The sequence below is a fragment of the Camelus dromedarius genome, chromosome 9 (assembly GCF_036321535.1).
Source record: "Camelus dromedarius isolate mCamDro1 chromosome 9, mCamDro1.pat, whole genome shotgun sequence".
Classification (NCBI taxonomy): Eukaryota; Metazoa; Chordata; class Mammalia; order Artiodactyla; family Camelidae; genus Camelus; species Camelus dromedarius.
This window is the reverse complement of record NC_087444.1, coordinates 18,669,099-18,739,722: the sequence shown is the minus strand read 5'-3', so window position 1 is coordinate 18,739,722 and position 70,624 is coordinate 18,669,099. Positions and strand designations below refer to the sequence as shown.

The window sequence follows — 70,624 nt, the reverse complement described above, 5'->3', positions numbered from 1 at the left end:
TGGGAGTATTAAGAGACGGAGAGCTCCTCCTGGAATCAGAACATGGAAGTGGTGGCAGGAATCAGCAATAGTTCCCAGGCGAAACTGAACAGAAGAAATGAGGCACGGGGTTCAAGGAAGAGGATTTCCAGAGTGTGAAGCCAGTCAGGCAACACCTGTCCTGGACTACATCTCTGGGGGCACTGAGCATCAGAGCCAAGGAGACCAGAGAAGGGAAGCAAAGGCCTCCTTGGAGGATCGGCCCTGGCTCTGGTCCAGGTGACTGAGCTGAGATCTCAAAGCTTTACCTGGTAGATCTTCAAAGCAGTTGCTCTCACCATGCAGCTGATTTTAGAAATTCCAGGTTGAGGACGCGTCCCTTTCCCGTTACGTGGTCCGCAAACTTATCCTTTGCTTTTACACACTTCATGGTTCTTCCCTCCCTTACTGGCAAGGAGAAACTGATCCAATTAAAAACAGTTCCCCCATCACCAGTGCCAATTTTGAAACTCTTATCTCAGTTAATTCCTTCGATTAAAATTGATCGAGCACCTACCAGGTAATAGACATTAAACAAGAGCCAGGAAAATCAAGGCAAACAAAACAGATGCAGAACTTGCCCTTGTAACAGAAAAGAACAAATCTAACTCCACATTAGATCTGTTCCTTTGGCTTTAACCCTGTGCTCTGTTTCCTGGGCTAGTTCTGCCCCTTTTGTAAAAGCATGTTGCCTCGAGCCTGAAATATACAGGATAGCCTATTCTCAAGGCTCTGATCTTTAAGGGTATTAACACTTTCCCATTCATATAAAAATAAAAAGTTGCAGAATAGAAAATAACATTTGTTTTGCTGGAAGTTTACAGAGACACCATGACTTGACCCAAGTGGACAGCTGCAAGAACAAAGGATTCTCACACCAAGAAGTTTGCAACAAGCACAACCTCTCCCCTTTTTAGTATAAAAGGATCCTGAATTATGATTGGGGAAGATGGTTCTGCCATGACATTAGCCTGCCATCTTCTCGGTCTGCTGGCTCTCTGAATAAAGTCGCTATTCCTTGCTCTAACACCTCATCTCCCGATTTATTGGCCTGTTGTGCAGCAAACAGAATGAGTTTGGACTTAGTAACACCCTCACACTGCCGATGGTCTGGTCCCTATCTATCTGGTCTAGGAGACAGATCATTAAGTCATTACCATGAAATCTGAGGGCAGTTAAAGCAGCAGAAATACAGGGTCTATCAAGGGCTCTGTGGGTGGGGGGTGGTCACCCAGATAGGAAGACAGGAAGATGGGACCCTCCTCCGAAAGCAGATGCTCAAAACAAGGAAAGGCTCAGCATTTGCATCTCTGGGCCTTGTTGGGAATGAGAGAGCAGTTGGAATTGAGGCAAGTGCATGGGAGTTGCTTTCTTGGCCTAGGAACTGTCTGAGCAGGGTTTGAGGGGTAGCCAGAGGGGACTGAGGAAAGTGGAGCCCAAGTTCTGCTCACAAACCCAAAGGCAGCCTCCAGGAAAATCTGAATGGCTTTGAGGGAGAGCAACTGACTTCCCTTTGTCCTGCTGTTTGGTTCTAACAATTTAATCCAATGAATAATGGAAAGCCCCCCGCCACCTTCCACCCCAGGTTAGCACAGCTGTGAGGAAAATTATTGGTTTTCGGCAATTTTCATGCACAAGAATCATAAAGAATTGGAAATGAGAAAATCCAGGCCATCCACTCCTCCTGCTGGGGTTGGAGGCACTCACGTTCACTCTCTGCGGCTTCCCCCGGGGCTGCGGAGCTATGGCCCGGCTGCCACCCCAATGCCTGCTCTACCTGGAAGTTCTCCCAGCTTCCTGGCCCCACTTCAGCAGCCTCCTGCCCCAAATCTCTCCTCCTTAAACCCTAGGCTTAACCATTCCTTCCTCCTGCAGTGTTGTTTGCTCTCTGCGCACAATTTTCCCCTGGGCGGTGGGGTTGGTTTCTGCTTGCCGGGTCAGTGGGCAACCGAGGAGAAGCCCACTCAGAAACGGAGAGCTCTGGGCTCTGGGTCTCCCCTCCGCGATTTTCTCAGCAGTTTCAAAACTTGTCCCCTTCAATCCTACAAAGATTGCTGAGATTTCTTAAAAACTCAATAGCCTCCCGGAGGGAGAACAAGTCAGAGAAACTGTCAGGTGCTTTCAGGGGCAAGGCTGAGAAAATCCCTGGGGGCATGTCTGAACGTAGCCCATGCAGACTCTGTGTGTGTGTGTGTGTGAAAGAATTTCTCAGAATGAAGCAAAATATGTCCCCAACAAGCTTAGCTGCTGTCCCTACCAGAAGCCTAAACAAACAAAATGTATCACCTGGCTTCAGCCTTGGGCTGTCTACGCACCCCTGGGGCAAACCCTCCTAGTACCAGGGCACCAGACCCGGTCCTAGGGTGGCAGATAGCTGCTGAATACCCTGAACAGATTGTCCCCACGGGCTGCAGGGTGCCTCCCTCTCTAATTTTACAGGTGTTCTCATCTAAGGTCATTCTCCACCTTCCCTTCATCCTCTTTTCTTTGTTCTCCGCCCTTCTCCTAGCTCCACCTGCATTTCGCTAATCTGGGGGGCCTGAGAGCCAAAATCCAATCTCTGACAGCCCCATCCTGGGCCCGCCCTTCTCCCACAGCTAGCGGAGTGGATGGGAGGGAGAGACGAGAGGAGACCGAGTGTGCAAGGGTGAGAAGGAGGCGGGAGGGTAGAAAGGGTGGGAGGCTGGTGGGGGGTGGGGTGGTGGTGAGGGGGGCTGCTTTTTGGTCCCCATTAGCAGTGCTAATTGCACAGTAATGACTCTGTGTTATCTTCAGAAATCTATCCTGGAAAACACTCAGCTGTCCCAGCAGACACATACTTGCTTCACAGAGTTGGCTTGACACTTGGGAAAATGAGCAATTTCTTCTCATGAAGAAATTTTTCATGCCCCAAACCCAGGTGTTCACAGAGGAGTTTGGAGCTGGTTCTCCCAGGCTCCTGAAGCTTCATCAGTCTCCCTGAGGGCAGGGATTGGGTCTTCCTCGGCTGGTCTCTTAAGTGGCTGAAACAAACCTGGGCTCTTCGTAAAATTCCAGCCAAGTGAGATTGAGCTTCCCAGCAGTGAATGTGGGAATGCGTGAGGGCTGATGGTCCTCTCTCCCACCTTGTCCCTCACCTGGGCTCCAGCCAAGAAAATCTGCTCACTCCCCCTTCACGTGGAATGCTTATTTTTGCCTGAAAGCCTTGTCATGCTGTTCCTGCAGCTTGGAATAGATGTGTTCCCCAATTCCTTCCAGTCTCACCTGCCTAAGAAACTCAAAACTTGACTCCTCCAGGAAGCCTTCCCTAAATTGTCCCATTTAATGTTACTCTGTGATTCTTCCAGCACTCACACTCGCTCTGCACTGTATTACTTTCACATGTCTACCCCTCTTCAAAGCAATAGTCACTCACCGAACGTGGATTAGGTGTGAGGCACTGAGGAAGTCAAGATGAATGAGATACAGACCCCAGCTCATGGAGCTCACAATCTAGTAACAAGTCAATGATGTGCTGTTGCTGAACTCTGTGAAAAGTGAGCATTGGGATGACGGGAAAGGGGACATCTGAGACAGCTTTAGAAGTCATGGAAGGGGCTGTTCTGAGTTCTTAGTGTATATCAACTCATTTAAACCTCTCTCCATAAACTGATGAGAGAGGGACTGCTATTATCGCCACCATTTTATGGACAAGAAAACTGAAGCACAGAATGGTTTAGTAACTTGCCCAAGGTCACACAGCTACAACAAGGCAGATCTAAGATTTGAACCCAGACAACCTGCCTCCAAAGCCCACAATCTTAACTTCAGTGCCTCACAAAGTCCTGTAGGAACCAGCTGGGCAATGAGGAAAAGAGGAAACGTGTCCAAAGCAAAGGGACAAGCAATTGCAAAGTTTCAGAATATAGAGAGGGCACAAGTAGAGGAGAAAGGACCTGCAGGAACCATCAGTAACATCATGGAAGTTGGGTGGGGTGTGAGGATGAGAGACAGGAATTCTCACTCTGTGACCACAGCACAGGCAGCCTACAGGGATGCCTGGAGTGTCTGGAGAAGCGGCTACATGGGCGGAAGGAGGCCAGGTCTGATGGGCCTTGTATGCCATGCTACAGAGTGTCAGCCTCATCCTGAAGGTACCAGGAAGTCTCTAAGGGTTTTAAGCGTGAGGGTGTCATAATCATAGTAGCCCTTAGGGTGACCGCTGAGATCCAGAAGAGGGATGTTGAATGCCTAAGCTAGGGCAGTGACAGTGGTGGGGAGGACAGGGGTCAGTCATTTTAAAGATAAAAACAAGAGGATTCAGTGACAGACTGAATGTGGGTGGAGAAGGGAGAGGGAAGAATCAACAAGGAGATTTGGAGTTTGGTTTAGTTATGTCCTGCTTTTAGGAGGTAGAGCAGGTTTGGGAAGGAAAATATGAATTCTGTCTTGGACATGTTCGCTTCAGGAGGTCTGGGGTAAAAATACTCAGAAGAGGAATTCAGAAATGCATGTGTAGAACCAACAGGTGAGAGAGTAGTCAGAGATACGGAATTGGGAATCCTTAGGGTCTGGGCTCTGGAGTGAGACTGCCTAGGTTCAAATTCTGCCTCCATCGCTTGATACCTATGAACTGCAGATGATAATAATAGGGTTGTTGTAAGAATTAAATGATATAATCCATATGAAGCAAGAAACACAGATCCTGAAACAGGATAAGTCTTGGTAAGTGTTTAGTACTATTCCTATTAGTGTTATTTAGTATTTGATGAAGCACTCGGAGTGGATGAGATCACTCAGAGAGAGTGTGCAGGGACAGAAGAAAGAAGGGATGAGAGCTGAGCCCTGGAGAAAATGGAAGGGTTGGGAGGAGGTAGAGGAGAGAGTGAGAGAATCAGGGAAAGAAAGGAAATCCAGAGAAAGTCATATCACAGAAGAGAATTTCACAGTTGATGTGGACATGGGCACCTCTGCAGCAGAGGTCAAAGAACTCATTTTAAACCAATCTCACATGTGGCCTCTCTCCACAACCAATTATGCGCACTCCCCCAGGACAGAGCCCATGTACTCAGGGCCCTGCACGCTGTGTGTGACTGGAGGCCGATGCTTATGGAAAATAACACAGAACTATGTCTCATGTGCCCAGTATAGAACTGAGTCTTAGTAGGACCTCAGTAAATGCTGAATGAATGAATGAATGATGTGAAAAGACAGGTTCAAGTTCTGGCTCTGCCACTTGCTAGCTGTGATCCCAGGTTAGTTACTTTTAGCCTCTTTTGAGTCCTTACTAGGGATAATAATACCCACTTTCTAGGGCTCTTGTGAGTATGAAATGAGACAACATATGTGAGTGCTGTGTGAACTGTACCGTTTACAAATGTACAGGAGTAGTAAGGAAGGTGGGGCCTGCATCAGTAAGACCATTTACTGTACCTCTATCAAAAAGCAGACATGTAAATATGGCTTGAAGGCTAGGATGGAAAAGGTTTTTTTTTTTTTTTTTTTTCCTACTGAGTGGATGGAGGCTAAAATTTAGGGAACAGATTTGTTCCCTCAGGGGCTCCAGTCCCTCAGTTGCACGGGGGGGCTATAGGCCCTTGACCCCAAGCATGCTCTGTTGATTCTTCCTGCTTGGGTTTCATTGAAATCAAGGATTAAGACTTCCTAGTTTTGACAGGGCCTTTTTGGATATGTCATTTTAATTAGTCTTGGCATTTTATCTGGTTTCTTTTCATTAGTGGAACAGCCAGAGTCCTGGGATTACAAACTCTTTCCAGGCTCCTTGGAGAAAATTTCAGTCTTTGGGGTCCTGGTCTTACAAGAATCTTGGCTTGGCCCTTTCCTGGAAGCTGTGTTATGACCTCAGGACACAACCCAGCTGCAGCAGGGACTCCCCAAGCTGCCCTCTAAGAAGTGCTCCCTCTGTCAAGAGTGAAGCAGCCAAGCATGTCTTGAGCCATGAAGCTATCTGGCCCCAGCCCTGTGTTTCATCAATGACACTGTCTTTCCTCTACACCAGCATCTGAGTCCAAGGGGTAATTGGATGGCTAAGGTCAGAGGGCCAAGACCTTTGCAAAGAGACACAGGAGTGAATCTTTCACTGCTCTGCAATTTCTTTCCAAATATTTCTTATTTATTATGAAGTCAATTTAAAAATATAACTTTTTTTTGTAAAAGAAAAAAATTATTCATACCCTCCTCATCCTTCCTGGTAGAAAGAAGGGACACGCACCAGGGATCGGAATGTGTAGATTCCAGTTATCTGCTACCTCCTAGCTTGTGTGACCAGGGACCAGTCACTTAATCCCCTCACTTACCAAATGGGCTACTAGCTTCTACCTATTCTGTCTCTTAGAGTTATTATAAGATTAAATGAGATAATTTCACTCTTGGCAATCTGCAGTCTATGGATTAACCGCTGGACAGTGTGTCTGCTGGCCTTCCCTCTACGATCTGAGAGCAAGAAGGAAGGGATAGGAACTGTTACTTGTTTGAACACCTGCCATGAATCAGTCACAGTATAGCAGACATTTAACTGAACACATATAATCCTTGTGTACTATAAAGCAGGACTTTTATGTCTCATTTTATAGATGAGGAAGCTGAGGTTCAGAGAGCTACAGTACAGTGCTGGAAGTGATACCATTGCTAAGTGACAGAACTGGGATTTGCACACAGGTTTGTCTAACTCCAAAATCTATGCTTTTCTTCTACACAAGGTGAATGTGAAGAGAAGTGTGCTTGGCTTCCTTCCTAGACTCTCCCCTCTAATATCAGTCTCACTTCTCAAGTAATACAGGAAAGCCCTGAACCCACCATGGTTAGGTCCAGCTCTAAAAATGTTTTAGGGATGATGTTGCCTTCTGCCCTTGAACCTGTATCTGCTTTCCTGGTCCCCAGCCTGCTTTAGCCCACAAAGCCAGGCTGGAAGCAGCAAAACCTATCCAGTCTTTCCAAGTCTGATCTGGAATGTTGTGTGCTTGAGCAGAAAGCACAGAACAGAGATGCAGCCTCTGAAATGGGGAAGGAATGAGAAAGAGGCAAATATACCCTCAGCTCAGGAGGTTTGCATTGTCAAGGACCTTCCCTAGAACAAAAGCAAGACTGGACTCTCAAAAACACTGGGCATTGACTCAGGGCTCTGCAAAGTCTTCTGTATCTTTCAGGCAAAGAGGAATTCCCAGAAACTCGTATAATGGCTTGAAAGGACATGGTTTGCAGAAGTACCCCAGCTTTGGCTAGAGTTGCTATACTGGTGTGGGGGGTCGGGGGGGACACAAGGTGACATCTGCTGGAAATACTGATAAAGATGTTCTGGCTGAAATCCCATGGAGATTCCATAGAAGAGTTTGTTCCAAATAATGGTATAAAGTTACTCCCACTCCCCAATTCAGGAACATCAACTTAATTCTCCACCAGCAGTAGAACAAGTTCAACTGACATCTGTTTTCCTAGAGTAAATTTAAAACTTTTGCAGAAAGTGGCCAGATGCCTCAGTAAGTAGGAGATGGGAGAGGTGGGCACAGGAGATCAGTGGTCCTCAAGGTTGAGTCAGAGCCCTCTTGACTCCAATTTGCTTGGGAAAGCAATGGGTCTGCTTGTATCTATTTCTCTGTATCTCTCCCTGTGTGTCAGACAATCCAGCTATGAATGTCAGATTACTCCCTTTACCTCTCTGCTGGGGGTTTGAAGGGGAGGAGGGAATGGGGAAAGGGCTCCCTATTTAGAAATTGCATTGAGATGGAAAGACAATATGACACATTGGCTCATGTCAAAAGAGCTCATCCTTCCCGCCTACAGCATTAGCAATTTCCTACTGAGGTTTAATATTTTTTTAGAAATTATTATTTTGTTTTAATTTATTTTATTTGTAGCATAACTCAACAGGACATTGCTGCTCAGAGCAGGGTCAGAAACTGTCCAAGGGTAGTCAGGTCACTGCCTAAGAGACTTGGGGTGGGCGGCAAAGGAAGTGTACTTGGGCTATTACTGAGAAGAGGAGGCCATAGGAGTGGGAGGCTGGTTTTTGCCTCAAACCTCCTCTCATCTGCCTCTTGCCCCATCTCCAGCCCCTCTTCCTGCTTCTGAGCAGTCTGGCCTGGTGGGCCCCAGACCCAGGATAGTCTATCCATGGCTGTACAGGAGATGAGAGTAATGAGGGAGGGGAAGCCCAAAGTAAGTCTGGACATCTGTGACACACCCTCTTCTTCAGAGCCAGGAAAAACTGCTCCTCAGTCCCTTCTCCCTTTCCCTGCACAGTTTCTCCTTTCCCCTCCTGTAAAATCCTAGTGTTGTTGCTGGAAGGAGCCTGTAAGGGTTCCTCATCCCATTTCACTGTTTTGCAGATAAGGAAACCAACGCCCTGACAGGGGACATGACTGCTCCAGGGCTAGTCTGGTGCACCAGTCCTGGAACCCAGCCTCCTGGGGGCACTGCCCAGTGCCCTTGTCTGCCTATGCCACGCTGGCTGCCTCTGTTCCTCCTTCTCATCCCCACCCCTATACCAAACCTCAGAATGGTCTTCCTCTGAGAGACAGTGTTGAAGGGCCACATTATCACTTCTTCCCTCTCCTTCCCTCCCAGGGTCTGAGTAGGATCCTTGGAGTCTGAATTTGGTCTCTTCATATGGGAAGAAACACAGATGTGTTTTGGGAGTGGGCTTGTAGGGCCAAAGGGTTCTGGAGAGGAAAGGGTCCCATCTTTACAAGAGGATTTATTTTTTTCTGCTTTGTGTGTGGTTACGTGACCGCAGGTATCAGCAATTAACTGTTGGGGAGAGGGCCGGAAGATGACGATTAGGGTATGACTCTTTTCTTACTGTAAGAAAAAACTACATTTCTCTTTTATCTCTCTTTCTGAATGAGTGCCCCTTTGTATGGTCCTCTATATGGGTGTCAGTTCTGTGTCTCTGTTCTCTGCATCTCTTTTGGGGGGGTAATTAGGCTTATTTATTTATTTGTTTATTTTTTAAAGAGGTATTGGGGATTGAACCCAAGACCCTGTGCATGCTGAGCACATGCTCTACCACTGAGCTATACCCTCCCACCTTTGTATCTCTCTTTGTATTTCCTATATCTGTCTCTCTATATGTCTCTCTTGTCCTCTGCCTCTCCATGTGTCTCCTGTCTTTCTCTTATCTCTATCTCTGTCTCTCTCTTCTATCTCTCACACACACTCCCTTACGCATTCCAAATTCAATAGTTATCGACTGACCCAGGAGTTCCAGCCCCTTCCCGCAGCCCTGTCAGAGCAGAACCTTTTTCTCCCTGTTCGGTTGAGAAATACCAGGTCCGGGGTGCCAGAGACGCTGCAGAACCGCCTGCCGAGTGTGGAGGCTGAATCCGGGAACAATGAGAAATTATCTGTTAATTCTCGGTTCCTGCCACCTGCTCTGCTCCGAACAGGCTCCTTTGCCTTCAGTTAGGATGGAAATTCCCCCACTCGTTGTAAAGTAAAATATTGATTTCCCTGCATCACAGGCCTGGGCCCTTGGAATGGACCTTTTTCATTCTCTGCAAAGGCAAAACAAGGCGCTTTGTTCTGCAAATTTCCTCGGGAACTCGAGAGGAGGAGGGACAAATTGCCGCGGAGTGACAGCGTTGCCATAAACATGGGCAGAGAGCAGTTCTTCTCCACTTGTTATTTTACATAAACACAAACCTACCCCCCTCAGAAACGGCTAATTCGTGTGACAAGGGGCCTCTGAGCGCCAGTCTCTCCCAGGTACTGAGCTCTGCATCCAGTGGTAGAGGGAAAAGTGATGGCTCCTCGGGTGTGTTCTAAAATCACTGGCAGGAGAACGGGGACTCCACAGACTCACTTGTTCTAGGAACCACAACCGAGTGTCTCCCACAGAACGGCGGCCTGGATTGCATTGCGTGGCCGGGACCATGCCTGCTCTGTCTTCCCGCCTGAGTTCCTAGCCCTTCCCTATTGCAAGCTCCTGAAGTCAGGGTGGAAGCTTCGAACCTGCCGCAATTGCCTACCCCACCCCCCTTCCTTAACACGGTGCCCACGCAAGTGTCGCACCAAATGGGATTTCAGCACCGTGGACAGAGGTAGGAAGCGCCCGCCGAGAGGAAAAACAGCATAGTTAGGCCAGGGCCCTCTTAGGCCTCGGCTTGACCCTCCGTACCGGGGGCACTAGCGGCCCGGGGCTGTCAAGGGCGGGCTAGCGCGTCTGGCGCAGATGGTGCACGATGGAGACCGCCAGGAGCTAAGGCTCCGAATCTCCTCCCTTCGGAACGTGAGTCACCACCCGAGCCACTTCCAATTAGCGTGTTAATTAGGAGGAAAGACCCTCCTCCTCCACCCGCCACCCTGATACACACAAACCTCGCGGCTTCCAGAGGCTCCAGATAAAGTTTCCTTCCCAGTTTCGGGAAGGCAAAGGGACTTGAGTCTGGAGTTTTGGATGAACCCCACACAGGAAGGAGTCCACCTGCCGTCCAGCCGAGGACGTACGACCTCCGTGACAGGGACCCCACAAGGTCGCGATCCGATAGCTATCCACAGACCTCCAGAGCTGAGTGAGGCGCCCTCAGTCAATCTGCTCCAGGACTGCCTGCCACAATTCCTGGAGGGGAGTTCTGCCCTGTCTAGCCTCAGTTCTCCCGCTTAGTTCTTCCTTTCTGGCCCTTGCTACACTTAATAGCAACATACATTATCTCCGGTGGTGTTGCACCGATGCGGTGAGATGGGTCTGGCGGGAACTGAGCGCCCTCTTGAAACGCCCACCGTTCCTATTCGCCAGAAACTTTCCCCTCCCGTTGCCATGGAGAGAGACGGCCGCTGCCTCCCGTCGCCATAGTAACGTGCGGGTACCGCGGACCGCAGGATTGCGGGGCTCAAAGTCTTTTTGCAGTTCGCATCGCCCCGCAGTCTTAGGGTCTTTTGCCTTCGAAGCTGGAACCTGGGGCAAGCCTGACTAACTTCTCGCATCAGGAACCTTGGCCAAGGTCCTCCCACCCTCAGTGGGGTCATCCTTCTTTTTGAAATACGTTTATCTATTTCATTGCCGCTTGTGTGGAATGTGGCAATTTACTCAGTGTTTTCACAAACACTGTCTTTACAACCCTAGGCAGCCCGTGAAGCACTCGTAATCATCACACCCCTTTTACAGAGAGGAAAAATTGAGGCTCAGAGAGGCCCAAGGTCACATCAGGCAGTGAATGCGGAGCCACATCCCAGACTCTCGCCTGAGTCTTGCACCCTCCAGGATGCGGGACAACCCGGCTCCCCCGCCTTGAACCTCCTGGACTCAGACCGGTCGCTGAGTGTAGAGGGGGCGGCCGTAAGGCGCTAGACTTGCCAGCTGCCGCGGGATGCCACGTGAGGGGCGGAGACCCTGAGGGGAAGTGATTAAAAACCGAACGGAGCCGGAGGGGAACGCTGCGGGGAGGGTCTTCTTGGGGCCGCCTTGCCCCGCCCTAGTCCGGCTGCGGCACGGGTTCGGGCGGCTGCTTGGAGGGCCAAGGTGTCCGGGGCATGAGCGGGGTGTGGGGGACCGGGGAGCCTCGGTGCCAGGCGGCGCTCGCGGTCCTGGCCTCGTTGTGCCGGGCCCGGCCGCCCCCTCTCGGGCTGGACGTGGAGACTTGTCGGAGCTTCGAGCTAGAGCCCCCAGAGAGGAGTCCGAGCGCAGCCCACGCAGGTAACAGGAAAGCCGAGGCCCTTTTCCTTCCTGGATTCTCGCCCTCGCTATCCCCGCTCCCCATAGCCCTGGCCGCGGAACCCCGGAATCTAGATGCAGAACTCCAGCTCAGGATTCTGAATTCGGAACCTGCCTCGGCCAGTGCCCTGGCCCATCGCCCGTAGGGCAAGCAGAGAGACGTGAAGGGACCCTGGAGGGAGAGAATGCCGCTGCCCCCTCCCATGTTACTCTGTGGGGTCCCCACAGAAATCTGGGCTCCCGGAACGCGACGCTCCTCGGGGACTCAGTTTCCCTCGCGTCTCTCTGCTCGCCCTGCGGGCGATCTGCCAGGGGAGGGGTCCGTGGGACGATCAGGGACATCTCGGCCAAAAAAGTAACTCGTCTCTTTGGAGGTGTAGAGATCCATGGGGCCGTCTGTCGATCTGTCCGTTTATCTGTTCTCTCGGGGAACGCGATCCCAGGCCCCGGGGTCTCTCAGGGAGAAACTTGGGTCTGCGGCTGGCACGGCTGGCACGGCTGGCACGATGTCTTTGTGTCCGGGAGTCTCCGACTGCGAGTGGCTTTCTGCGTCTCCACTGGGGGGCGGGGGGCGGGGTGGGGGAGGGTGTCGCGGCATCCTCTCCCCCCACCCCCCGCCCCTATAACGCTCCCTCGGTCTCTCTCTGACTCACTCGGACTCGGGGCCGGTTCGCAACTGAGCCGGTGCCTCTTGCCGACTTTGCCAAGAGGGCGCCTCCTGCCCGATCCGCGCGGACCCTGCGCCGGACGCAGCCCCAGGCGGCCGCCGAGCCCAGGCGGGAGCCCAAGCCGAGTCGAGCTCGCCGGAGCCGGTGAGTCCGGAGCCCGAGCCCCGCGGGGCCGGGGCCCGGCGCACAGCTGCAGCGTCTCCCGGGAGTCGCGACAGTGGGAATGGCGTGTCGCGCCCCGGCGGCCGGAGCCGCGGGAGGGTGGGCAGCGTAGCGGCCGGCCAGCCCCGGCTATTTACCTGCCGCACCCTCGCAGCGCGGCTGCACTCCCTTGCTGCAGCCGGGCTTCTTTGTCCCGATCCCGACGTCTGGAGGGTCCTGGGCGGGAGAGAGTACCGGGTAGTGTTCCCTCTGGCGGGGAGAAGCTGGGGGCAGTGCGAAGCCTCGAGAGAATGCGGAGTGGGGGTGGGGAGATCCTGCAGGGACCAAAGCCCCGGGGTACCATGGGCACCGCAGACTCCAACCCTCCTTGTACCCCGACCCTGACCCCAGGGGCTCCGGGCCTAGAGGTAAGCTGGGGTCGCCCCGCGACTGCGCACCAGCAACGCGGGAAAGCGAGGAGGGGGCTGCGAGAGGCGGGAATTTCGTCTCCACGCGCTTCTCCTGGGACCAGAAGCTGGGACTCGAGACGCGGTTCTGGGAGGAGGTACAGGTGGGGTAAGAGGCCGCAGGTTTCAGGGCCCTGTTTTCACTTGAGGTTAAAGGTCAGAGATATAGGTAGGTCCTGGGTTAGGAACAGGGTCGCTGGAGGATAGGGGAGAGGGAGAAGGCTAGTGAGGCCAAGGGGAGGCTTGTATGCCTGAGGGGGCTGTGTCCAGCCCAGGGGTGGGTGGAGCCCACAACGGCCCTGTGTGGGTTGTAGGGGGCGCTGCTCGCTCTCTTTCTTTCTCTGATACTGGCAATGTTTAATCAATGGGTTGATTACTGCAGCAGAAGGGACTGAGGTTAGACACGAAGAACTTTTAAAGGGTGGTACAGTGATGGAGATTGGAGAGGTTGATTCTTCTTGAAGAATCTCAGGATAGATTAGGCTCAGCAAGTACTATTAGGCTTTGGTTCTCTGGTTCCATCACCTCCTACACTACCCAACTCCCAATACCCACCAGACACACAATTTTCCCCAAGTTAGGGAGTCTCTCCTGCCTGCTTCCCCAGCTCCTTTCCATCTTTTCCTCCAATGATCCATCTCCAGGGGGGCTCTTAATGCTGGTCCTGATCCTGGTCATACTCTAAAGGGGCTAATTCAAGGTGGGAACACACCTGTCGAGTTCCACCTGGGATGGAGGCTGTTCCTCCCGTCTGTTTAGGTCTGTTTAGAGCAGAAATGCTGGGGGGTGGGGGACGGCTAGTATATGTGTGTAGCACATCCTGACATGGGGAGGCACTGGTGTTCTGACTCCAGAGGGATACTCCGTAGTCTGGAATGACAGGTACCTGGAAGGCCAGGCTGGGGGTGAGAGAAGGCTGAGGAGTGATAGCCAGCAGGCCCAGATGAATCAGTATGCCTTCCCCGCAGGCTGCTTCAGAAAGTGAGCTTGAGTTGTCAGCCCTGGGGAACTTTAACTTTGGCTGCTGAGTCACAAGCCTTGGGAAGCCTAGGGGCCAAGCTAGGGGGCTGAAAGGGATGGGGGAGGCAGAAAGAGCCCCTTGATCATAGCAGAAAAAAGAAAATAGTTGAGCGTGGCTTGCGGATCTTGGGGGTTTAGTGAGGATGGGGTCTGGGGAGACGCTGTGGAATTCAGGACCAGGCCCCCAGGTATTCCCCCTCCCGGACTACTCCCTGTATCCCGGAGCCACTATCTGGGTCCAGATTCTCCAGTCAAGAGAAATGCTTCATCTTTTCATTTGCACTTTCATGAAAAATGCAAGTGACTAGAGCATGCCCAAATCCCTTTACCACTGTATATTTTCCCCTGCCTTCCTCCTTCTCCATGTCTCTAGCTCATGGGATTTCTAGTAACACTCTGAGATTCAACAACTGAGATTCAGATTCCACTGTCACTTACTGGGACACTCCAATATGCCAAGGTCTGTGCTAGGAATTGCACAGGAAATCTTAGTCAGACCCTGACTTGGAAAAATCGCTACACAAACTATTTGAGCTAAAAGCAAGTCCCTGCTTTTATTTAAAACTCTAAAGGCAAAGGATTCCTTCTTAATATCCACCCTCCTTGTCCAGGGGACACTGGCAGGCAATTCTCCACCTTTCTGTGTGTCATTTGCCTAATGGAGGTGAATAAATTTTTTCCATAGGCCAAGTTGCAGAGTGTAAGGTGTGAGTAGTGTGGGTTCTGGTAGCATGGTTCTCAAGGTAGTAAACAGAGGTACAGAGCTGTTCCAAAAAATGCAGGAATCTGATGGGAGAGCCTAAGCTGGCCTGCCCCTCCCAGGCTGGCAGTCAAGAATGGTTATTCTCCGGCTTACCTATGGCCATGAGATGTATGTGATGTTTGTTCACTTTTCTAATGACTCTGGAGATGTTCTGTGATTCAGCCACCTGGCTTTGAAGTTGGCCTTTTGCAGCACAGATAGTATTTTTCTTGCTTCTGATGCCAAATTAAATGCACAGCATTTCATCAAAACACAAAAGTCCTGCTTCTATAACTGAATCATCAATCACTCCCTCACTCCTTGCTGGAGGGAAGGAATTCTGCAGATTTTTCCTTCTTTGGGGCAAGGTGCAATGCTCAATCATTTAGAATCGATGGTGATGATACTCGGACTCTGTGGTGTGTCTTGAGCTGTAGGATTCTAGAACCAGGGTTCAGTATCTAGGAGTTGTAGAGCCCTTGGGTTTACAGTTCTAGAAGTTCTCTTCTCTCACTGACTGAGGGGACGTCAAGAGTTGGCATGGTAGATTCGGAATGCTCCATCCCTCCAAGCTCTGTACAAAAGATGTGTTCCCTTCTAACTGTTCTACCGTTACTCCGTCCCCTCTGTCCATAGAGTTGGGGTATCATGTGTGACTGCAAATAATTAGGACTAAAACTGAGGCATCTGGATCAGGCCAGGTTTCTTTAGGTCTGCAGAGGGCTGTCTGGAGTGTGGGGAATCAGGATAAGAGAAAGTCTTAACCAAGCCAGTCAGTATCCTCGCCAGGCACGCTTAGGAAAGGAAGCCTTGAAGGACTGAAGCCACACTTAGGAACTGGAAGCCAAGGGGCTGAAAGTAAGGGTGAGCAGAGCATCCAGCTCTGGATGGTCCAGGTTGTGACACCATCTCATCCCTCCCTTCTCTCTGTTGGGGGCACTGAGCTGTTTTTCTTGCTCCAACGAAGACCCAGGCAGATCTCTCTTCTCATCAGTTGCAGGTATAAACAGGGAGAGGGAGGTAGAGGAAAATGAATCTTTCTGGCTTTCTGTCTGCCTCTCCCCCATCACCTGAGCCTTGATTGCCCCATTCAGAGGGGCCACATGCTCTGACCAATTAGGCAGAAAGGTATAGTTACCATCTGCCAAAATCATAATACTAATAATTGCTAAATTAATGCCAAAGCTCTGCGAGCTGTAACACTTCACATTAGTCTCCGATTTATCCCTGAATCCCCTAATGATGGTGGAACCAGGCGCCCAGTCATAAAGCTTGGTGCGGCCGTAATTAGCCCAGCATTGTCTCTCCTCATCATAGCTTTTCCAAGAGCATTAATTCCTTCTCTGTTTGGACTTTGCTAATTATCCCCATTGGTAGCTCAGCCTGGATCTCTGAAAGAAGGAAAGGAGGCAAAGGCTCTCTGCTCCCCTACCCCAACCCTGGATTTTAATTACACCAGGTTCTCCTAATAAATTTATAAGCTACAGCTGAGCTTATTAGTAATGGAGGACGTCTGTGTGTTTCAGAACAGAATAGCCTGTTTCCCCAACACATACACACCCACTCAGGTATTTCTCAAGTACATTTCTGGATGAGACTTTTCCGGGGACTACTGGTTACTCGCCTGGTGGCTGCAGTGTCCGCACTTTCCAGGGAAGAAGAAAGATGGGGAATGAGGAGGCTGGTCATAATCCTAGTCCCCCCATGGTTTTGCCCAGGTTCAGAGGGTCAGGCCAAAGAGCAGACGATGCCCCTCAACCCTCTCCTGATTCTAGTGAAGAAATGATTGCCCAGCCTTCAATTTTGCAGTTCTTCAGCTCAACCTGCAGAGGCTTGGCTCAAGATTCTGGACTTTGACCTTTTGACATCAGAAAGTCCCAGGTTCAAATCCCAGCTCTTCCATCTAATTGAGGTACCCTTGAACAAGTTACTTCAGTAACATTTCTAAACTTAGTTAATTTGTCTTTGCAAGGTGAATACTGATTTCTTGGGGAGGATGTAAAGATTAAATGAGATCATGTAAGGGGCACTGTGCTTACCATGTAGAAGTAAATAACAAATAATATTACTAGTATTGGTGATGTTAATGGTTCTGCCCAGAGTCTTTTCCCTTTCCAGACTAGACACTGTTCCTTCTAGGCTCTGGGGCCTCTGAGTTTCTCACTGGCTGGTCTCTGGGTTGCACTAGTCTGTGCCTCTGTCTGCGTTCAAATGGGAGCTCCATGGCTGAGGCAGCTCCTGCTCTGCAGAGCTCAGCCTTTACTGGTTCTGAGGGTCCAGCAGCAGTCCCGGGCCCTGAAGCCAGCCTTCTCTGGCTTTGGGGGAGCAGGGAAAATGGTCCTTTCTTTTCACTTCCTCTCCCTAGTTTATCTTTCCAATTACTATCTGTTAGTGAAAATGTCTGTTAATATTACAAAATGGATCTTCCTGACATGAAAGCCCATTAGAAAAATGGGAACAATAGCAAATGATAAGGATGGCTGATGAATCCTAACAGTATGGGTGGAGAGAAGGGGAGGGGGCACTGGGGCACCAGGCGCTGTCTCTGGAGAAAGTGTCAGTGGGGAGATAAGAAAGCTCTGGCTTGCTAATTAATAGCCTAACATTTTCCAGAGAGGAAGGCCATGAGCCATCACCCTGCCAGACAGTCTCACTTAAGGTGACAAGCAGGTCCTGCTCTGATGGCCTTCAGAGGGATCTTAACTTCCCAGGAGAGAAGGGGCCTGAGGTCTCTCAGATGATTTGCTGTCTGGTCCTGTGTCCCTCTTTCCTGCTTCAGATGGCCATGCTTTGGGTCTGTTCTGTACCCAGTAAACTACAGCAAAACAAACAAACAAAAAACAATAGGAAGAAATAAAAGCAGCTTACTTTGGGGAGCATTCACGTTGTATTGGACACTGCTCAAATCCTTAGTTTATGTAATATTCACAATGATTCTGTGAAATAGGGATTATTAGAATCCGCATTACATAAAAGAGGAGACCAAGGTTTGGAGAAGTTAAGTAACTTGTTTAAGGTTACACAATTATAAATATGGATGGATGTGCTCTGTGGTCATTCTGGTGCTGATGCTCAGCTGAGATGTCTGCCCCATGTCTGAGCACCCAGTGAAGTCTACTTCCCCAGCCAGGGCTAGAAACCATGTGCCCTGCAGAGCACCAAGTCACTGGGTGTGTTTCCAAAGCCAAGTTCCATAGCTCTTTGCTCTCCCAGAGGCTGCTGGGTAATTGGCCAATATGGATTCCCAAACCAGGTGTCCATGGATTCCTGGCCTCCTCTGATACCTAAATGAAGATGTTTTACACCTAATATTGAGCAATGGACTTCCCCAGTTTCCAGGAAAACTTTGCAAAAGCATAACATGTTCTCAATTGTACATTTTTCTTCCATGAATTTCTTCTTATTCCTTTGGAGCTCACTCCTGTTCACCAGCTGGCTGGTGACAGTAATGACAAAACAACTGAACAAGTAGCACATAAATGAGTATTGACAGAAAAACTTGTAGATGTGAGATATTTAACACAGTACATATTTTGTCTTGAGATACAGAGACCTAGCTATATATGACATAGTTGTATTATTTCTACTAGTAAGATTGTTCCTGATTTGTGATAAGTTTAAAACTATCTCTGTTTATTAGTATTCTGATTTGTATGTGCTCTGCCCACTGAACAAATTTCAAAACAGTGTTCAAAACCAGATTGGGCAGAACTAGGTAATTCTAAAACAAACAGATAATACTCATTATATGGCTTATTACATTCGAGACACTGTCCTTAGCACTTTTGATACACTGATCTCATTTAAACCTCATTGTGACCCTATCAGGTAGATACTATTACTATACCCATTTTACAGATGAGGAGACAGAGGCTAAGAGAGAAAAAGTCACAATTTAAAAACCAGTAGAGATGGACATTGAATGAGCCCAGTCTGACTCCAGGGCAATACTTCTTTCTCTCCAGGCTGAAGGGGAAATAAAGAAGGAAAAAGAGAGGAAGGAAGGATACAAATACAAACATTTAGGAAGTCCTTTCTCTTTTTTAGTGCTGTGCTAAGGGCTTCCTCCCTTACAGGAGGCTTACCTCTTACCATGAACCTCATGTATGGGATAAATATGAAGAACATTGGGTCAGGACTCAAAAGGTGGGTAAGTTGCCCATCAAAATCCTACCTGCCTCACAGGGTTGAGGTTCAAACAAGACATGAGTGAGGAAAAGGCTCTGAAGGCTGCTTGTGCACCTGTGATTTACTAGATGGCAACACACCCTGGTAGATTGGCCCCAGTGGGCCTAGGGTAGGAAAGCACATATCTTAGGTCATCTGGGGTTTTGCACAGCCCTTGGGCCATACAGGAGCCTCCCCTTCCAGACTCAATGCACCTTCCACCAGGCTATGTGGGCTGGCTGAGTTCAGGGCCACATGTAGTGACTTTAAAGGGGCTAAATCCTGTACAATAATCACACCCGCCCTGGCCTAATTCTGGTCTTACTGGCCTCACTCACCACCTTGTTCCCCCCTGGGGATGAACCCACTCGGCATCAGGACCTAATTCTCCTTGCATTGCCTGCCTGTGATATATCCTGGAAGAAGATTCTCCAGGCAGCGGAAGGGCCTCTGGGTCTTACAGAACCGGTATTGGGCACTGGGTGCTGATTCCCAATAATCCATACCTCTTCCCTCCCTAATCACAGCTCCCAGGGAACAACAGCGGGGGTCACGTGGAGACGCATTCAAAATAGCAACCACACCGAGGCAAAATTGATTCCTCCACCTCTCTTTTCATTTATGAATTCAGGGTTTTTTTTCCATCAGGCTGAACATTTAAATGCACTCTCTGCTCTCTGGATTCCCCTCCACCGCCATTTCTCCCCTTGCTCATTAAAATTCTAATTATTCCCAGAGCAAGTCAGATGTATGATCAAAGGAAAGCAAAACCCTAGAAATACCTTTTGTTTTAAGGTGACTCATATTACAGAGAATGTCCCCGGAACAGCTGGAAAAGAGAACAGATGTAAAGGGCCTAGAGATGGCCCGATAACACAGAATAAGAACGCATGGATCTGTGATATCCTGGTGAACCCCAGGGGGAAAAGGGCTGAAAGACACAGTCTCCAAACCATTTAGATCATGAACTCATAACAGCAAACATTATTTTGATTTAGTATCTCCAGTATGTGTTTATTTGTTCCCACGTTCCATACACATGTACACAAGGGATATTGTAGAGCTGGGCTGCCTGGGTTGTATCTCAGTCCAAACACTATGAGCTGTGTGACGCTGGACAATCTATCTAACCTTCTGTGCCTCAGTTTCCTCATCTGCAAAATGAGGATCATAATCATCCCTATTTTCACTGGAGAGTGTTAAATGAGTGAATATATAAAAAGCACTTTGTACCTTGGACATAGTCATGCTTAATAACTTGACTAAATCCAGTAATAAAACGCTATCATTCCTATTACTATCAACCTGTATATAATAATTTTGATTTCTTATTTTTACTATAATGAATAAATATTAAAGCAATCCGATGTTTTTTCCCTTGTGCTCCCAGGATGCATGCTCACCTAATTGGAGATCTTTAGTCTAGAAGTTAACTTAGAATCAGCTTCTCTGGTCTCTGATAGTGTCTGGTGGACTAATCTCAGTTCCTATGCTGGGGAAAGGCTCTGATGTCTCTGTGCGGGGGCCAGGGGGCACAGGTAGGTGGCTAAGGACTTGAGAATTCTCTGCTCTTATTCCTTATTCCTGACGGTGGTAGCTGATCAAGGCCAGTATCCTACACCCAGGGAGTCAGGAGGCAGCGCTAGCTCCCCAGAGAGGATGGCTGATGCTCTTGCCTCCTTCTCAGATCCCTCTGGACCAGGGACAGCTTTCCCTGGGGCCCATGTGCTGTGAGAGTACTCTTGACACCCCCCCCCAAAACCCCAAGAGGGATCTGGTATCTCTGTACTCCAAGAGTAGCTTAGCACTTGGAATATGGCACGTGGTCAGTAAATGTTGGTTGAGAGATAATGACAGCTATTTTATGTGCCATTGAATCACTCATTCATTCATTCTCATGTGCCAGTTTCTATGCTGAGCCCTCAGTCAGACAAATAAAAGAAAACACAGGATTATAGTAACCTACAGTTTAATCAGGGACAAAGAGTCTGGGGCAGTGGAACGAGCCCCAGGCTGGACAGTGGACATCTGGACCATGGTCCAGGCCTTGCGTCTGACCTGTGAGCCCAGGCAAATCCTTCTCTGGACCACTGCTCCCATCTGCAAAAGCACAGCCTGGCCTTGGTACTTACAGGGTCATTTCTCCCCTTAAATCCCAAGATTCTTAAGGCATGGGGACAGGATAATCCAGGGGCTGCAGGGGCCAGACAGGTAACAGGGAATGGAGCTGGTGAGAACACACCCTTCTGAAGGGAATCACCAATTCCAACCATGCAGGAGCACAGGTCCAGCTCTCAAGTCCTCAGGCCTTTTCCAGAGAAGCCAGAAATCTAGTGTGATGATGAGATGGTGATGATGGAATTACTCAATTTTTCAATCATCTTTCAAGCCAAACAAGACTCGTCTGATGGCTTGTCCTCAAGTGACCTTGGTGCAAACCCATTGGTTCAGAGCCTTCTGACCTCTCAGGGAAAGAAGAGGCCTTGGGCTCAAAGGTTCATTTCCTAAAGGTGGGGTGGGAGGCCTGCTTAATGATTTCTCCCAGAAGGAGGCGTTGCTCACAGCTCTTCTTGGGTAATGGGCATCCTGCTGGGGGCAGAGGTGGGCTGGGGGTGTGACAATGAATGCCTGCCTCTGAACCAACCACGATATTCAAAGATACCAGTCTAGTGGGGAGGGTACAGTTCAGCCGTAGAGCTTATGCTTAGCATGCGCAAGGTCCTGGGTTCAATCCCCAGTATCTCCATTAAAAAAAATAAATAAAAATACCAGTTTCACAGCAAAGTTCTCAGATAGCCACAGGAATGGAAAAAGACAGCTATAGGAATCATTTGTATTTAGCTCTGAAGTAAACCGTGTGGATTAGATTCCAACTTAATACGAGATTGTATTGAACCTACTATGTGCAGAGTTCTGGGAGTACAGAAAAAGGGTTAGACCTCGCCCATGCCCTCAAGATTATGCCCAATCTCATTTGCTTCAAGTCAACTCAATAACTATATGTTAGCTCCTGCTGTGGGCTTGGCGGGCATGGGATAAGGGAAGAGAAGAAGGTAGTATGGCCTCCCGTCCCCAAGGCCTCACAGCCTGTGGAGGAAGAGAGCTGGGTACAAAAACGACTCTGCTCCAAGTCTGGCCATAGTAACAGCTCTCATAGAAATTCAAACAGCATCCAAATGTGAACGCTTCAGGAATTTGCACATTTGCTTAGGCTGCTGTTTAAATTACTTTCCCCTCCCCGTGCACAGGACAGCAGGGAGTAGGGGAGGCAGCCCAGGTGCTCCCCAAGCTAGCGGAGGTGGGAGGGGCTGGGCTGGGGGGAATCAGACGGAGGGGAAGGCGAGGCTGCTGATCTTTCACGAGGTGGACTATGGAGCACCAGCCCTGCAACCATCTCTCTCTCCTCTGCCTGGGCAGATTTCTCATGACCATTCTTTTCTCTTCTTCCGTCTCTGTCCCTTCTGTGTGGCCCCTCTTGGAACACCCCTCCCCGCTTCTCCCCGCCTCTGTCTGTCTCTGTCCCTCCCTGCCTGGCTGAGGGCAGGCGCCTCTGTCAGCCTCCTCGCAGTGGTAGTTATTGTGTGTGGCGTGGCCCTGGTGGCAGTTTTTCTCTTTCTCTTTTGGAAGCTGTGCTGGATGCCCTGGAGGACCAAGGAGGCCTCCAGTCCCTCCTCTGCTAACCCCTCCCCGGAGGCCCTGCAGAGCCCCAGCTCCAGAGGCAACATGGCGGACAAGCTGAAGGACCCCAACACCCTAGGCTTCCTAGAGGCGGCTGTGAAGATCAGCCACACGTCCCCAGATATCCCAGCCGAGGTGCAGATGTCAGTCAAGGAGCATATCATGCGTCACACGCGGCTGCAGCGACAGACCACAGAGCCAGCGTCATCCACCAGGTGAGGGGTGGAACGAACCCTCCCTTCCCTCCCTCCACATTTCCGGATCCAATACATTAATGAGATTGCAGCCCATGAGGATCAGAGACTAGAAATAATCACATGGGTACTTTGCGTGGAGACTGTATCAGATGACATGCTCCATGGTAGGTGATCAACTAGGAGGTGGCACCAGGAAGGACTTCCTGAGAGTGCAAACTTTGAGGTGGGGTGCTGTGCATGGGGTAAGTGCTGGGATGTGTGTGAGTAGGAGGTGTTGCCTTGTTTGGTGGGAAGGAAAGACTTCAAGTGGAGAGAAGAGAATATGCAAGGTGCAGAGGCATAAAAGTTCATGATGCGTCTAGGGGTATGTTGATAAAGCCTCCCAGATGAAGTCTGCAGTGCCAGGAGATAAAGCAAGAGACTCCTAGTACTTTGAGAATGAGGATAGTCTTTGACAGTGTTCCTTGCATGACAGCTATTATATACATGGCATTCTTTAACTGAAATAATAAAACGACAAAAAAAAAAAAAAAACCCACTGCCTCTTAATGACAAAAACCTACTCTAAATTTAGAAACACACTTACAAAAGATGTGGTACATGCAGGTATGAAGTGTTATATTTATCAAAAACTTGGGGCTCTTGTGGCTTCCTGGGTCCCTAAAGGCTCCCAGGGACCAGCCAAAGGGAAGCAGGATTTCTCTTCAGCTTGAAAGCCAGAAATGATGAAAGTGCTGGGTCACATTTACAGAGTTTATTGTTTGACCTCAGGCGTGTTGCTCACCGTTCCTAAGCCTCACTTTTCCCAACTGTGTAATAGGGCTAATGACCCTCATACGGTTGCTGTGAGGAGCCAGTGAAAGAATCCACGTGATAATCAGCACTAGCGATAGATCGCTCATACACCCAGCCCTGTTCTAAGCACTTTATGTGCATTCATCCCCAGGAAATCCTATGCACTTGCTACTTTTATTATTCTCATTTTATAGCACGGAGAGGTTTAATAACTTGTCCCAGGTCACACAGCTAGAAAGTGGCAGAGCTAAAATTCACCTATGAGGTCTGTCTGGCTCCAAAGCACAATCCACGTTAACTATGTGATGGTGATGGTAGTGGGGGTAATGAAGGGAAGCCACACTGAAGGTGGGAAAGGCTGGTCCTTCTCAATAAGGGAGCTCATGGTTTAATGGGGGAACCGGAGTCATGTCTACTAGGAAAGAAACCTAGAAAGCAGATGGTAGAAAAGTAGGGAAAGTGATAATGATCACAATGGCTACCACTTACTAAAGCTTATTTTATACCAGGCCCCATTCCAACTACTTTACATATATTGTCATGCACACAAAGCGTGTACACAAGGAAAGTGGGTCAACTAGCAGGAGGAAAAGGGGGCCCCACAAGGGGTAGGATGCACCAGGGCCGCAGGGCGTGTCTGCCTGCACCCCCCCCCAACCTCCATGTCTCTCTGCACCCTGACCCCCAACCTCTGGATGTCTGACCTCACTCACCCCCTCCCATCCTCCACCAGGCACACGTCCTTCAAGCGACACCTGCCGCGGCAGATGCACGTCTCCAGTGTGGACTATGGCAATGAGCTGCCCCCTGCGGCAGAGCAGCCCACCAGCATTGGCCGCATCAAGCCCGAGCTCTACAAGCAGAAGTCAGTGGATGGGGACGATGCCAAATCCGAGGCCGCCAAGAGCTGCGGGAAGATCAACTTCAGCCTGCGCTATGACTACGAGAACGAGACCCTGATCGTGCGCATCCTGAAGGCCTTCGACCTCCCTGCCAAGGACTTTTGTGGCAGCTCTGACCCTTACGTCAAGATCTACCTCCTGCCCGACCGCAAATGCAAACTGCAGACCCGGGTGCACCGCAAGACCCTGAACCCCACCTTCGATGAGAACTTCCACTTCCCTGTGCCCTACGAGGAGCTGGCCGACCGCAAGCTGCATCTCAGTGTTTTTGATTTTGACCGCTTCTCCCGCCATGACATGATTGGGGAGGTCATCCTGGACAACCTCTTTGAGGCCTCCGACCTGTCCCGGGAAACCTCCATCTGGAAGGACATCCAGTATGCCACAAGTGTGAGTACAGCCCTGCCCCCGGGCTTCTTGAAGATTTGTAGTTCTGGGTTTGAGTGGGACATGTCCCCCACCCTCTTCACTCCGAGAGACAAATGGGACTTTGTCCTTCAGGATGTGAAGGGGATTCTGACTAAATGTGCAACCCACCCTGGGAAAGTGCTTGCACTGTGCCCCACATTGGGGTGGGGGCAGCCCAGTGGGAAGAGAAGGGAATTTGAGTCTGTTGCTTCCAATGGCATGTTCTGGGGTGAGTCTCTCTCCCTGCTGGGCCTCAGGTCTACCACCTACAAAATAATGTATCTCTTTAATTGTGGGTAAGGATTGGGCCAGGGCCATGGACTGGATCAGACAGCAGCATCTGCCAAGGGCACTGACGTGTACTAGAAGCCTGGAACAGGCAACCAAGAACAGGCTGTATTAATCAGGATGAACCAGGTTGTGCAGCAGCAACAAACAATCCTAGGATTTGGTAACCTAAAGCAGCCAAGGTTTAGTTCTTGTTCATGTTACACGTGCTTTGCAGCTTGCCTGGGGTTCTAGTCCACCTTGTTACCCAGGATCCAAGTGGACAGAGGCTGCATTTTGACCTGTGCTCCCACAGTTGCCACATTAGGAGGAAGAGGATATGGCCAATCATGCACTGTTTCTGAAAGCTTCCCTGTACAAGTGACACATGTCACTTCCACTCATACTTCATTAGCCAAAGCAAGACACATGGCAACTCCTAATATCAAGGGGGCAGGGCAAAGCAGTCCAACTACGTGTCCAGAACGGGGACCTGAGGTATTTAATGACCAGCACTAATGACTACCACGCAGCAGAGCCTCTGCTCTTAGGTACTGCCTACCCAGGTGGGGGAGGGGAGACCTGGCTAATCTGCACATGGGAGAGGGGGTGGTTGGCTGCTCACGGTCAACTGGAATTAACCAGGAGGGTTTCAAGGAGCTGGGGCTCAAGCTGGCTTTTAAGAGGGAAGATAGGTTTAGCACAGAGAATTAAGAGGGAATCTCCAGAGTCCTTTGGTCCAGTATAGGCAGTGTTCTCTGGTCCACTGGGTGTGTGTTGAGGAAGCTGGGTCATAGCATCCCGCAGGTGTAGGTGGCATGCCTCTAAGCCCAGCCAGGCTGCTGAGAGCCCTACAGGGGCATTGCCATCAAGCACCAGTGGCCTTGTGTCTGGCGTCTTGAGCGCTAGCTGGTTGAGTGTCTCCTGGGATATTTCTTGCACTATTTCTCTGGGTGTGGGGGTGACCCCACTCAGTCTGCAGACCCTCCATTTGGATAGTTAATACTCAATATCTATGTGCTGAATTTGTAAGGAGGGGGGCTGGGGAAGTCAGCCCCACGCTGGTGGGAAAAGGGTAAGACTCTTGATTTGTTCAAAGAGAGAAAGCTTGCTGGGCTCCATTTCTTGCCCCAGGGAGGGTCACTGGGACACCCCATCCTCATAGCTGGTGCTGACTTCGACCAGTCCAGTCTGATGTCCCAGTGCCTCGCCCACTTTTCCTCTCCTGAAATGTCATCCCCAAGAACAGCATAAGCAGCGGGGCCGGCAGACAAGGCGGGCAGACGGGGCGGGCCGGAACAGCAGCTGTGCACCAGCCCCAAGCCCAGGAGCTCTGCTCTATAAATCACTCTGAAGTTTACATCTGGTGCAGCTCTTCCCCTGTGGTCTCGTAAGGCAGCAGCTTCATTATGGTGACTATATAGGTAGAGAAAAGCAGCCCCATCCTCCCCACACTGAGGCTGAGGCTGAGGGGCTCAGAGAGAGGGAGGGCTGGGGGCCAGGGGCTGGGGAAAGCAGGGCTCAATTCAGCCCTGAGAGAAGCCTCCCTTCTCCACCCCAGAGACCTTCCTTTCCCGGGATTTCAGCTCCGGGCATGATGGAAGCCCTAGTCCTGGAGTAGCAGTCCGTGCTCAAGCAGGCCCCTCATCTGAATGCTAACTTCCTGCCTCCTAGCACCTGCGGCCGTCCCTGCCCTCCTCCCACCCCCTCTTCCCCAGCCCAGCTTCAGAAAAAGGCAGACCATCTCAAAGGAGCTGAATAAGTCGTCACCATCCTCATCACCCTCAGCCAGTTCCATCATAGCCCTCCTCCATCACCTCCTAAGCAGGACACTGGGCCAGACCCTGGGGAGCCAGGGGGCTGAGATAGAAGACAGCCTCTTTGACCCACAGAACTTTAATTACAGAGGCAAGAAATGTTCATGCAATAGCTAGCGATGCACGGGAAGTCCAGGCCCAGGAGTTCCCAAAGCTGGAGAGCAGGTGACCTGCTCACACACCGTGTTTTGCGCGCAGTCTGTCTGTGCTTAATGTTCTGCCTGTGGAGGCCCCTAGGGCCCTCCCCTCTGCAGCCTGTCCAGCAGGCAGGCTCTCAGGATCAGGCTCTTTATCCTGGTTGCGGGGGGGGGGGGGGGGGGGCGAGGAGTCAAGCAAAAGAAGGGAAAGAGAACCAAGAAGGCTGGTGCTTTTACCTGTTTTTTGGTGCTGACTCAAACTGTAATTATTTGGAAGCCAGGGAGGCCCAAGCCCCAGTCCTGAGGAATGATTGAGCACTGAGTGTATATGAAATCCTGCAGCCAGTGCCATGGGGGGCCAGATTCCTGCCAGATTCCGTTCCTAGAGCTGCATTTTGGCCCCGAGTTCCTCTGCCCCGAAGGCTGGTCTCTGAACATGCCTTGCATTCCTGCCTTTTGCCTTTGTTCCCAAGGCCAAGGTTCCCTCTGGCAGACAGGCCTCTCCCCCACCTCTCTGCTTGCTTGGCCCAAATCAATCCACCTTTCAAAGCTTCCCTGAAGCCTTTCTGCTCTCATGGCAATCACTCCTCCAGATTAATCTCTGGGTCCCTCAGTTATACGCCGAGCCTTATTCTGTCTTGCAAAGTCCTCCCAATGGCTCAGGAATGGCTTGTGTCCCACATTTGACTTTCTCTTGTATTTTCTCCTCAGGGCTGAGTATGTCATTTTATGTAATCGTAAGAACTCAGCACATTCTTGATGAATGACCAACGGTTTACTTAATTCAAATAAAACTATGTATTGGCACACAAGGAAAGGATTAGTAAAGAGGCAATGAGATTTGGATGTAGCTAACCTGGGAAGGCTTCCTGGAGGAGAAAGTCAAGTAGCATTCAAAATGGATAGAGCTAGGCATGGTGGGGAGACCTCAGCTACACATTCCTTCAGAGGTATGGTTCGGGTAGCTGGTTTATGTCCAGAGTCGCAAAGAGATTAACCAGCCAGATCAGGTAGTCTGGACTGAAATGGAGGGTCCGTGACCCACAGTGTGGGTAGAAGAAGAGGTTCCGTGAGAAGGATGTTCAGGAGGCTGCTCTGAGGTCACGATAGTCCATGAATGCTGTCCTCTTTCGCTCCTCATCCTTGTATGAGAGAATCAGATGCAGCCCTGGCAGGTGGAACCAGGCAGGTTCCTTGTTTTGGCCCGTGCCCCAGTGCTCGAGATGGTTTGAAGCAGCTAAGCCTGGAGTATTTGTGTTGTTTTCTCACAACCACTGAACGTGGAGCTTCATGGCTAGTGAAGGGGAGGTGCACTTGGGAGGTGTGAGGCAGGGGCTAGCCCTTTGTTAACTGCAAATCTTCAGCCCTGAGGGACACTCACCTTGGTGCCCCCAGGTTGTTTGGGAGGGAAGCCGAGGCAGTAACAGAGCTAACATACCTCTCGCTGGAGGATGAGAAACAGGCAAACCAGACCTGCAGGACAGTCGGAGGCCTCTACCGTTCCACGGAATCCAGAAGCTCAGGTGTGGGAAGGAAATTGTGGGAGTTCATCAAATGCAGCCCAGCCCGGGCGGGGCTGCCCCACTCTTGCCTTGCTTGACTGAGGTCCCCTGGTGCTCTCCTGGGCATTCCCAGAGGCTGGCCATTTCCCCTCCTCCAAGAACTTCCATTGGCTGAAATCATCCTGCTCTTCCCTTCCCCCCTCTCCAGCCCCCAGTCTCATTATTTCTATATAAAGCTGTAGATTTATCATTATAATAGAGCTGCCGTCACCAGGGTTTGCCAACATCTCTGTAATCTTGTCGTTATTGCTACAGAGGCCTCAGACCCCAGTGCACACAATCGCTCCCGTCGCCATTCCCGATCCTGCATGGCGGCGGGAGGTGAAGGCTGTAATTGGGGCCATAAATATGTGTTGTGTTTGGTGGCGTTAATGGACTTGGCCATCTTCCTGCCTTACGGGGTCCCTGCCAGGTCAGAGTGAGTGTGTGTGTGTGCATGTGTATGTGTGTGTCTTCTTTTGGGGTGACGGCGTGCTCTGTATACTTCCAGGGGGCCTAGACTCAGAGTCTGCAGGGAGGAAGGGAGGCCTTACATGGTAGAACAGTCTCTTCTCTAGCCTGAGAATGAGCAGAGCTGCATACAAAGAGCTCAGGCTTTGGTGCCAAACAAAGCATTCTAGCTTCTGCACTTTCTAACTTTGAGACCTTGGGGCCATTATCTAAACCGTACCTCAGTTTCTACATCAGTAAAATGGGCATGGTAATGAAACACAGATCATAGTGGTATTATATGTAGTAAATTAAACAAAATACACAAGATGCCTAGACAGCACCATCACAGAGCAGCCTCCTGAGCCCCATTCTAACAGCACCTTCCTTCTGACTCAGCCTGTAGCTCACAATTAGTACCCCTTCCAGGCCTGACCCCCTCCCCCACTTTGATCCAGACCACCTATTCCAACAAGTTGTTGGTTATTATTATTCCTATTTTATTTGTTTCTTTATTTTATCTCTTGTCCTAACTTGTGTTCTCTGTGTGACCCTGGAAAAGTGACTTGCCCTCTCTGGGCTGCGGTTTCCTCAGAAATCAGCTGCAAAGGTCTAAGATTCTGAGATTCTTGGCTTCTCCTATAGAGAAGTGCTTGGCTCTCTAGCTTTCAAAGCAGAGCTATCCAGTCCCTGGGACAGCCGTCTCCCTAGTAGAGGCCTCAACCCCAGGTTGATAGGCCCCTGGGCAGAATTTCCAGACCTACCCTCCGCCCTTCAATGTCAGTTAAAAATCAGTCCTCTCTTCAAGTCGCTGGGAAATGTCCTCTAGGGGGTTCCTTCCACATGGAAGACCCCCACCAACAAGCTGTCTCCCTCCTTTTCCCACAATGCACAGTTCCTCACCAGGGCTCAGACCCCCCCCCACCTCTCAGGTCCCCTATTTACTGGCTATTAATATGCAGGTTATTACCTGAGCTCCTACCAGAAGCCAAGAGCACAACCAACTTTATCACAGTTCATCCTCACCATAAGCCTTATTATTGTCCCTTATATGTAAGTAAAGGAGGGAAGGTTCCAGGTTAAGGGAGACCCAGTGTCACCCAGGCAGAAAGTGGTAGAGAGCCAGGATTCAAATCCATGTCTTCAGCAGAGCCCATGTCCTTGCATGCCCTGAGGGGAGTGTGATTCCATTGCTCCTTGGATGGAAGACAGATCCTGAAATCGTGCAGCTTGTCAAGAGATCCAGAAGAGTGTTTGGTTTGTTTTCTCTGTCAGGCCTGGTCCATTCCTCTCGTTTCAGGGGCAGCTCTTGTGCTGACACTGGGATTCTGTTACCATGTCCCCAGTGTGCTTCCTGTGGGCACGCAGTTTGACATTCATTCCTCTTTCATTCCACAGACATGGATTGAGTGTCAGCTCTGCGATGTCAATTCAGTCTCTCAGCATGTGTTGGAAACAAGCTGAGCTGTGGAAAGGCTGGCAAAGAAAGAGACCCCACCTCCAAGAGCCCGGGCTAATGGGAAGTGTAGGGCCTGCCCAGTGACCCCCAAGCCCCCCACCCCCTCACACACAGGGCACACATTTGGAAACAGACCTGTTTAGGATGCTCACCGCAACATCATGCAAACCACTCTACTTCAAGGCACATGCAGAAGTGTTGAGGAGAAATGCAGAAAAGAAATCAGAGTCAGAAAGGGAAAGTTTTCGGCCAGGCTTTGATGGCAGTGAAGGTAGAGAGTGCTAAAAGAGGACGGGTCAGAGGGAGAAGAGAGTGTTTCTCTATTTTCTTTGGATTGTGGGGAAGATCTAGAAGGAACTTCTCTCATATATGATGTGTTCCTTGTCTTTGTGCAGTAACTCCTTGCAGTGTAAATCTTGTATACCAGGCACCAGGCTAGCACTGGGAATACAATAACTTCAACTTAGTCCTGTCCTCAAAGCCTCACAGTCTAATGGGGGAGGCAGGGAAGCAGCTTTGTTGATCCGGGGGACACGCAAGTCCCGGCACACTGAGGAAGGGCTGGCCTCCTAGAATGAAACTGTCTTTCCTGCCAGAAAAGATTTAGTTGCATCCTTTTCTCACACCCCTATCCTTGAGTCCAGTGAGATCCAAGGGTAGCTTACAGAAGACCTTTTCAAGTAGAGCCAAAGAATCCAAAAAATTGATTCACGGTGACTTATTAAATCACCCTGGGACGAAGTCTCCCGGAGGCTCGTTGACCAGCAGCCTGACGCAACGCCTTCAGAGTGCCCCCCATGGGTCTCAGGCTTCCAGGTCTATGCTGGTCAGGTGGTGGGTGGGAAGGAGCAAGAGGGCAGCGTAATGAACCTTCATCCACTCAACATGTCTTCAGTGATCCCTCAAAGAATTTATTTGGGTCCAAGAACACTGGGTGTTGAAGGAACAAACATAGTCCTTACTTTCAAGGAGCTTACAGTTGGCTGGAGATTTCAGAGCAAATAAAAATGTCATCAAAAGAACACAATGTTTTAAGTTGTATTAAAAGGGAAAAGGGGAAGAGAAGTGATTATTGAAACTGGGAGAATGAGGAAGTGGAATAGGGGATGCAGATGGCAGAAGGAGAATTTGAGAACAAGAACTGAGTTTGGGGGAACACCCACAGTCAAGAAGAAGGAGGAGTGGGGCCAGCAAAGGGTACAGAGCAGGGAGAGCCAAGAGACAAGAGAACTGAGGAAGGTAAAGGAGGGACAGTTCGGGAAATGTGCATCCAGCAGTGATCTGTTCGAGCATCTGCGGGGTACCAAGTGCAGCCCTAGGCACTGGGGATGCAGGAATAAATGAAGTCCCTGTTCTCATGGTGCTTACACTCTGGTAGGGGGAGAGAAATGGATAAGCGAGGTAAATAGGGTGTCTGAGAGTGGGAAGTGGCATGGAGAAAATAAAGCCGGGGAGTGTGGTGGGGGTTGTTGGGGTCGAGACGGTGGCTTGGAGAGAAGATTACAGGGTAAAACAGGGAGGTCCGGGGACACATCCCTGAGACAGGGCCATCTGAGTAGGCCTGGAAGACAAGAGGGAGAGAGCCAGGCAGGTATCCAGAAGGAGAGAGGTCCAGGCAGAGAGAATGGAGAATGCAAAGACTCTGAGGTGGGACGATGCCTGGCTTGTTCAAGTAAGGGCCCAGTGTGGCTGAAGCAGACGTGTGGCTGGGGAGGAGAGAGAATAAGAGATGAAGCGGGAGAGTAAAGGGGCGGGAAAGGTTCATGGAGTTCCACAGTCAAAAGCTGAAAAACACTGCTGTAGCTGTCAGGTTGGGAACAGACTATACAACTAGGGAAAGACAGGGGAATCAGTTGGGAGGCTATTGGATGAGGATGGGGCTAGAGATGCAAGATGTGGCTTGACTCTGGATATATTTTGAAAGTAGAACTAGCAGTATTGGCTGACAGATTGAGTATAGGGCCTAGGGTCTAGAGAAACAGAAAAATCAGCCTGAGCATCTCAGGGTGGAACTGCCATTGACTGAGTTGGGGAATCCTGGAGGGACAACCCATGGGGAGGAAGATCAAGAACTCAGATCTGGAAATGTCATAGCTGAGATACCACTGGACATCCAAGTGGAGACGTTGGTCAGGAACTTGGGTAAAGAGTGTAGCATCCAAAAGAGAGGACTCAGCTAAAGAAATGCATTTAGGAGATGTCAGCATATAAATGGTGTTAAAAGCCATGAGACTAGTTGAGATCCCAAGTTTAGAGAAGAAGGATCCAAGACTGAACCTTAGGACACTTTAATGTTTAGACATGGGAACTGCGAGGAAAAATCAGCAAAATAAGATTGACAACCAGCAGCCAGTGAAACAGGAAAACCAGGAAAGCTCAGTGTCCTGGGAAACAGAGGCTGTATCAGATGCTGTGATGGCTCCAGTAAGATTTTGCTCAGCATCGGCCTTAAGAGCCATTTCAGTGGAGGCTGATTGGAGAAGAGATCATTTGCGGAAGACTGGGACATGGGCTGTATCATTTCAGGAGAACTCTTGTTTATCATTTATGTATCATTTAGGGAAATGAGATTTTAAGGACTCCAAAGGCTGGTTTTGCTGGGTGCCAGCAGGCTAGATCCATGTGTGGGCCGTTCCTTGGGGAAAAGTTGGGGTGGGAATGGGGGGAGTGAGTGAGCAGCCCTGGTCCCTCAGAGCACAGCAGGCCAAGACAGCACATTACATCAGGAATCTGCAGCCAGACTAGGTGTCCCTAGAATTCTGCCTTAAATTCCTGAGTGTCTGGATTCTTGTGGCAGGACCAAGCCAGGAGAGGAGCAGCAAGAGCTTTCTGAAAGAGGCCCGAAAGGGCAGATCAGGGTTACCTGGAGGCCCCAGGAGGTGTGAAGGGAGTAAGGCTGCCCAAACCCATGAAGATTGTTCCCCAAGTCCTTCGGCTAGAGCTGCTCTGAATAACGTATGAAGGTATGAAGACAGCCGGCCCTGTTGGCTCTCTGAGTGGCCTGGCTGCAGTGAGCCCTGGCTGTGCCCTCCCGGCCGCCCGGCCCCACTGTCTGAGTCAGAAGCCCCTGGGTCGCTGTGGGGCTACAGGATTCCCTGTTTACTTGCTGCTCAGCTAGAGCTGGTGTCTCTGCTAATGTTCACTTACCCGCACAGCCCTCAGGCCTGGCCTCATTATCCTCATTCTCTGGAACGCTGAGCTCTCCTCCTGCACCCCCACCCTCAGGCCGGTGGTGGTGGGGCTGTGTGTGCAGAAATGTCCAGTCCATAACCCGACCCAGTTTATTCCTTCAGCCCCTGACAATGCAGAGGGCAGCTCAGATCATTCCTTTGCTCTCCTCCCTGAAGAGGGGAGGAGGGGAAGGGCCTGGTTGGTTACCTCCCCACAAGGATGCTTTGGTCAGATGGGGCTGATGAAGCCAGGAGCAGCTTTTCCTGCTCCAGAGTAAGAACTACAGCCCTGCCCTCCGAGCTCATGTCCTATAATGACAGGGAGGGAGTTGGGAGGGGGTGCACCAGGGGTCGGTCCATGCTCAAAGCTCAGGTCCTTAGAGTGTGGCTCACCCTGCCAGGCCCCAGTTTCTGAAGCCAATGTAACCTTGAATTTTGTGGGACAACCCCAATGGCCAAGGCTCCTCTAGCAAAGGGTCACTGAAAATCCATCAAGAACCCACCCAGAAAGGGGAAGAGGTAGGGTGTGGGGTCCGAGCTCCACCCCACAGGCAGTATGTCTGATGGGAGAGAGGGGACACAACTCCAGAATGTCAGCGGGGTCCCTGCACCACAGGTGAGAAGTCCAGGTCCGTGAGTCGTCCCTTCAGCAGAGGTGATGGATGTACACCAACCTTCTACACCCCATCAGTTGGGCCAACTGGGACCAGTAGCTGTTCTTGGGTACACGGGGTTAAAGGTTTTCCAGGCGGTGCTGGAAAAGAAAGCTAATTCGTCCAGACAGGGTTCTGACCCAGCTGTAAGCAGAGTTGCTCAATAACTGCTCCACTGGCCTTGGGTGCTGTTCTCTTTTAAGTCATTTCTAAACTCGGCCTTTCACAATAGGTCCTTCCCTGCAGCTTCAGAGGAAGTGGCCTTAAGAGGCTGCCAGAGGCTCAGAACACTGGAGACAGTTCCCTTCTCACTGTTGATAAATTCCTAGCATCCAGACAGCCCCACTGCCCACTCTGGCCAGCTTCCCGCAGAAGCCAGCTCCCACTGGCCTCCAGAGCACAGCCTGGTTCTGCCTCCCTCCTCTGCTCGAGCTGGCTGGGCCAGCCGACCCTGCCCTGCCCCAGCCCCACGTGCCCACATTAGTATGCGGCACATCTCAATGGCATAAATATCTAATCTTTCCCTTACAAGAGAATGAATGGGAAATCATTAGGCAACAGGCTCATGCATCAAGAAAAATCTATTCCTCCAACGCTAGTGCATTTTACGTGCTTCCCCCACCTTGCTGTGCAGAGCACCCGCGCTTGTCCTGTTGCTTCTACCACCTGATAACCCACAGTGACAGACATTCTCTCCTGGAGAGAGATTATTTGGTCAAAAGGGAAGCCACAGCCAAACATCCCCTCTGGACACCGTCAAGGACACCCGAACTCCAGGATTTATTTGGGAGGAAGGGGTTGCAGTGGGTCCCCTAGACTAGCAGCAGTCCAGAGAGACTGGGGTCACCGGGTATAACTATGACCAGAATGGCAACCAACTCGGAAGTACTGGGGCAGTCCCTGAGGGGTTTCTCATTGCTGTAGACCATGGTGTTCTGACTCCATGTACTCATGGACTTGGGAAAAGTCAAACCTGAAAGAGCCTCAGAGATGATCTGGCCCAATGTCCTCCGGCCACAGATGAGCAAATTAAGACCAGAGAAGTCACACAACTTGTCTGGGGTGGCTCGCTGAGTCCATGCAAATCTGGACCCCAGCCCCGATCTCATGAGACCCAGTCCTGTGCCTCCTTATCTCCAGCTTTTTATAGGGAATTCTCGCCCTGGTTTTTTTTAATCACTCCCTCCCCTCTTCCCTTCCGAGGCCTCTGCCCACTCACTATCTCCATTCTGTGCCTGTGAGCCTCTCTGTCCTGTAGGGAAGAGGGCCAAGACTTGGAGTCTAAGGCACAGCGTGTCAAAGGTACAGAGCAAAGACGACATTTTCTCTGCCATAGTCTCTTCCATGCAAGAGACTTCCAGTCTCTACTGGGAGTGGAAATAGGCAAACCAACAAGCAACACAGCAAGAAAACCGAGAAGGAAAGAGAAGCCACATATCAAAATGCCTGGGACCCTAAGGCAACTAACCCCTGACTTTCAAGCCTCCCGTCGTACATACTTATTTATGCCTTGGAGGGGGAAGGAGACAAAGCTAGCTGTAGAGTCTGGGTCAACCTCGTCCAAGGGTTAGCATATTTTTATGGTGTTTCAATGTCAGCAACAATGTAGAAAGATGGGGCCTCCCTCCACCCCGCTCCCCTGCCAGCCCTGTGCCCATCTGGTCCTCATTCAACCTCATCAGTTGTCCCCTGGAGCCATCTTCTCCTCTCAAGTCTGAATTGACACCTACTCATTCTCCATGAATATTTAATGCCTTCCTTTCTAGACAAATTCTCTGAGACCTTGCAGGTCTCTTTAGGGCTGTGGCAAAACTTGGGATGAAGTTTTCCATGGAAGCCACTGGCCTTGAGATGTGGAATTAGAATAGGGAGACAGCCCCTGGGATGGGAGAGGCCAGGGCAAGATGTTTACTGCTCACTTCTCTCTGGGCAGTGGAGGCCGGCATTGCCCTGGGTCGTCATGGCCTGAGAAGCATCAGTGATTGCTTCAGAAGACTTCCATGTCTTCCTGCTGATAGTCTGGACTTGGCACAGCTTGGAGTTCAGGGAGGGCACCAATGTTGATGAAACTGGTTTCTCCAGGAGCTGGTTTATACTGTGATCAGAAATCGTGTGTCTGAGTGCATGAGGGGTGGGAGGGAATGGAGGTGAGATGGGAGCGGATGAGAGAACAGGCCTCAGATCACCATCTGCATACAGAGCTGCGACTGCAGGGGTGAGCAGGCCACCAGCTGGGGCCTCTCTGCCTCCATGTCGCCAAGCTTGACAAGCTTACATTTAATCCTCTCCACCACCCTGCAGGGTGGGTACTGTGATTATCTGGCTTCCAGACAGGGAACTCAGGCAACCTGCTCAAGGTCACAAAGCCAGCAGAAAGCAGAGCCCGGAGTCAAGCCGGGTGAGTTGGCTGCACTGTATGGGCTCCTAACTCTCTGCTGTCTCAGGAGCTGGCTCCCAGGGGCTCTCCCCAACAGCTTGCCTCTTCTGAGCCGGGGACAGCAAATGTTCTCCTGTCCCCTCCAGCTCTAATTCTCTGCCTCTTCTGAAGTGTCCTCCTCTTGGCCTCTGGTGGCTCTTCTTTCATTGATCCCAGTCACGAGACACAAGCCCCAGCTCCATCCCACTCCAAGCCACACAAAATGAGTGTCAGCACTCCAACTGGAGGTTTGTTCTCATGGGAGTTGGGTGTTTATACCCTGCTGCCCAGTGCGCAGCTTCACGTGGCAGGGAAGGCAGCTGGGGGCATTGGTCCCAGAGGTTCTCCCCACCATGCCTCCCACTGAATGCCAGCTCCCATCATCCTGTTGGCTCCTGTCCACCTGCCCCAGGTTCCATGTCTCAAACACAGACACACTACACCCCTCTTTAAATTGCCCTGGGAAATTTAGTTCTCACCAGCCCTGAAGCCTAGGCTCAGTTCCAGCCCCATTTTCAAACATACAAAACCCAAGAAGGTACTTAGTTGAATGGCAGACCATCTTATCCAACAGCAGTGGGACCCCGAGACTGGTCTATTGCCTTTGCTGGGCACCACCCTCCATAGAAGGCAGTTGTGGTTTTAAATAACATTTGTTTTCCGTTGATACCTAAAACCCACTCTGGCCATTGGCATTCTCTGAGTCATAAAGGGACATGTAGGGTTGTCCCTGTATATGCAGGAGAAACCCCTCCTTAGAGGGACAGGTGAAGTTGCTACCTGAGCCAGGAAAGCGGAATCACTTTCCATCCCAGCCCTCCCAGTTCTGCCAGTGGGCTGAGAAGGAAACTGCCTGGTCCACCAAAATGAGGCCTAAAGGGAGGCTCCAGCCAGCAGAAGGATTGGATGAGGTTTTGGCCAGGAAGGAGACCACAGATGAGTGTCCAGAAAAGATGAGGAGCCACTCCCCGGAAATGGGTGGAGAGCTGCCAGGGAGGGGCCTCTGAAGTCGTCCCAGCCCAGCAGGCCTGGAGCCCAGGACCTGAAGACTCCGAAGGCACTCCACTGGGGTTTCCTTCGCTCACCCTTAGTTTTTGGAGCAGTTCTTTTTCACGTTGCCAGACAATTTCAGGGATGCTGTAGGAACCAGAAGACCAGGCTTGGGTCTACACTTGGGTTGGAGCTTTAAAGAGAATGTAGAATATGATGGGGCAGCTTGAACCCAAGAGAAAACCCAGAAGAGAAGATGGGGCAGCTCGGGGTGAGGGACAAGAGAGGTGCTGCTTCAGCCCCTCCCCCACAGGCTAGCCCTCCCCAGAGCCCTCCAGAGCCCTTGTGGGGAGGGATGGGGAGAGACTGTTCCCCATCCCAGCCTAGAACAGCACTGGCCTGGGGCTCCTTCCCCACGGGGCTGAGTGCGTCCACTTCCTCTGAGAGCCTCTGGTTGATCCACATCTCTGTAGTGACACATTAGACCATGTGCTCGGAACAGCCCAGCTTCCAGAGGGAGAAAAACAGCTCTAGCAGTGTACCATGAAAACATGATAAGCATTTCCCTTCTTGAGAAGTTGGGGGCAGGCTGGCTTTGTGACTTGGGGCGCCCGCTTGAAAATGCCTCCCCTACATTGTCAGAAATCATCCCCAGCTGAGTCACTCCCCAAGGGCCCTGCTAGCATGACACTCTGAGGGGCCCTCCCCACCATCTCCCAAAACCAGCACATCAGACTAGCTGAGAGTTAGCTGGAAAGTGAAGAAGCAGGAAGAAAGCAAACAGGACAAGTTTTGAGTGCCCAGAGGGCAGTGGGGAACGGGCAGTGTCATTAGGGAAAATTCTGGAGCTGGCAAGCTATCCTGGGAGGCAGACCCTGCATAGGTATTTTGAAGGTGGGAGTTAGGACTCTGAAGTGGCTTTTAAGGGGAAAAACATGGGACCAAACTTTCTTCTTGCTTCTGGGCCATTTTTGGTAGATTTGGGAAGAAAAGGGGGCCAGAGGAAAAGGCAGGCAATGAGTGCATTTGTAATTCCAATTCTTGCTGACAGGACCATTTTTTTTTTTTTCTTTTTGTATTAGTAAATCCTATCCAAGCCTGGGCAGACACCCAGCTCTCTTCAGGGAGTGAGTGTTCCCTAAGGAAAAATATTCCCCCAACACAACTGGGGCCATGTTTACCAGAGAAGCTCTGGCTGAGCAACTGTTTTCTATTGCGTGAGAGAGGAAGGGAGAATCTCAGCAGGGTCCCCTGGTCATCTTGGGTCTGGCCAGCTGGAGCCAGCCTGGGCCTCCCTGGGCCAGACCTCAGCAGCCCTACACATGCACGTGTGGGCGTGCGCACACACACACACGCTGCATCCCTCAGGCACTGGGGACCTGGCGAGGAGCTTGTTCCCACTCAATCTTGCTTGATTGGCTTTGTCACTTCCCCTCCCAGAGGACTCCAGTCCCCCAGAGAGGGACACCTCTTGCTTGCCCTAAGAAACTGCATTTGGAAGAGAAAAATCTTATATCCCTACATTGGTGACTGTCATGCGCCCTCACTCTTCCAGTTCAATCTGTCCCTGACATGTTGCCAAGGGAGGGTGAGAATTATCTCTTCACTCGTGGGGAAGCTGAGGCACTGATGAGGGAGTAGGACTGTTCAAGGTCACATAGGCAGTTCTGGGCTGTCAGTCAGGGTCCATGAAGCCTCTGCAAGGCATTTAGCAGACACCTGGCAGCCCACAAGAACCTGCAAGTAAGCTGGACTTGGGTTCAGAAGACCAGAGTTTGAATCCTGCCTCTGCTGTGTGACCCTAGACAAATCACATCACCTCTCTGTTTCCTCATTAGTAAAATACAGAAAATAAAATGTATTTCACAAGGTTGAGGTGAAATATCAATGAGAAAGTGCCTCCAGAGGTTCTTATTACAGTTTTTTGCTCCTGATTCTAGCAACAGTAATACCTGGCATGTTTACAGAGCATGCTCCAAGTACATTATCTCATTTAACCCTCGTGACACCATAAGAAATCAGCATTTCAATTTTATACATGAGGCAAACTGAGGAAATTCCCTGGAGTCAGTTTGAAAGCAATAGAACGGAGAACCAAAACTCAGATCATTTTTCTTTAAAAGCTGTACAACTCTATTATATTTTACCCTTCCTTGCCTTAAGGAAAAGCATTATATTCTTGTTTTAGATATTTTGGAAAATACAGAAAACCACAAAAAAAAAAAAAAGAGAGAAAGAGAAAGAAATACAATTCACTATAAGCCCATTATCCTGAGATAACCCCCAGTAACATTTTGATGAAATCCAGAATCTCCCTATTACTTAGAAGAATCACACAATGCAGTGAGGGGCAGGAGTGCTCTGGAGACTGAGATGGTTGATGGATTGGCTAGGTTAGGCCTGGAAGTTTCTGGGATTAAGTGATTCTGGAAGAATGCTGAAAGGAAGGGAAGGGTGTGATGTGGAGAACAGGAGGGAGGAGACTGCTGGGTGAGCAGGGCCGAGGCTCAGAGGTGGGGTAGTGAGGACAAGCTCAGGAATCTGGTGCACCCCAGGCTTGCCTTCTCACTGAGGACCACAGTCACGGCTCATCCATTATCAGTGGATCCCTGAGTTCCCTGAGTCAGGAGGAGTGGCCTCTTCTTCCTAGCCGATGAGGCTGACATCCTGGAAGACCCTTTGGGGAGCCCTATAACCTCACAGTGACCAGCAGACCTATCCCTGGGGGCCTGGGGTGACTCTGGGGATATCACCTGTCCCTCTTTAGCCAGTTGGCTTCCCAGTGGGCAGAGCAGCAGGGACAGCTTCAACTAACGCCCTGCCTCAGGTGTGGGAAGTGTGGTCTGGCATGGCTCTAACCCTACCAGGGCAGCACTGGGCCACTCTGAGAAACCCATCAGCAGCTCTGAGTGTCTCCCCAACGTGCAGGACTACGTCCCAGCCAGTCAGGCCCTCCTCACCGATCCCTGGGTCCAGACTGCTCATGGTGCGAGTGCCCCAGGGGCAGGGACCTCGTCTTGTCATTGTAAGAATATTACTAACAAGCCCACATTGCCCTCATATAGCACTACTGAACCTACAGAACCCTTTTGCACACACTGTCTCATTCAATCCTCAGCAAGTCTTTGTAGGGACATTATCCCAATTCTGCAGAGAAAATTAAGCCAAGACAGAGTGAATTGCCTGAAGGTTGCACAGCAAGTACTAAAAACTTTCATTTATTTTTGTCTGTCACTTTGGGTAGGCCCAAAAAGGATTTAGTTAGCTCACAAAACCTATAACATGATTAAAAATAAATGTACAACATCAGACAAATGTGGCAAAAGGAGGAATGAAAGAAAGTCAAATGGAGTCCAGAGAGGCTGTTACCCAGCACGTAGGCCCTGCCACCCAAATGCTGCCTGGAGCAGATTCACACTTGCCTCAAAACATTCCAGCAGCTCTGTGAGAAGGGAAGCCTCGTCACAGAATTCTGTGTCCATGAAATAAACACAAACCAAATGCTTGGGAAAAACAAAGCTAGTCCTGCTCCTAGGACGGGGGGGATCATGCACAACATCACGGGGGCAGCTCAGAGCATGGTCTCTGAATTCCAAAACCTCATGAACACCTCTCAGCTTCCGTTTCTTTGTCTGCAAAGTGAGGGTAACCCTAAGACCTCGTTCATAAGTTTGTTGTGACACATAAATGAGGTTCTTTTTAAAAAGATTTCTAAAAACGAGTAACTGAGATAACAGACATAAAGCCCTGTCACACACTACTTAACCAGGACTCCAGAAGCAGTAGAGGAAACCAAAACGTTGGGTAATGAGGGTAGCGGATATGATTCCCAATGACAGGCTTTCAGAAAACCAAGCTGGTTTGGCACGGTGGTTGAGAGGGTGGGCCCTGGGGTCTGGCTGCGTGGGTTTGAGCCACATCTCCCTCCTCTTTAGCAAAGTGGACTGGTTAACATCTTTGTGAATATCTCTGCGCTTGCTTCTTCATCTGTAAAGTGTGGGCGAGAATACTCCCTACTCTGTAAACACAGAGCTCTTAGCCAAGTGCCCGGCACACAGCAAGCGCTCAGTGAAGGCGAGCCACGAGCTGTATCTTGCAGGCTCCTCCTGGTCCTCGTCCTCACTGAGGGAGACGCAGGAGTCTCTGGAATCCAGGGCTCTCGACTTTCCACCGCCACCATCGGTCTTACTGATGTGCTTGTCCCCTGTAGCCCTTAACCCTGGGCTCCATCTAGTAGGTACTCAATTTTTCCAGGTGGAATGAAACTGGAAAGTGAGAGAAAGGGATTCCAAAGTGACCTAGGAGTTGGAAAGACTCCATCTAACATCAACTGGGCCTCACAGCCTTTCCAAGCCTCCATTTTCTGATCTATAAAACGAGAAGGGATCTTTGTCATATCCAAGGACCCTTGAGCTCTTATGTCGATTATCACCGAGAGGTCGTAACTTTCAAACTACTAATTGCAGAAATGGCAGAAGGTACTTGGCTAGGAATTCTATAAAGAGACCCAGTTCCCACCTTAGTCTCTAAGAAGAGGGTGGACTAGAACACAGTTGCGGGTGCTTTGCAGAGCCATGGGGGGTGTGGATGGATGGTAATGAATGCTGGTTTTTAGGAGCCATCCCAAGTCCTGGAATCTGTGATTTCCCATTGCCTGGCCTAGTGGGAAGGGGCCTGGGTTGGCCTGGGAACAGCCTACCTCCCTGAGGAAGAGTGGCCTCAGCTGACACAGACAGGAGATGCTGAGGTCTGGTGTGAGAGGGGAGGCAGATGGGGGTGGGGGAGGGAGGAAGAGGGGAGAGAGGAAATGCTGGCCACACTGTGGGAGGCCAGGAAAAGCTGGGCTGTGACTTGGCACCTGAGAGGTAGGGAGGTCCAGGGAGTAGCAGCAGCCACACCAGGAATAGTAGGAACCCTGGGAATGTCCAGCCTGGGGGGCTGAGGCTGGGCTGGGCCAGGGGTGTGGCCTTGCCTTGGTGCCAGGCTGGCCTTTCCCTGAGCCTGGGGGCTGTCCAGGCTCATCCAGTGCCCAGAGGCAGTTCCTCTTGGAGAGAGAGGGAAAGACTTGAAAGAACTCCTGCCAGGCAGCACAGCCGTGGCCCTGGCACAGGGGCAGGCAGAAGCTTCGGCTCCACCGCCCTCTCCTCTCCACCCCTGGGGCTGCCTCCCAGCCCGAGCCTCCCTCTTTGTGTCTGCCACTCTGCACTTGGTGCCTGGGAGAGGGAATAACCATTAGTGTCACCTGCTCACCAGCGGGAGACATTAGCTGGCTCTGGCAGAACACGCAGCCTACAATTTTTGGAGGAGTTACAATAATGGAGCTAATTTGGTGTTTCATCATCACGCTCCTGGGTGAGCAGAGGGGGAAGGGAGGCCCAGGGCCTGGTTCAGAACCACCTTCCAGCACAGAGCTTTGTACTTCCACGGGCATCTTTAGGGGTCCTGGAGCCATGCTCCCCACTCCCGGGCCCTCCTCTCCCACCAGTAGCTCCTCCTTCCAGAGATGGATGGTCAGAATGCAGCATGGAGACGGCTGAGGCCAGGCTTGGCCAGCTGCCAATGCAGCTCCACAGCAGGACAACGCAGGAAGGGGCCTGACAGTTTGAGGACATGGATAAAGAGCCTGCTCTGCCCTCAACACCAGGCAATGGGGCTTAAGCACACACACTCGTTCACCTTCGGTTAACCCCATTTTACAGATGAGAAAGTGAGGCCATGGGAACAACACCTTCATTTGACAGTGGAGGAAACCGCAGCTCAAGGAGGCCCTGGGATGCACCCGAGACCACACCACCAGTTGGCAGTAGAGCTAGGATTTGAACCTAGGCCTCCTGGATCTGAGTTCAGTGTCACCTCTAAGTTTATCCTTTTGCTGGGAACACCTGAGCTGGAGCTTGGAGCCCGAGAAGACCCACAGGTGCCTTCCTGAAACCCACTTGTTGAAGACACTGCTGGGTGAGGAGGCCCAGGGCTGGGAGGAAAGAAAGAGGCAGCCTGCAAGCCAGCATGCTTCCCATGGGCCTTGAAGCCAGGAGCTGTGGCCTCTGAAACCCAGCCTGGAAGAGGTCCTCGCTCCCACCCTCTGTTCAGGAACACTCCTGCCCCTCCTTCTCCTCTTGCTGACTGCAACATCTGCAGGGCACACTGGCCCCTCAGCCCACCAGGTGGCCTTTGGATGGGACAGCCAGTGGGTGCAGGGCCACTGCCTGCCCCAATATGGCAGAAGAATAAGAGGTTTACAAACAGATTATATGTTTGCTGCACATGAATCTTGATTTTTTCCACTAGCACCTGGCAAAGTCTTCCTTGTGGTTTCCTCATAAACCTCCAAATCAGGGGCTCAGCAGCTGTCCAGCCACCTCGAGGATAGCTGATGCTGTCAGAGAGGGTCAGGCAAGTTCAACAACGCTCACGGTTATGCAGCTTGAAAGCAGTAGAGCAGGGATTGGACATGTGACCTCTGGACAAATGACTGGGGTTGTCTTGCTCTGATCCACAAGGACCCCACACCAAAGGAGTGAATCCTGAGATACCTCGACACCTGCAACTCTCCCCAGAGGCCCATGGGGACTGCAAACCATCGCCCCAGCTCAAGAACTAAGGAAGCAAGAAAACCAAAGTGAGGGAAATAACTCCAACTCTGCAGGAGACAGCGGGAGACACTTTACCTGCCCAAAACTTCTTCATGAAGGGTTTCCTCCTCCCAGTCCTGGTGTCTGCACCCCAGAGAAGCCCAGGTAGGAAGGTCTGTGCAGAGAGAGCCCATCTCCTTCCCCTGCTGGACTCCTCCTCCAACCTTCTTCCATGAGGCAGTGTCCCCTGGAGCAACTCAGCACTTGGTGAGGCGATGATGTCCAGGCGCCCTTCACAAGGAACGGCTGGCCCAGGCCAGGATGCCGGCACCGGGGGTTGCAGTGAGCAGGAGGTGGGTCCCCTCGCAGTCTGTAACATGGGCTGACATCATGCACTTGTCCCTTTTCAAGAGGAATCAGACTGGGGCAGGCAGAGGGAAGCAAAGACTCTAAGCCTCAGAGATGTCCTCTTTAGTGCTTCTCGCTTCCAGAACATGGAGAAATTTTGCTTTCAAAACCCACACAGGTCCTTCGCCCGCATGAGCCTCCATAAACAGGGGCAGAAGGTGGGTGGAGTGGAGAGGAGGCTGGGTGACACGGTGGAGAAGAGCGAGACTTTCAGAGTCAGCAGACGGGAGTCCAAGTCCAGAAGTGGTTGATCACTGTGGGACCCTAGGCGATCACTTAACCTCTATGAACCTCAACATGGCAATAATTGTGGGTTTCTCGGAGGAATGCTGTATGAACGAAATGAGTTAAGTAGAGTATGTTAAATACCCAGCCTGGCCTGTACAAACAAGTAGTCCCCTTCACTCTTGACTTTGGCTTTGATCACAAAAAAATAATCAGAAGAAACTTCAAAACCCTAACCAGAGTGTGGTTGCTCAACTGATTCTTCTAACTCCATAAGGCTGTGGTTCTCAGTTCCTAAGACTTCCCTGGAGGGCTTGTTAAAACGCAGTGTTGGGCCCCACGCCCGGTAAGGGTGGGCCCATTAATTTGTATTTCTAACAAGTTCCAGGTGACGCTGACTCTACTGGTCAGAGAATCACACTTGGAGGACCACCGCAATAAGGCATATTTACAGAATGGTGGCAGGTATCTTTAAAACACTGTCCAGTTTTCTTAAACCCTCTAAATGTGGGTGAGGCACCTTCTGCTAAAACTTAGCTATGCAGCGTGCCTGAGGTGTGTAGAGCAAAGGTGAAGGGCGAGAGCGTGCCTGTGCTCCAGGTGCTCAGCTTGGCTCTGACCCACTGGAATCTTGTTTGCACCTAACAAAGGAGAGGGGGCCTTTCTACGAGCCTAACTTTTGCCTGGCAACACTGATATTGAGCGACTTTGGTCAGAGAGACTCTAAAAAAGTATGGTCCAGGACAACCTCGGAATCTCCTTGTTTGCCTTATGTTACAAACTGAGGATACATAAGAATCACCTGGGAAGCCTGTCAATCATTCACATCCAGGCCCCACCGTCAGAGATTCTGACTCTACAGACCTTGGGCCCAGCTCAAGAGTCAAGCCCCCACCTCCCCCTGTGATTCTAATGCAGGAGATGTCCAGCCCTCACACTGAGGAACACCTTATTAGATGCCACCATGAGCTGTTACCCACATCTTATTACCCACAGAGACCGTACTGGACAGACCCGAGGCTGAAGTTAAGCAAGGACCCACACCAATCCTTTTCACCGCCTTCTAACCAGGTGTACCCCACAAAACGACATTGCTCATTAATTCAACAAATAATGCTGGGCATGTGTTATGCATGTGTTATTTACCTGGCACTGTGCTCAATCCTGAAAATACAGTTGTGAGTATAATACAGGGCAGGGACCAGGGTAAGGTAAGCAAGGCCCCATGGGGCAGAATTTAAGGAGGCATTTGCTCCCGGAGGCACACATGAACCTAAATGTGAGGGCCTCCACCACCTTTGCTTTTGTACCCTGGGCACCTGGTTGGCTCTGACCAAGTCCTGAACCTGGTAAAACAGACTCAGTCCCTGTCCTTCAGGAGCACACAGTCCGGAGCAGGCGGTGTGGCTTTGGAGGAAGTGGCCTGAAGGATGGATGAACACCTGTCCTGTGAAAAGTTGGGCAAAGAATGATCAAGCAGAGGGAGCAGAATGTGTAAATTCCCCGGGGGCAGAAAGAACCTGGAACCTTGAGCTGAAAGAGCCTGAGGGACTAATGCGTAGCGAGGGGGCAAAGGGTTGAGCCCTGGTCATGCAGGGCCCTGTAGGTCTCGATAAGGGTTTTGGCTTTTCTTCTACCGCAAGGGGAAGCCACTGGAAGGTTTTAAACAGAGAAGTGACATGATCCATCTTACAGTTTTGGAAGAGCTTTCTGGCTGCTGTGTGGAAAGTGGGGACAGGAGGACAGAAGGAAGCAAGGTGGGGGGAGGCCGTTAGGAGGCTGTGGCCTGTGGGCAAGTGAGAGGTGACTTTGCCCTCTGTGCGGCACTGGAGACGGAGAGAGGTGGGTAGACTCAAGATTGAATCTGGAGGTAGAATTGACAGGGCTTGGTGATGAACTGAATGCAAAGGAGAGAGGAAGGCAGGCATTAGCAATGAGGTCTTGTTCCCGCCTGGAGAAACTGGATGGGGCCATTTCCTGAGTAAGGGAAAGCAAGACAAAAATGTCAACGGAAGCTCCAGGTTCATCTTGAGCATCTGAGAAGTTGCGATTTCTGTGAGACGCCAGACTGGGCTGTCATGTTGGACACAGGAGTCCGGAGTCTAGAGGAGAGGTCTGTGAAGGGGCCATGAATTCGGGGGTCAGGAGCATGGAGATGGGCATTAGCATTATGCTTAGGGGAGGAGAGGAGTGTTAGAACCCACTGCATAGAGGCAGGGATGTGAGGAGGGTCCAGCAGAGACTGGGAAGGAGTAAGGGGAGAGGTGGGAGGAGAACTGAAAGAAGAGGATGCTTCAAGAGTAGGATGGGCAACTCTCTGAAAGGCCACAAAGAGGTTCTTCTCAGAGCAGCCTCACCACAGCAAGACCCAGAGGTCTGGCGCATCTGGAGCAGGGGCGCGGGTGAAGACCTAAACTTCGGGTCAGCAAAGACACAGAGCAGTGAAAGCCCCCAGGGTTCAAGCACGTGTCCTGGGCTGGGACCAAAGCCCTGCCTGTTGGGACCCCTAAGGCACCTGTTTGCAGAAGAGGCCCTCCAGAGAGCAGACTACCCTCCACTGAGCTGCCCGCTCTCTCCAGGGGAAACTGACAGCTGTTTGACAGGCGCACGGCAGGACCAGTGAGGATGCCAGTGGATGGCCCAGAGTGGAGGTGAGGTCCTCGGGCCTGGCCTCTCACAGACAAGCACCCCTGGTGCAGACTTGCCAGCTTGACCAGGCGTTGCCTCCATCTCTTCTAGAACTTCTCCAAACTCTGCTCTCCTCAAACTCCTTCCACCCCCTCATAGCCCCTCTCCCTCTCCGCCCACCTTTTAAAAAGTCATTACGAAGAAATCTGCACCTCCCAGTGTGATTCTGACTCACAGATATTTGCCCAAAAGTAATGGTGCGTGTGAAACACTAAGCCTGTTTTCAAGGGCAGGTTCATGAAGGAGAGGTTGTGAAAAAGTTTTCTAAATAAAACCGTCTGTTTCCCTGAAGATGCTCAGATAGAGAAACATCGGCCTCCCACTGACATGCTGTAGTCTCTCAAGGGGTCCTCTGGGACCAAACCCACCTCGAGGACCTCACCCACTTCCTCCTGCATCTCCACACTCCCTGAGAGCTGGAGGGCCCCCCTCTTCTCCACGGGCCGGTCCCAGGCTCTCAGTGTCCACACCACGGGCTGCAGCTGGAGTCTTTGGAGTTCGTTAAAGAAGCTTCAATTCTGCTAGATCACTTATTCATAATGCTGCAAAGCCCTTGGGGCAGAACGCACTTGAGAGAAAAAGCAGGCATGGAAGTCAGAACAAACAGAACCTGCCCCAACTCCCAGCAGGGAGCCCACGTCAGACACAGCCGGCCCTCCCACCCCGGCCACCCCCGGCATCGTCCTCGTGCCCTGGAAGCCCAGGCCTGAGGAGGAGCGGGGAACAGCCCACATCAGCCAGGCCCGGCTGCTCACAGCAGGAGCCCCCTCTCAGCACCCCAGGAAGGAGCATCCACCCCCTTGACTCCCCTCTCCCAGCAGAGAGTTGAGCAGCCGTGGGGGCGCAGGGCGGGTGGGGTGTCAGTCTCCACTCTCCTCCACTGCAGGCCCCCCACCCCAGCCACTAGGCCACCAGATCCTGATTTTTTAATCAGATGTGACTTGCCTTGCTTCAGGGCATTTGTAACACCTGTCCCTAGGCCATGAGACCCAGGGACACGCCCCAAGCCAGACCAGAGGAGTGAGGGGAGGTGACCCAAGAGGAGGGAATGGACAGCTGGCCTGGAAAGATGAGTGTTGACCGGTAGTCAGAAGTAGGGAAAGGTTATTTCAGGTGGTGGAAAGAACAGGATGAAGGCATGAGATGTGAAAGAACCTGCAGGGTTTGGGGAGAGGGAGTCATAGAGAGGTAGGCCGGGGCAGTGGCTAAAACTGTGGGCTCTGGAGCCTGGCTGCCTGGGGTCACATCCCAGCTCTGCCACTTAGTAGCTGTGTGTTGGGCCAGTGGCTCAGCCTCTCTGTACTCCAGTGTCTCCACGTAGAAAATGGAGACAATAATCGCACCATTTCATAAGGCTTTGGTGAAGAGCTTGATAAGACATGAGCACGTAGGACTGGATGGCCCATATAGGGCGCCTGGACCAGAATGGTTGGTAAGAAGGGCAAGGGCCAAATCATGGAGAGACTTGAACACTCGATTCCGTGGCTAAGTGATGTTCAAGCTGGCTCCTGGAAGCTCCAAGAGGCCCGCTGAGGGATGGAAGATGGCTCTGGGTGTCCCATCTCTGAGCCACTTTTCATCTCGTATATAGTTGGACTTCTAGTAATCCTTCATCTGAAGAAGAGTTCTCCAACTACAAGTTAAGTTTGGAATGCAGAGCCATTGAAGGATTTTGAGCAGACGAACAACCCCCTGTTCACATCTATTTCCCTGTTCAGGAGGATAGATCGGAGGGGTGGGTGGAGGGAGTTAGAAAGCTGGGAGGTCCAGGCAAGAGATGGTGCGCTTGAGCTAAGGGAGCTCTGAGGGGAGAAGCAGAGCGGGCCTGGGTCTGGGGACTCTTAGCAGGCAGAACAGTATGGCTGGGTAACTGACTGTTACTGTGTTTGGAGGCTCCCCGAGGGGAGGAAGCTGGGATCCTTTCGGTTTCCACTCCCACCCCAGCCCAGGCCATCCATTCTCTGCAAGCCTGCTGAGGTCCTGCTTTTCTCAGGGAATAAAATCCAAACATCTTTCAGGATCTCTGAGACCTGGTCCTGCCTCCCTTCCCCGCTGTATCCCAGCTCAGCAGCTGCCTCTCACCTCTCCATGCCAGGCCCATGCTGTGCCCTGCTGTCCCCTCTGCCAATGCCCTCCTCCCTCCTGGCAGGTCATCTCCTCCTTCTCTCAGGTCTGATGCTCCCCCACCTGCACTTCTCCCCTGTCCCTGCCCCGCCCCTACTCGCTCCCCTCTGTCACAAGCCCGGTTCACTCAGCACCCTCAGAGCCTCTCCTGCTTTTTGTCTCCTCCCTCCCCCAGAATACAGGCTCCTGGAGTGCTGGGTCTTTGTCTCACCACTACTGTCTCTCCGTATTTGCGAATGTTAAGTAGGCGGATAATGAATGAGTGACACACCTGGAGATGGTCTCTGGTGTGGGCGTCTGGGTGGAAGGCGACACTGTGGACTGAGTGGGAAATAGGGGCTAAAGAGCAGGTGTAGAGACATCTCCTGTCACCTGCAGGGTCAAAGGCAAACTGCCAACCTCATCTGGGCTGCTCTCAGCACCCACCTCCGCGTGGCCCTCTAGGCACGTGGAACCTGCATGGCCTCCTCTCTGTGTCCTTATGTGCCTGCTGACCCCCTGCCTGGAATGCACTTGTTTCCTCTGCTGTAAACTCCTTTTACTCACCTTGCCAGATCCTATCGAATATTACCCCGTCTGCGAAGCCTCCCTTGAAATCCCCCCTCTACCTCCCACGTCTTGTCCACACCTCTCTGGCAGCACTGATCAAGCCAGAAACCACTGCTTTCCTATGGGCCTTTCTCTCTCCTGCCCTTGCCCCAGGGCTGAGCTCCTGAGAGTAGCAGTCGTTATGAGGGTAATTGCTGTAATAGGAATAGCAGCTGACGCTTCCTGAGCATGTACTCGGTGCCAGGCACTGTGCTAAGCACTTTGCACAGATTACTTCACTTAATCTCTACTTAACAATCCTAAGAGGTAGGTACCCATTTCACAGATTAGAAAACCCAGACAATGAAAGGATTAAAGTAAGTCACACTCATAAACGGCAGAGCTAGAACCTGGACCCAGAGCTGCCTGGCCCCCAGTCTGTATGCTCAACCATTCCTTCATCAGCCAGTGTTTCCTGAGCAGTTACTGTGTGTCCGGCCCTGGGTTAGACACGAGGGGTATGATGATGAGTGAAGCCAGCCCCATCCCTGCACCCCAAGAGCCCATGATCTAATGAGAACTCATCACAGAATCCCCACAATCAACATGAAAGTTGGGGCTGTGGCGGGGGATCTGGAGAGGTCTGTGGTGCTGTGGGGGCGGGTGTCAGAGCAGTCAGCCCAGTCTCGGCGGCCGGCCCCCACATCTGACTCAACTCTACCCCCAATTCCAAGCCCCAGGCCCACACGAAGGGATTGCTCACTGGCTGTTTCTTTACCCACTGGGGCCAAATTGGCTTCCACCCCGTCTCTCTTCCAGGCCCCCAGCCCCAGGGTAACTTAACAGCACTTCCTGCCCAGTGCTTCAGAGATTCTTTTAGGTCTCCTGTGGCTTTCCCAAAAGTGTAGCGGATGCTTCTCTGCTGATGATGAGAGATTCAGACAAGCCACTTAATGATTAAGAGACTAGAAGTGTTCTCTAAGAGACAGGGGAACATCGTTCTTGCTTTGCTCAGCCTGGATTCCCAAGACAGACGCAGAGGCTTTGACGCCACTCACTGCCTATTTAGGAGGAGGAAGGCTAGCCCTGGAGAAGAACAAAGCACTCGGGGGCAGTGGGAACAGAAGGAATGAGAGCATTTGGATTTCAAAACAAAGTTGCTAGATTCCTTGCAGCGGGTAATAGACAGACACCAGCTAGGCATTCTTGGGCCATCTCAATTGGCGATGGCTGAAGATAGACTTTTCCAGTTTGAATGGTTGTTATGGCTAGCAAGGACCTTAAGGCTACAACATCTAGTGCGATGCCCTCATTTTACAGACTGAAGCCCAGAACTGTGAAATAAGCCCAATGGCTCTCGGCTAGTTAGTAGTGGAGGGACTAAGGCCCAAGTCTCCTGATGTGTGGTTCACTGCTCTTTCCTGGGCAGCCCACGGATAGGAATTTTTTCCTATGCCCAGGGCTGTGTGCATGCATTAAGGAGAGAGAAGTGCTTTAATGAGCTATTGCAGATGGGCTGATGGGAAACTAGCAAGAGCAATGCTGCGCAACAGATGGGCCTTTACGAATCTTACTGCCCAGACACCTGGGCCCTGTGGCCAGGGGAGAGTGCTACCATGACAGGCAGCAATGTCAGGTGGACAAGCTGCATGTACTTAAGGACTGACTTCTCTAGGAGCCCACTCCCTGGCTGCAGACCCACTCCCTTCAAGCACTAGCCAAGACTTTCACCAGCTACTACTATGCTCGTATTCCCCCATCAGCCCCCCGGTTAGCAGCAGAGAGGGCCACGTTGGATTCTGCAGCTTTCTGGCCAGCAGTGACCTCTCCAGCACCAGAGAGCTCATTACCAGCCAGGGGCCCTACGGCGGCCTCCCCAGATGGAGGGTGAAGATGAAAGCAATAACACGCTGGCTGTTCCGCAGCCCCTGGTCACCCCTGGTTTTATTAAAGCCAAAGTCTCAGACATCCCTAGTGAGGATAAAAGGCAGGCAAGATGCACAAGATCTGAGGCTGGAACCTCCTCAGATAGGCAATGGTGCAGAGAGGACCTGGCCAGGCTGCCTGTGGGGCTGAGCTGGGCCTGGCTTTCGAGAGAGGAAGGTGGCTACCAGGAGATGTCAACTCTCTGTTTGCTTAGCCCCATCTCTCTATTTACTCAAAAGGAACCCATTTATTTTCCTTTATCAAATAACCCAGTCTTCTGCTGCCTACGCGTGCAGGGGAGTTAATATCCCCCTTGAGCCACTGAACCAAGAGCAGCCATCTCTCTGTCAGGTCCAAAGAGACCCAATCACCCACAGCACAAGGTCCTGGGACTGGGCTTCCGGCCCCCCAACCCCTGTTTCCTCTCTGCCTCCAAGTCATAGTGGGATCTTGGCCCACTCCCTGGCCTGTTCAGGCCCAGTGATGGAGGATGGAGCTCACTGTTGAAAGCAGGGACCAGGATGAGGGTGGGGGTTCCAAACCACACTGCAGACTCAGCACTGAGCATGCCCACAGCTGCCATAGTTCTATCGAGAAAAGAAGGGGTACCGTTAGGTGGGTGCTCTCCCTGGAGGAAGACATCCTTGAGAGCACCTCATGGAGCCACAGGTGATTCTGTTTGCCTTAAAGGATTGCCCACATCCCCAGGCAAGTCTCCCAAGGTCACAAACAAATCAACTTAGACTTCCTGAAATAAGACAGCCTCTGAAGGCTCGTCTCTGCATCTGCCAGGTGGCCATGTGGGAAGCCCCATGTAGGGACCCAGTGACAGCAGCCTTTTGTTCCCTCCCTCTCAGAGGGGCTGTAGGAGCTTCTAAATTCCTTCCCAGGGCCCTAACTTGATCCTAACACTGATATGGAGAATGACCCTCTCAAGGGTTCTTCTGACTAAAATGTAACCCTCTGTTTCTCCAGCATCTGTGTGTCTCCTCTTGTGCTACTGGGTACCTCTGACGCACAGTGGTGTAGAGCAAAGCCCCTGCCCCAGAGGGGCCTCCAGTCCCTGGATGCTACAGGAAGGCACAACTACAGCAAAGCGAGGATTTGGTAATATCTGTGAGCAGCTCAGGGGCAAAAAGTGTTGCAAGAATGTAGGGGAGAGATGCTCTCTGTGGTCTGGATCCTGGACGAGGATCCCTGTGGGGAACATGATCCTGGGCCCTACAAGATGCCTGGGGTTGTCCAAGGAAGGATAAGAGGAGGAAGCCTTTTGGCCAAAGGGACCAAAGATACACGGGCCATGTGGAGCAGGGGGTTGGCATGGAGGAATAGAGAGAAATACACAGGTGAGGAGGTAAGAGAGGGCCCGATTGTTTAGGGTCCTGAATGCAAACTAGGAAGATGAGCCTTGATTCCAGAAGCCAAACAGAGGGAGCCACTGAGAGCACTGGAGCAGCAGCACTGGTCTATGAAAGTCTGGCACCAGAGCCCTAGAGAGTCGCACAACCCTGGGCAGGTTGCTTGACTTCATGAAGCAGTCACTTCCTCCTGTGTGCACCTACCTCTCGAGGATGAGGTGAGACTCGAGATAATTTAGCAAAGGACTTGGCACCTGGTGTGCCCGCAGTAACGTTAGTTCTTATTGCTGTTGTTGAGTCTGAAAGGGTTTCTTTAACTTTGGGCAGGATGGAACCTTGGAGGGTTACAACTAAATAAAGGGAGCTGGGGGCCTCCTTGGGCCTTGATGCCTCCGCCGGGAACGCAACTTTCAGCCAGTGCACCGTGGACCGACCCCCGCCGCGTGAGGGAACAGTCCGGCTCCCACGACAGCACGTCAGGGGCCTTTTCCTGTGTCTCCCTCCCTGGACCAGGGGCTCGGAAGACAGGAGACGCGCCTGAGGGAAATGGGGGTTCTGGCACTTTCTTTTAACTGGTTACCCCCCACCCCCACCCCAGGCTGCGTGCGCGTCGACAGGGGGACAGCACACACCCCGCAAAACACGGAACTTCTAGCATGTCTCAGTAAATACAAACACAACGAAAGGTGAAATTGTGATCTAAGGTTTAGCGGCGCCAGGGTTACCTTGAGAAGCTCCTGAGGTGAGCATGGAGGGCGTTGCTCTCCTAAGGGTCAGACTCCGGCTGCGCCTCCCACCCACTGCGCCTCCCACCAACTGCGCATGCCTGGGCGGGGCTTTACCCCTGAGATTTACCCTGGAGTTTCAACCCTGAGTTCTTGTCTGTGAGGTGGAGGGACTAATGACAATATTCCCTGCCTCTCACAGTTGCTGCGACCCCCCAAGGTGGAAATGGGAGAGCTTTGCGGGGCACAGGAGCTCGTGGGTGTTGGTCTCCGCTCGCTGGCTCTGTGAGCTGGGGGTGGGGGAGTTGGGGGGTGGCTCTGTCTGCGGTGTGTCCAGCTCTGCCCCAGCCAGATGGCATTCTGCCACACCCCTACACCCCACTTCCCACGCCCAGGGAGCTGAGAGGATTCCTCTTCTCCTACTCCTGGGATTTGATTGGAGGGGTGGGTAAGAAAAGGATCAGTCTTGGGCTAGGGAAAGGGTGGGTATCAGTGCCATCTAGAGGAGGCTGTTGGGACCACATGCTCTGGAAGGGGTGGGGGGATTATTCTCCAGGTGGGGCTAAGTATGACGTTTCTCTGAGAGTCCCCAGTTGAGGGAGGTTCTTTGAGGAGAAGGGACAAACACCTTGGTGTCACCCTTGACTTCTCTCTTTCTCAGAAGTCACCTCTTCGGGGAGGCCTCCCCAGCCAGCCTGTCTAAAATTTCAACAACCATGGCCTTCCCCAGCATTTCCTAGCCTCTTTCCATGCCTTACTTTTTTCTCCTTGATCCTTTTTACTATCTAACTGACTTACTTTCTCTCTCATCCTTTGTCCTCGTAAAATGTAAACTCCATGAGGGCAGCGATTTTTGTCTATTTTGTTCTTTTCTGTATCTCCAGCATACACAGCAACACTCAGCACATAGCAGGGGCTCAATTAATATTTGTTGACTGAATGAATGAATAAATGAACACATGTCCCCATCTGAAAGCAGAGCCACCCAAATCCTGACCTCCTCCTCTTCCACCCTGGGGCTGTGGGCTTTAAGGGAGGAAACATCTCCATGTCTTGACGTCCCACATCAGCCTCAGAGCCTGAAGGAGAGGTTTTGCAGTGAAAGCACCCTCCTCCATCAGGTGGGGAGCAGGAAGAGGAGGCGGCCAGCAGTGTGCTGTTTCATTCAACAGCCGGACGTGCTTACCACCTCTGAAGTTTTCTTATTTCCTGCTGCTCAGAAACTCCCTAGAATTGGGATCCCTGTCCTTGATGCTTCTGGGGGCAGGAGAGGCGGCAGAGTGTGTGCTCCATGCTGGGTTCATTTTTGAAGGATGACCACATTTAAGGACAAAGTGGTTCCAAGACCTGGCACAAACGTGGAGTGGCGAGCATACATCTCCTTGGTCGGCAGCATGTCCTGGGTAGGTCCTGATTCCCTGTGCTTTTAGCTGAAGGCTGGGAATTGGAGTGCTAGGTGTGTTTCAGGAGAGGCAAGGAAACTGCCAGGGCAGAAGGACTGGTGATGAATGACTGAGCGGAGGGCTAGAAGCAGATCTGCAGGGAGAGGCGACCCCCTGATGACCGAGAGCCTCTTGTACACAACACTGTCATGACCACAGGCCAGGCAGGACAGGATGTCCAGAGGGCCAGTGACTGAGAAGGATGAGTTGGAGGAGAATAGGACTGGGCCACACAGGGTCTGGAGGCTGCAGCCAAGAGGCGTAGGTAGGGCAGGTGAGGTCAAAGCAGGAGGGTGAGGATTGGACCAGAGTCTGATCAGAACTGAGATGGAATACTGAAGACAGATTCTACTGAAGAGCTGAAATTGTTTCCTTGCCTTTTATACCCAGTTACTCCTAGCACGGAGGCCAGACCCTGAGGTCTTACAGACATGGCACTCTGACACGAAGGGCCTTCTCCTGGGCCCTGGAGTGGCCCTGCAGCTGCCCAGGAGTTGCGTATCCCTCATCTGCCCTCTTCTCTGCTTCTTTGCAGGAAAGTGTGGATTTGGGAGAGATCATGTTCTCTCTCTGCTACCTGCCCACGGCAGGCAGGCTCACCCTCACCGTGATCAAATGTCGGAACCTTAAGGCGATGGACATCACAGGCTATTCAGGTACCTCTCCCACCCAAGTGCCTGCCACGTGGCCTCCCAGCAGCCCAGACATTAGCATCTACAAAGATGTTCAGAGAGAAGGGGGAACAATTGCTGGTATTCTTAGAATAGGGGCACCAGCCCTGCAAGCAAACGGCCTGGCTTTGAATCCCAGTTTTGCCACGTCCTTACTGTATAATGCTTTGGTTTCCTGATCAGAAAAAAAATTATTTACACAGGTTGTTTTAAAAATAAATGAGTTAATTCGTGTCAGTGTTTAAAAATATGCAAAAAACATGATGAGCTCTCTTAAGATATTAGCTGATACTATCGTTCTTTCTCTTCGAGGAGGGAGAGAAGAAGAATAAACAGAAGAAAATTAAGGGAAATCTTTCTAGTTTATGTGAAGCCTCAGGACTTCTAAGGGTCAGGTCAAGTTGGAGTGTCTAGTGTTTGTAAGTCCATGCAGCCCTGCGGCAGCCCTGCAGACGAAGTCAAAGGAACAGAGCCACTGAAAAGCAAAGTGCATTTGTATCTGAGGTTTTCCTGCAGGGCTCTGGGCCTCTGCGTCAGCACTAGGAGAGCCGCTATATACAGTGGAAGCAACAAATCCTGTTCTAGCAACTGGGGAGACACTGGCTTGCACGCAGCCTCAGAGCCTGCAGGCTGGATACAGCGTGAGAGGTTTGATCGTTTTCCACGATTTTGCAAGTCGTTGTCAGAGAAGGTTTTTGAGTTTTGCTGTAACAGAGGAGTCCCAGGAGCCCCCTTTCTCATAGCCCAAGAAGTGAACTGGGGTGGAAGGCATCCCAAAGCCAGACACGCTGAACAGCCTGGGCTTCACTCGGGGTAGCAAAGGCAGGGAAAGGCTAGGTTTGTTTCCCTAGACCCCTACCCAAGAGGCTCTTCTGAAGATTCCGATGACCAACGTAAATCCACTCCAGAGGTGCCTCTGAACTTGGCTGGGAGTATATGTAAGATTTTTTCTTTTATTCATTAATTCTTTCCCAGAAGACTCCTTGGTATAATCACAGTTGCCATAAAAAGGTGACAGTCCAGCTGAAAACATCTTGGGCCCAGGCCGAGTACAATTGGAAGAAGATCAGATATTAGGCCTCGAAAAATGAGGTTTCAGGGAAGGGTGGTCAAGAAACGCTGAAGTAAGGTGTATTTGTGGTGGCTTTGAATCACTCAGAGCCTCTGCTCCCAGTCCCCATGGTCTCTCTGCAGCACTCACGCCTTCCAGGCCAAAAGCTGCCCCAGAAAACACCTGTCCTCATGCCTCTCCTTCCACTGGAGCTGCCATCACACATTGGGACATGGTGAGGAGCTTAAAGAACCTCTTCCGACACGTGCAAAGCACTTAGGCAGCAGCAAGCTGGCTTCCTCCAAAAATACAACTGATGTAGATTTCATTTTAATATTAAAATAAGTGTATGCAGGGACGGAAATTCACTGAGGACTCTCCAGACTGCTGGAGGAAATAGGATTTTGTGCCCAAGTCCCCACACTATCTTCTCTGGTGTAATTAAATTGATGCTAGAGAGAGCTTGTGGCAAAGTCATGGAGGTAATAGTAAATCAGAGGGTTGAGGGTGAGAGAGTTTTCTCATTCTAAGGTCTTACCTCCCTCTCACAATTGCCTCTCTTTTCTACCTGCGAATCTGATATTAAATCTCAGCTAGATTCTGTAGATTCAGTGGTCCTCTCTTTGTCAGGGATTTCTGTCTATTTTGTTCGCTGATATAAGCAAGTGTATAGAACAGTGCATGGAACGCAATCAGCATTGAATAAATATGTATTGAATGATGAATGAATGAATGGATTTATAGCATAAGGAACCTTGTCATAGCATGATGCTAGGGGCCTTTTAAACTAAATCTCCTGTTTTGGAGGGTAAGTTTAAGGTTGCCTCCAGCTCAGCCTCCTTTGATGTTGGACTAACCTAGGGGGTGAATGGAGCTCATTAATTGCCTGTTTCTGATTTATATGACCTTGACTTCTAAAACCAATGGTCTTCCTGTTCTCCTTGATCTAAACTAGCTGTGAATCAATTCTCTAAGTCTAGCCACTGGAACCATGACAACAAAAATAATACAAGATAATAACAAGGATCAGTACACCCCAAAGGGGTGGTGAGTGCATAAACCCACCCTCTCTGCCACATCTGCTCTGTCCTGCTTTGAGTCTAGTAGTTACAGATGTAAACTTTGGAGTCTGAAGACACTTTCCAAGGCAATGTTCACTCTTAAGGAGTGTAGAGGTTGCCATGCTAATGGGAGATCTTGGACTTGAACACTGTCTAGGGCGTAGCTATAGAGAATGGAGCCTGCGGAAACTGGGGAGAAGTTGTGGGGACTCCTTCCTTCTTACTGAACGTCCCCCCAAGAGAGAGCCCTTGCAAATGGGTAGTCAGAGACAGCAGGGTGATTGCACACCTCATGGTCTCTCCTGGCCTCCCATAAACCCGATGCCCCCTTGGCTAAGGCACAGCTGCAGCTGTCACATTGGTTAGTCAGTGGCTCACTTGGGTGTCTACAGAAATGCCTTTAAGGCTTGAGCTTCTCATCAAGTGTCACAGTTCTCTGTAGCTACCCCAAGGTTGTGCGCCTCATCTGCCATCTGAACAAGTCCCCCGGGAGCACAAGGGCCTAGTGGGCACTTGGGTGCCCAGGAGATAGAACCATACGCCAGTGCCTTGGGGAGCCGGGAGCCGCTGCTTTGCCCGCACCTCCTGACAGATTCACAGGAGCCCTGGCTTCTGGGCAAGAAGGTGTCTCAGCACATCAGTGTCTCAAAAGCTGTTATTACCTACAAGTAACCCTCCCATTTCTTGAGCTGTGCACCATAAATAACAATTATGGTGGTGACCGAGACACCTGTGCTATGAGACACAATAGGTGTCACTTCACTTGGATGAGTAGAAAATTTCAGGCTAGAAAGATGACCATGAAATTACTCGTTCAGAAAACTAAAGAAAGACCAGAAATGGGAGGCACGTCGAGCTTCAGTTAAAAAGACATCTCCTCGAGGGATGGAGGGAGTCCAAGATCTCACCGAGTAATGAAATGCCAACCGGCCACCCTGAGTCTCAGGAGGCCACCACACTCACTGCCCCGGCCACAGCCCTCTCCTCCTCCGCTGCCCAGAGTGGGCAGGAAATGGCTTCTGGGGAAGCAGAGATGCTCCCCTTCCTGATGCCAGATGGAGTGAGCTTCATGGGACAAGGAGACCCATAATCCTGTTGTCAGGTGGGGAGGACCCAAAAAGCGTCGTGATTGTCACTGTTCATTTACTTTGTCACATTGCTACTCCTTGGGTGTCAACGATTCTATTTTTACTTTCCTTATCCTTTTGTTAATAAGGCTGACAAGGCCCCTGCAGAGAAAATGCTCCAAGTAGGTGAAAGAAAGGAAGGAAGGAAGAGAGTGCCCTTGTCCAGCTTTGCCACCCTTTGGAGCCAGCCGGTCACCGGGGAGCTGAGATTGAGGGCTGTGAACTGCACACTCATGGGCAGGTGTCCTGTCTGATTTGGGCCAGCTTCCCCAATAGTGAAAGTCCATTAAGCACTCTCCTAAGAAGCCTGAGGTCCCTAAAGACTCTGTGTTTATTAAGCACAGAGCATCCTCAGAGACAGGTGTGCGATGTAAGTACAAGGTGGTTTAATTATTTTAACAACCCACTGATACCATCTGATGAACAACAGTAGGTCTGGGGCTTCCATGCCTCTGCGGCACATGATGTTTGAGGACACCTGTTTAACACACTCCCTTCCCTTCCCACTGCCCCCCTTGGCACAGATCCATACGTCAAAGTGTCCCTGCTTTGTGACGGGCGGAGACTGAAGAAAAAGAAAACCACCATAAAGAAGAACACCCTTAACCCCGTCTACAATGAGGCCATCATCTTTGACATTCCCCCAGAGAATATGGATCAAGTCAGCCTGCTTATCTCGGTTATGGATTACGATCGGTAGGTACAGGTACCAGAGGCCAAAATTCCCTGCCCCTCACCCCAACTCCAATACAGCACAGGGCTCCTTGACCTTGGACCTTGTGGTTCACAACTCAGCCACTCACTGGCCTTGAATCTGGCTCTACCCAAGGAGGAGCACAGGTTTCCCCAAAGCAGAAGCTCAAACTTGCTTCCCAGCGGGCCCGTTTCCATCAGGGGCTGCCCCACCCCTATCAGTTTCCCTGAATTCACCCTCAACTATTCCCATTCCTCTGTCTGGCCCAAGTCTTAGCCTCTGTCCTTAAGAATCCCTCTATTCTCTCCATTTGTACTGCTGCTATCACTCCCATGTAGGGATGGCTGTGCAGCCTCCTAGCTGACCCCTGCCTTTATCAGTCCTGCCCCAACCCAGCGAACATGCCAAAGGCACACTTTCCCAAAAGACCACTCTGTTCCTGGACCTGGCCTTCCCAAGAATCAACGGCTCCTGTTGTCCACGCTCATCTCCTGGACGCTCAAGGACTTCCAGACCCGGCCCCAGCAGATCCGTCCAACTTGATTTCCCCTCCCTGGATATGCTTCTTCTCTTCCACTTTCCAAACCCCATCAAGGTTGGCTCTCAAACACATTTTCCAACTACTCCAGCCACTGTTCCTCCCTCTCTCCAGTTGTCACTTTAGCTGAAGGAGGGGAAAAAACATGCAGTAAAGCCTCAATCCAGCATCTTTAGCACAAGTTCTCAGGCATAGTAGGCACTCAGTGAACAAATGTGAGTGATGATTGATGTTCTTGCTGTGTGAATAGATCACATCACAGCCGCTGGTTTTGGAGAAACCGTACTCAGAGCAGGTTGATTTATTTCCAAACAGCACTGATGTCTTAGGCGCTCACTGAGTCCAATAAAAGAAGAGATTTACCCTCTCCCACTCCCCAAAGTCAGGCCGTCTGCCACGGTTCCTGAGATTCCAAACAAGTTTAGAACATGTTGCTCATCTGTCTGGGTCCAATATCCACCCAAAGAGGCTGGGCAAAGTTTCACTGCCACTGTCACCCCAAGGCCCTGTCCAGCACCTCTGTACAGAGCTCAGCCTTCTGAGTTAGACCTGTGGGGCTGAGGCCCAGCCTCTGGGACCTCCCCTTCTGAGAGTATGTCTGGTCACCAGTGCCAGGTGCTTCGTTTCTCCCTTAGTGTGGGCCACAACGAGATCATCGGAGTCTGTCGTGTGGGGATCAGCGCCGAGGGCCTGGGCAGGGACCACTGGAATGAGATGCTGGCGTACCCACGGAAGCCCATCGCACACTGGCACTCCTTGGTGGAGGTAAAGAAATCCTTCAAAGAGGTGGGTGAGGTCGCGCTTGGCCCTTGGCATGTTTGCAGCATGGCAGCGTGGGCTGGAGAATGGCAGTCGGCTGCTGCGAGACCTCACCTTCGGGGGTCCTTCCGGGGGCTGGGAGGGGTTTGGGGGCACACACTTGTCACTCAGGGTGTAACAGGCAGGAAAGAAATGGAGGAAGACGGTGGGAAGCTGCCCAACCAAAAGCCTCTGATGCTGAGTATATTGAAACCAACACTGAGTTCTAAATGGAAAATTAAAACTTGGAGGAAGCCTTCCGAGCAGCCCACAGTGCCAGGCCCAGAATGCTTTCACAAAGCCCCTGGGCCAAGTCAGTCTTTTTGGAGAAAGCCCCAAGAGGATGAGATCAGAACTTGGCAAGAAATTCTACCCCTGTCCAAGCAGTATGTTCCCTGAGGCTCTAGCCAGACTGTCCTGCGGAAGTTTTCACTGCGTGGACAGAGCTGGTCAGAGACAGGACCCTCCTCTGGTGAATGTTGGTTCTCCCCATTGCTGGGGAAGAGAATGTGGCTTCAAGGTGACACGTTCGTCTGGCCGCATCCTGACAGAGACATACTGGATGCAGCCCTGCCCGGGAGTCCCGAGACTTGGGCTCCAATACTGTCCCTTTCTCACTTGCCGTATAATCTTGGGCTAGTTATTGCTCTCTCAGCTGCAAAGAAAATGTTCCCTTCAGTGAGACTTACAGACTGCCCCGCCTCCACCAAACTCCGCCAGTGTAACATCCAGCCATTTATCACCTTGGTGGTCCCCCTCCACCCGCCTGCTTTGTCTCAAATGGGTTGGGACATAGGGGTAGCCAGGCAAGTTTTAACCTCATTTTGAGTATCTCAGACCCCAGTCTGCATCTTAGAAAGCCAAGTGATCATTCACTCACTTTAATAGGCTTCAAGCCAGAAAGTCCAGAGAATTGTATTAACTTGGAAAATGTACTAATAAAAAAAAAAAATAAAGCTTTAACCCTTACACTGCATGGCCCCTCAGCTTTAAAGCAGAGTCACCTTAAAAATAGTAATCCCTTTCTCTTCCCCGTGTTCTGCGACATGGAAAAGGTGTGGGCAGCAAACCCAGAGGACCTGCTGGCTCTTTTTCTTTCTCTGAGTGGACAAGCCTGTTTCCACCTGTTTCCAGCAGTGCCAGGTGTCTCAAGAGAGACAGCTGAGGGCAGTGGACACAGGGGATCCTGTGGGAGAGAGGCCTCTGGGGGTCCAGGCTTATAGAACTGCCTCCCCAGGTAGGCATGTGCTGGGTGACGTTCCTGCCTGTGGCCAGTGAGGCCAGCATGGAGGAGTAAGGCCCAGACAGAAAGCTGCTGTTCGTCTGAGGCCTCATGCTTCTGTCTAGTGGTTGCCTTGATTTGACCACAGCTGTGGATCTTTAATGAGCGAGGCCAGTCCCTCAGCTCCTGGGCCCTCCTCCCCCAGGGGAGCCTCTGCTCCTTCTTTTCCGGAAGGCCCTCTCTGCAGGGTGTGGGTGAGGTACCGCAGCCAGCCTCCACCTACACAGGAGGCCGCTAGGGGGCAGAGGCAGCGTCGAGCACCTCAGCGACTGCGCAGCTGATTCAAACTAGGGAGGGGCACGGCCCCTCCCCCCCTTTTAAACCTTTGGAGATACTTAAGAATACGATAAGTATACTAAATGTTCAGGATGGCATGAGAAAGGGGCAAGGAATGGGAGCTAAGAGGCCTGTGACGGGCTGCGGGGCCGCAGACAACTCACCGCCCCACCAGGTCTTCAGTCACCTGGTTGGTAAACGAGGGGGTGGGCTCCTCGCATCTCTGCACTTCTAGGAAACTGACCCTAAATGACAGACAAGGGGTGGCAGGTGAGCCCGCATCTTGCATCGCTTTTCTAATCTTGAAGCTGCAATACCTCATCACCCTGATCGGGCTAGCCTGTCCACGCTAACTGGAGTCACCCATCGGCAGCGGCTGGAGTTGGAGGTGGGGTGCAGAGTAGCACGGAGGGGCCAGACTTGGCCCAGCATCGCTCTCCGTGATAAATACAACCTAATTAAGCAAAATAATTGATTCCAAGGCCTGTTTCTTTGAGAACTCCAACTCACTAGTCCAGACTACAAAAGGAAGATGAAGTAGAATCAAGCCCTGGAAAATGAATATTTGATGAGACAGAAAAGGGAAAGTAACAGCATATGGAAAACGAAAAGAGAATAAATTGATTCATATCCTTTGGGTTTACTTTTTTCTCGACCTTGCACACAAGTTCCTGAGACTGCCCCTCCCCCACTCCGTATCCTTCCATTTTCTGCTCAGCTGATGGCATTTCTCTGTATGAAGAAGCTGAAAATGACATTCATCTGGGCAACTTAGCGTTTCATCAGTACAAATTCGTAAAAATTTGTGCCTACACTTTTTAGCAACCACAGTTTAAGCACCTTTATAAAAATGCATCTAAAAACCCACCAGGCTAATAATAAGTAACCCCTCTTTGTGTTCATGTGGTGCCTCGTACTTGAATATTTACCATCTCAGTCGTCCTTAGAGCTCACATCCTGCCTTCTTTTTGGTACTGTTCTGAACGTTGAGCAAGAGCTTTGCTCCGGGAATTTGTTTCCCCTATTTGTATGAGACATAAGGAAATCTCTTCTCCTGCTCCCGGGAAGAGAAACAGCATCGAATCTATAACACACTGCATTTATATTGTACCTTTTTAGAGGAGTTTCAAGTGCTGTAATCATTTCTTTTTTATTAATGAGAACAGAAAACACCATACTTGCTCGCTTGTTTGGGGTTTTACAATCAGGTTGAGGGAACAAATTAACTGAAAAGGTATTTTTCCCTGCTGGGATTTTTTTCATGAATAAAAATTGATTAAGCCATAGTGAGCATCCTTCCCCGGTAGCAGCCGTGGCCCCTTCCCTCTCAGCACTCCTGCTCAGTGCTGCATGTCGTGGCTGTCACCACACACACACACACACACACACACACACACACACACACACAGCCCAGGTTGACCAGCGATCTTCTCCAAGGCATTTTATTATGAAGGGCCAAATTCAGAAAATCTGCCATAGATTTTAGATCTCTGTTGGAAAATGACCCATTTCAGAACAATAAAAGATCTCAATGGAACACAGCCACCCCAGAACAATCATCTTCCTTGGTGTGCTGGAGACCAATTCTCTGCTATTTCAGAGCCTCCATGATAAGCCTGCAGGAGTCATTCACCTTCCCACTGTCCACAAACCCCATCTCCTCCCTTTGTGTATCTTCATAGGGAAAATCAGGGGCTAGCAGGGGAGCCAGCGTGCCTTCCTCATTTGTCCTGGATAAACAATTATGCTCTATGTGACTTCTTTTTGAGCCATTATGTAAAGAAAAAAGAGGGGGCTCTGTGTAGCCATTTCGTTTTTTCTCCTCTGAATTGGCCTATCAGTCAAGCCTGTTTAAGTGGCATGCTTACCCAGGGGAGAAGACAATCATTACAATGTACCTTTCACTGACGTTAAAGGTTGTAACAGAAAAAGTTGAACTTCGAAAATAAAGATCTGTTAAATGAAAGCATTAGTAATCACCTTATGTCACCTTCTGGTTAAGCAACACTTGAGTCAGAAGTCACAGTGGGCTCAACAACCAGGCATTTATTTATCTAAAATATTTCACCAGGGAAACCCTCGGTTGTGATTTCATTCACGTGGATGCTGCAAGCAGAGAGACTGCCACCCGGAGTTAGGAGTAAGTACCTGGTATGGACCCAAAGAGCTTAGGTTTCTGACTCCACTGTGTGCTTCCTCCTTCCCCTGGTGTGGCCAGGTGTGAAGGTGGCAGCAGGACAGAGTGGAGGAAGCACTGAGCATGGAGTTAGGAGACTTGGTTTGAGATCCTAACTCTGCTCCTAGCTAGCTGTGCGTTGACTTCTCTGCATCTTTGTTTTCCAATCTGCAAGAACAAGAGCTAGCCTGGATGATGCCCAGGGCTGCCTCTGGGTCTCCGTTTTAAGACTGCACAGGCCTAGGTCATGTGATGGTGGTCATCACTACCTGATTGTCCAGCCTTTGCTTGGCTGTAAAGATCTGCGGGTTGGCCTGTTCAGGGGGTACTAATGGACCATGAAGAACTGAGCCTGGGGAGGGGTAATAGAGGCTTTCCTTAGATCCGGGAACGTGAAGGCAATCAGTAGGTCTGGGTCTCTCCTCGGCGTTGTGGGTTCCCATAGGCTGGATGGGATGGTCTAACCCTTAAATGGCTTGGCTCTGTCTAGAAAGGGCTGTGTTGCGGGGGAGGGGGAGGGAGAGACCGTGCCCCCCCCCAACCCTGTATATGCCCAAATGCGTAGTAGGCTTCTCCTCAGCCCCATCACCCCCCATGGAGACCCTGAAAGCCCACGAGAAATAGAAAGGCCTGTACTTCAGGGTCAGAAAGGCCGAGAAATAGAAAGGCCTGTACTTCAGGGTCAGAAAGGCCATCTTATCTCTCTACTTAACTTCTCTCCCCGGAGCCATGTCCTGCAGGCACCTAGGGGCGTACTGTCTCCTCTGCTCACAGAAAGGGTAGAGTGAGCAGTGGACACTGACTCGCTTTGAAGTTACACAGCCCCTAGACAGGTCAGGAATTTTCACAGGGTCAGATCATTGCCCAGAAAACACTGCTCCAGCTATGCCTTTCAACCTAAAGAAGGGTCATCCATCCTCTGCCCTCTCCTCATCCCATTACGCCTCATTACATCACCATCTTCACTGAGGGGTTAGAGTCAGCCTGGGGGAAGCAGCCTGTGAGACAGGAGAGTGAGGAGAAAAAGGGTGGAGACATCCCATGGGGATGGCAGGGGGGTTTCCATCTCCTTGCACCTCCCACCCCTTCACAAGTTGGGTGTGAAGACCTCAAGAAGCACTGAGACTGAAGAAGAGAGCCCAACACCGAAGCAATATCGGGGTTTTAGCTGTACTAACAGCTCCCAGACAAATTGCTAATAATTCATGATCGCAGGTTCTTGGCAGTCAGGGCATACTCTGCAGACGGCCTCTTTTGCTGTTAACATCCTCTGATTTTCAGTGTGAAAAATGGCTGAAGCACTCAGAAATGGTCCAGCCAGAGCACCTGATTAACACGCACGCACGCATGCACTCCACACGTGCAAGAAAGCTTCCCTTATCTCTGCAGTAGGTCTTTTTTAAAAATCAGGTCTTCCAAACCAGAAGCTCAGAAGCTGTTTTCCTTTTGTTTTTGCATGGCTAACAGCAAAATTCAAGAAAGCTTATGAAAAGCCGGGAAAGGGTGAATTCAGTGCATGGGCCGGATGAGTCTGGAGAGTTGAAATGTCCGGTCCCTTGGCAATGGATAAGCAGCTTTTTCTCCTCTCCGCAGTGGCAGGGCCAGGCGGCCAGCTTCGACAGCGAGAGCTCGTGCCCGTCTCCGAAACCACCTCCGACACCGTGAGCTGCAGCACGGCCGGGCGACACAAACCAGACTCAGCAGTGCTCTTTTTGCACTTGTTCAACGTCTAAACACAGTGTTGTGCGGCGGCGGGGGCAGCACGCCTCTCACTCCAGAAACTTAGCTGCCCCTGTGTAGGTCAAGGCCAAGACACTTGTCCTGTGGTCCGAGCTGTCTTAGTCTTTTCTGTCTCCCAAGGTGATGTTTTTTGTGGTCTTTTCACTTTTTATGGATCTGCTGTCAAGAAGAAGAAGAAGAAAAAAAAAAGTAGAGAAAGACAAAGGGGAAGAGCCCAGACACTGGGTTCTATTAAATACAATGTAAAATAGTCTTTTGGGGGGAGGTGGTCTGAGTTTCTGAAATTTTGTGTCTCCACCGAGCCCCTCTACCCCCAAGCAGAAGGGAGTGGGACGGAGCTACAGCTGCTTTTCCTAGGAGCCAGTGGGGAAGGCGCAGGTCTAGTGAAGAGCTTTTACAAAGGCTACTTGTGACTCAGAAGTTCTTTGCTGATGTGCTATAAACTGAGATGCTGACTCCCGGTCCCGTGTTGAAACCATGAGGCTCCGAGGTGTCTCTTAACCTTCAGCTGGTCGTGCAGGGCTCCGGGCTCCCCTTCCTCTCAGACTTTCCCCCTGAATTGACCATATCTCGATTCCTCACGGAAACTGAGTTACTTTCTTTAGGAATGATTCTACTGACACGAAACATGCCGTATATTTTCTGACACACCATGGTTAATGACCACGTTTGTTTGAAAACAGGATATTTGTTCTTGAAAATAACCTTCATTGTGAGAAAGAAAAAAAAAAAAAAAGAGGACGCACATATGTTCCAGAATGATTTCTGCATTATATATAGCTTTATAATTCCATGAAGTATCAAGCAAGCTGTTTAAAATGCCTGAACAGATCAAAAAAGAAAAACCTGCATAAAATGTTCTTTTCTGAATGGAGAGTTTTGAAATCCCAAGTGATGGGCGGAGTCTATCTTTCTAGGAAGAGTATCTTCCTGATTGAAACCAAGTCAGCTTAAGTCTATTTCAGCCCCCTTGACTCTGGGATAATGTTCATCTTAAACTTTATTTCTATAAATTACTAAGTACTTAAGTGTTTGTTTTAGTGGTAGTGAAGAAGTTTGTTTGTTTTTTGTTCTTTTCCCTTTAGATCTCTACCATAGGCCAAATTCAGATTAGGAAAAAAGAATGTTTGAACTATTCTGTGTTGTAATCGTACGTTTCTGTTAAGAGTGGCCTTCCCACCAACCCCTTGTAAGTAGGTTGATTTGCCCCATCTCAGTCTGTACAGCCCTAGGAGTAGATGCGTGGGGGTGGGTTCTCACTTCAGTTTGTGGCTGTGAAATGCCAGTTTCCAGAGCCGTGTGTGTGACTTGCAAGAGGCAAGTCTGCTGAAGAACTGCTTCTCTCAACAATGGAGGCCCAAGAACATAAAACCGTTCACACACCTTGTGTCTTACTCTTTCCTTACTTATTCTTTATTCTTCAAGAGCAGCAATTCAATAAAGTAACCCTCGTTTTAAGCCAAGTTATCAGGTTTCTGTGCTGATATAACTTTGGGTAGTGTCTACTGGTCCTAAAAATGACCAGATTGGGCAGGAGGTAACAGGATATTGTGGCAAAAGAGGTTTTCTGCTTTAAAGAAAGTAAATGTAGATAAACCCAGACCCCTGTACTGAGCCTTAGGCTAGGAGCTAATGTGTCATTGGTATAAAGATAAAGTTTTCTCCCCAAATGTCCTGTGATTGATCAGCCTTCCCAGTCAAGTGGTCCTGCAGCTGGATGTTCTCTTGAGAGTAGGAAAAAACCCAAGGTCATGACAAGACTTCCAACAGGCCAGGAACTTCATTTTGTTTCTTGACACTAGAATGACCCCAGTGGCCATCTCAATCATTGGGTAGCTGTTGTGGGTCCTACAACCATGAAGGGGACAACTGAGTTTCCTGGGTCATAAGGAGCCTACAAATTAGATTGAGGGGGTCCTTCCAAAAGTGAGCTTAAAATGCATGTCCAGCCGTCATCTTCAAACCTGTAGACAGATAAGGACAATCACTCTGACCTTTTAGAGAAGGGAATGTGATCAGCGAGAATCATGGAAGTTACTGCTCTTAGACATTCCTCTTATGTCCAAGCAGCCATCTCACTCAGGTGAGGCTCCCGGTGGCTTTGGAAAGTCATTTCCTGAGTAGATTACGGTCAGCCTCCACACCACCCTGACCCACTGCTTCCACTGCCGCTACAGCAGTCTTGGTAAATCTCTTCAGGCTCTCAGCTCCTGGGGCCCCATCCCCAGTACCCTCAGGGGAGACTAGTCCTCAACCCAAAGCATGAATGGAACCTGAATTTCTGCCAGCTTCATTATGTACCCCAATCTCTCCCTGGCACAGATGAGAATAAAATGATTACAAGTTGCAGAATAAAATGAAATACAAGGTTGATTCATTTGTCAGCTTCCTCTGCCATGAGAAACCTCTTTCTCAGGTTGGTGATGTGAGCTTTGCTGAAGTCACGATAACCAAGGTCTTTTGCACGTAGATTTTTTTTTTTAAATGCAAAGTCCCCTTCTCCTTTATTTAGCAGCATTTCTAGGCTGAAGAATGTCTCTCTCCTCCTCCCTCCTCCCCATACTCAGGATGTTAATTAATTGCATCATCATTTAAAAAATTATGTTGTTAATTACTGCTTTGTGTCTTCCGGCCCCTGTCACAGCCTGGAGTTTTTATTCAATTAAATCTCTGTCTCTTGCCCATTTCTCTTGTCATTGTAAATGTTCCTGAGGTTTAGCAGTCTGCATACACATACACAGGACACTACAAAGCTTTTTTTAAATCTTTTTTTCACATAGATAACCACTTCCTTTCAATCAGAAGTACAGCAGAAGGGCTTGTTTGTTTTTTGTTCTGCCCAAGGAATACCTGTGTGCCCTGGAGAGCTGGGATCTACCTGTGTTTTGTCAGGCTTGTAGCTCACAGAGCATTTGATACACGGGGCTCTGCTGTTTCCTCAGCTGTTCAGCTCAACAAGCAGCCCCTCCAGATGCCAAAGGCTCTCTAGGGAAACGGGTGACACACTTATATGTGGAAAGTGAGATGCTTTTGCCTACCAGGAGCAGAATCCTGCTAACTCTCGTAAAACATACTTGATGAGAAAATCCTATTGCAGGCTCAAAAATTTTAAGAGAACATTCTAACTTAATAAAATATCCTCTCTGCTCACCCCCAGCTTTTAATTAATTTAGAAGGCAGCCCCTAGAGGGGAGCGTGGGAGATACCATCCCTTCTTGCACATCTGCATCTAAATTACTGGCACTCCCCAGTGAGCCGCCACCTCCACTGCTACCAAGGAAGCTGAACTGCTGAGAGAAGCACTTGCTGCCCGAAGATGCAGCTTCCCCTGGCTTCTGCCTTCCCATCAGGTCACCCATCAGCCACCAGGATCTGGTGATGTGCTAGTCACATCTAGACCAGATCAACCGGGCTGAATACATCTGGCTAGCTGGGCTGGGTTATGCAGCAGTAACAACCTTCAGATGTTAGTGGCTGAAAACAAC

General features: G+C 50.7%; 1 protein-coding gene across 1 annotated transcript; it reads left to right on the top strand.

Annotated features, from left to right (window-relative positions):
- Nucleotides 1-11,405: 11,405 nt before the first annotated feature.
- On the top strand, nt 11,406-67,335 carry SYT6 (synaptotagmin 6). The gene is made up of 7 exons (XM_010976117.3): nt 11,406-11,626; nt 22,394-22,742; nt 24,253-24,811; nt 56,261-56,381; nt 60,160-60,331; nt 61,503-61,653; nt 66,993-67,335. Exons 1-7 carry the CDS (start codon nt 11,464-11,466, stop codon nt 67,062-67,064), a joined length of 1,587 nt encoding a protein of 528 aa, XP_010974419.1. The 5' UTR covers nt 11,406-11,463; the 3' UTR covers nt 67,065-67,335.
- The last annotated feature ends 3,289 nt before the right edge of the window (nt 67,336-70,624 follow it).

Bases quoted from the DNA above. Each gene is read 5' to 3' on its own strand.
- SYT6 (XM_010976117.3), top strand. From the start codon at position 11,464: ATGAGCGGGGTGTGGGGGACCGGGGAGCCTCGGTGCCAGGCGGCGCTC. The intron at 60,332-61,502 runs GTAGGTACAGGT...TTTCTCCCTTAG, and splicing joins TCGGTTATGGATTACGATCG to TGTGGGCCACAACGAGATCA. The intron at 61,654-66,992 runs GTGGGTGAGGTC...TCCTCTCCGCAG, and splicing joins TAAAGAAATCCTTCAAAGAG to TGGCAGGGCCAGGCGGCCAG.